The sequence below is a fragment of the Betta splendens genome, chromosome 9 (genome assembly GCF_900634795.4).
Source record: "Betta splendens chromosome 9, fBetSpl5.4, whole genome shotgun sequence".
Classification (NCBI taxonomy): domain Eukaryota; kingdom Metazoa; phylum Chordata; class Actinopteri; order Anabantiformes; family Osphronemidae; genus Betta; species Betta splendens.
The window spans coordinates 24,942,859-24,995,631 of record NC_040889.2 but is presented as its reverse complement, the minus strand read 5'-3'; the positions used below and the strand labels follow the sequence as shown (position 1 = coordinate 24,995,631).

Here is a 52,773-nt window from a genome sequence, read left to right as displayed (position 1 = left end):
AAAACGTGCTCAAACCAGCAGGTTCTCTTGAATTATAGCACAAATGTAAAACAGGACGCAGCTTATTTTCAGGTTTCGGGGACGTGAGTGGACAAAGAGCACAGGGGTCAGTGGCCCTGAAAGGTTCCGTGGACACTACCCCCCCCCCCCCCCCGCCGGTCACGTCACCCCGCGTCCTTGCAGGCTCGGTAAACACTGTTGACACCGAGTTCATCAGTCTTCCCAAAACGCTTTGGGCGCAGCCACCGACGGTCACATCACAAACGCACGTCTGAACAAAAAAAAAAAAAAAAAAAAAAAAAAAACAGCGGGTGTGTGTCTGTTCTCGGTGTTGATTGGATGAGCCACTCGTCCTCCCCTCCCCTCCCCGACTGGAACACTAATCAAAACACCGGGACACGAGCGCTTCAGAAAAGGTTCGAATAAAAGGAGTTTTGTTTTTGTTTTTTTTTCTTCCGTCACAAGTTCAGACAGGACGGAGAGCGTGGAGCAAACTGTGTGCACAGAATCACGGAGGCAACAGGTGGTTATTACATTACAAACATTTTAGGGGCCAAACTTTTATTAATAACTTTAATGTTAAATAAATTATTTAAATAAATTAAATAAAAGAAAAACAACCCCTCGTTATTTTTTTACTTACTCGTCTATGTGCATTTCAGAGAGCCATCGATGTAATTTATAACATAAATTATATTACGTGGTAGGAAGCAGTTAAAAATAAGATGGATGAATGAGGATGAGGCGCAGCGCAGTGAGGAAACAGCCGCAGCTGAGCGCATCACACGAATAATGAGCCCGTTTGTTGGAGCATCCGTTTTACCTGTACTGGTCGAACTTGGCGTATTTCATCCACTCCTGGGGGTTGCTCTCGTATGATTCCATAATGTCTTGGACCTCCTCCACATTGATGCGGTCACTCTCGAAGACCTTGTGCAGGGTTTTGATCAGGTCGTCCAGAGTTTCTGGCTTCACCACCTCAGTTTGGTCCATGGCTCTGAGTCGCGCTGGAGGCAGTTCAGATCAAAATCAATAAAACTCTTGAGTGAAAACAACAGGTTCCTCTAACTAACTTTTGCAGCACACTTGCTTACTTTTTATAGGCAACGGCGCAATTTGGGGGTGAGCTGGTGCTGGACTGTACCATTATGGGAAACGGTGAACGCCCACAGCACAAAGTTCTGCTTAAATTAACGTCGTAATTAGCGCATGGTGGAATTTTGCGCGATTAAAACGCGTGCGCGTGCGTTTTCGCCACCGTTGCGTTGTTGTGGCGTTTGCGTCGTTTCTGGTTTTATTTGTGACTCTTTAAAATACAAGCAATTCCTTCATCTCTCACATTAAAAACGTGGACTAATCCTCTTTGAGGACAATTCCACCACGTTGACACAAACTCAGCCTCCCCCCGTTCTGTCTCTCTGTCTTTCTCACCGAGCACAAAAGCTGTCTGCAGCCTTTCTTTGGCTCCTCTGCCCAGAAACTCGGTCATCAGCGCGTCCGAGGCGCGTGAAGACCACAGTCTCACAAACAAGACGGGACAGAAGAGGAGTTTCTCATTTACCAACATCGCTTTGTTAACTAGGTTTTATTTTTGGCATTTAATCAATTAAAACCTTTTTTCACTGACTTCATAATTATCTGTCTGTACCGAGAACTTTATTTTCTAAGTTATGTATCAAAATAGTTAAATGCAAGGAAAGGGGAAATGCTTTACTGATAGTACAGTTACATAATCATGTGATTGCTGATAACTGATGCCATTAAGACAAGAAAGTGGGTGTGAATGATCATTGATCAGTTGTTAAGTAGCTGAGCTTGACTTAAGAAAATAACACACTAGTCTGTTTATTAAAAGTCCTGCATTATTAATGCAGTCTCAGTGCACAGCTTTTTTTATATATTATATTGCTATATAGGATCCTTTTAATTGGAAGTTGAGAGATGTTTGTCGCCAGCTGTCGCTGCTGGCAGTAAATCATGAATCACTTTCAGACGTTTTCCTTAAACACCGGCCTTCGAGCTAAAAACAGCAGCCTGGCTCATGGGTCGCTGCTAAATATCAGGCACCAACGGCAAAATGCTGCTTTGCTCAAAGGCACTTTGCCAGGAAGACAATACTGACTTCCACAGGTTTTGCTTCACACTGCGGCTGAGCTGGAATATTCCAGCATCAGCATCTGGAGTCCTCCAACATGTGTCTGCCTGTTAATAGCAAATCCCTTCAGCCCGAGGTGGATGTTGAGGATTTCTTGTTTGCTGGCAGCAGTGAAAGTAGAGAATGTTCCCTGCACCCGGCTCGTGCCAAGTTTCCCCTGAGGTGCCACATCATCAGCACTAGACGTACCACTGCGCCACCTAGTGGCTCAAACACAGAGCAAATTAAGAATATTATTACTTCATGCAGAAAGCACAGGTTTATTTACATGACATGTGCTCACACTCAGCAAGTAGCAGCAGTTCTGTCATCTTCTGACGCCTCGCTGCTCTGTCAGCTGGGGAGAAAAATACCTGTGGGAATAAATCTGAGCCGTTTAGATGAGGTGATAGGTCACGATTCCTAAGCCCTGTACTCCAACACGGGTCACTGCATGTGGCCTCCCGGACTCACTCGGGATGTGGGACGTGGTGTAACCATGGAAACATCAGCAACATATCTTTTCCATAATTCTATTGCATGCCACACAATCACAATACTCCAATTTAATATGACCTACACTTGTAGTGGAATCACCGCCTTTCTGAAAGCTTCAACTTCAAACACGAGGAATTATCACCTTGGTGACAGAGCTGCTGTATTGGCTTGAATTATACTGTACAGGTGAACGTGATTCTCCACAGGTGGACAGGATGTTTAATTAGACACACCGCACCTGAACGCTTACTGTCGCGGATTAATTCATTCTGGGAGGAACCGAATGTAACGTTTCCTGGTTTTATATCATCCATGAACATTTCTGGCAACAGTCTGCGTTGATACCGCGCCACCAAAGTGGGCGCCGCATGAATAAAGCATGATCTCCTCTGCGGCCGGCGGCGAGCGGACGCCGGAGGTTTGAGCCACTGCGGCTGCTGTAGCTGCGGGAGGAGGAGGAGAGCGGAGACCGCTCCTGACGTGGACGATTTCCGTGAAGAGACGATGGAGCTGTAGCGGCGCGGAGCTCGATCTGTCGCGCATTGAGCTGGAAACCGAGCCGGGATTTCGCCCCGAACGCAGCCTGATCCGGGTCCAGGGGAGTTGTCAGGCACGCGTCCCCGACAGCCTGATCGCTTTGTGTGTCCTCCCCCCCAGCCACAATCATGATAAAAGCCATTTTAATATTCAACAACCACGGGAAACCACGGCTGTCCAAATTCTACGAGCATTACGTGAGTACCGTTTGTGTCATCGCCGTGGTTTGTCACGCTGTTAACGCACGTCGGTTCGCCGGTGAAACCTCCACTGAATAACTGTTGTGAAAACACTTGATTCGGTGCTAAGACGCGAAACTATCACGGGGAAGTGCGTGCGTGTGCGCGCTCCACCACCGCCCAGTCGTGCGCCGCTGCCGCACGCGGATCCCGGTGCGCGAGCGATGAATAATTGAACGCGCGCGAGCTGCAGCCTCGCCGCCGCGTCCCCGCTGAGCGCCGGACCCGCTGGACCGAGCCCAGCTGGTACGGAACCAGCCCAGCTCTTACGGAACCAGCTGTGGCGGCGAAGGCGCTGGAGCGAGTGTTTGTGTCACGTGACCTCGTCGAGGCCCTCGTGAGTGACTCGTGTTCAGCCCCGAGTCACCGCGTCGGAGCCGCTTGTGTGAAGCTGAAGGAGAGGTCTGCAGGTGGATGACGCTCATAATCTTCTCATAATTAGGTTAATGCCCCCAGTAATATCACTACTGCAACAATGGCAGGGACACAGGTGCTTAATGAATGCTCATAATCACTGCTTATGAGAACTCTCGCTAGCAGCGTCTCAAATATGAAGATGTGCTGATTAGTGATTTGTGATTTCAGCTTCCTCCTTTCGCTTGTTTTCTAATGCATATTCTGGCTGTAATGATCAGATAAGGGTCTTTAATAATTTCCTTTATGTCACATTTTTCATTTTCTCAATGTCAAGTGGAACGGTTTAATTGGTAGAAACAAGCCTGAGAGCAGCATGTGCAGCAGTGGTATATGCTGTACACACATTTCTGCATTATGAGGCGTCTGCATGTACTGTATGCGGACGCCATCTGTTGCAGGCAGGATGTAGTAGTTCACACACACGGAGCTGCTGAGCGTCACAGCCCTCGCTCGCGTTTCCTGGGGTTCGACGCTACACAAACGGCCTCAGACCTGTGGAACCACCGCCGTCCTCTACGCGCTGTCTTCTCATGACATGAATGCGTCGGCTCAGGATTCTTTAGGTGTAATTTATTCCGGAGGAGGAACCCGGACCCCCTGGGTCCAGTAAAGGCCCCAAAGCCCGGGCTGCTGCTGCTCGTTGACGCTGACGCTTCTCTGTGACTGTGGCGGATCACTGTGAGCTCTGCTGCTCTGCTGCTGTGTCACATGCTGGACTCAGATCTGCAGCCCGCTGGGCCCGGACGCCGTCCCCTCCCTGTTCGCTGACCTGCAAAGGACCCTGGGAGGACGTGGCCTCGTCCAGGGCCGCCTCTGTTGGTGGAGAGAGAGGCCAGGTCTTCGTTTTCGGACGCTCCGTCCTCAAACCTGAGGATGCACGGGCTATTTTCATTCATCGTTCATATGTTATTGCCTAAATCACGATCAGATCTGCTCTTTCGGTGAATTCTTGCAAATGCGCCTGCGGCTGTTTGACGTTTCAAACCCGATCGCAGCCATTAGCAAACAATGGGACGCGCCTGCCTCCGCTCAGCCCGTGGAATCATTACGTCTGTCGCCCGTGGACACTTCAGCACAAAGAGAACGATTAGTTTATCTCCAAAGTGCCCCCTTCTCCTGAGCAGCGGCAGCTTTTGTTTTGTTTAACAGCCTCCGTTTCCTCCCTCAATCTGCAGACGGAGGACACGGAGCAGCAGATCATCAGAGAAACCTTCCACTTGGTCTCGAAGCGGGACGAGAACGTCTGTAACTTCCTCGAAGGCGGAATGTAAGTTATGAGGCGTGGGTGCGGTGAGGAGCCTGCTGGTAAACTACTGCACTACTGGCAGATCATTCACCTGCTGACACGTCACAGGAATCACATTACACCCGCATGAATGGTGAATGACAGCTGAGCGTAAGCGGGTTTTAATTTTTCATGAATGAGGCGCTGGGTGTCGTTTTACCTCTGAATGTGTTCTCTGAGACACCACCAGCATTACTGGATATTTTGTACATTTTGAGCAGCATCACCACAGTATGTACAGTATTAGCGAGAGCATGAAAAGCTTTGTTTTCCCACTGCTCCACACCGGTTCTCCATCATCTCCTGTGGCTCCAGCTACCTCATGTTTAACGTCGTCCCCAGTGACAGATCGGTGTCAGGTGGACGTCCTGTCCTCGTCTTTACACGCAGGCCACAAACGTCCCGTGGCTTCTCCTCAGGTGTCTGTTATCTCTGTCTGCGTCATGACATACTTAGGAGCTGATAGTAAAATCAGGTCGAGGTCAAGACTGCTTTGTTCTCTGTGACTATAATTTCCCCACAGACTTGTTTTTGTGCCTATTTGTCAGATTGCGAACCTTTTTTGTGAATAATCCTGCTGTTTTTTCTTCCCGTTCAGGTTGATTGGAGGATCAGACTACAAGCTGATCTACAGACATTACGCCACGCTCTACTTTGTGTTCTGTGTGGATTCCTCGGAGAGCGAACTAGGAATTTTAGACCTAATCCAGGTAAAGCGATGGAAATTAATCCAGATTACGGCGGCTGGCGCTGCCGCAGCCGCTGTGTTTTGTGTTTTCTAAATGTAATTCTTCCTGCGTTAGGTGTTTGTGGAAACGCTGGACAAATGCTTCGAGAACGTCTGTGAGCTTGACTTAATTTTTCATGTAGACAAGGTAGGCCAATGTCCCGAGTGCACAAATGACTTAGCATTTAGAATTTGTGTATACAATATATGCTTCATCACTCTGTGGAAAATGTGTGGAAATAAACACACAGAAAGTGACTCCACCCAAATCTAACACGTGATTAATATTAAAACATGAATCCAATCTCTCAGGTCCACAACATCCTGGCAGAGATGGTGATGGGCGGCATGGTCCTGGAGACCAACATGAATGAGATCATCACGCAGGTGGACGCTCAGAACAAGATGGAGAAGTCTGAGGTAAGGCCGGCGCTGCCCGTCCTCCGTTTGAGACCGGAGCTCCCGTGTAGAATGCAGGCATGTGTGTATGCTGCACCCGCATGCTTCTCTCCGTGACCTTGTGGACGCCCCCTACTCTACCTACTCTTGAGTGTTTGTGCTCCTATTTCCGGCCTCTCCTCCTGCTGCTGCACTGCTCCACTCGCAGACCAACACGTAGCAGACGCTCCCCCTCCTCCCTCCGATTAGGACACACACACGTCACGGGCATCACACGTTCAATGCATTTCCAGAATTTGTGATTAATGAATCTGGTATCATGTTAATCTGACATAGCGATGAAAACAAGCTGATGCTGGGCTGTTGCACATTGTTTTAGAAGTATCCACCTTCTAGTGTGTTTGGTGGCGTCTGTAAGCCAGTGTCCTCGCTTAGATATGGGCTCTATGCAAGGACAAAGCTTCCTCCCATACAGCTTCTGCTGGCTGAAAAGCATCCATTCATATAGTGGGAAGTCTTAATTAGACAGACAGCCAGAGACAATTTCATGAAATCATTTCTGTTTTGCATGACGTGAAGTTAAGCCTTTAATAGTCCCAAATCTTAACCATGCTGATATTTGGCTTTATTTCCAAATCCACTCAGACTGCAGCAGTAATGTCTAATTACTTATGCAAAGTGTTTTTGTTTTGTTTTTTTACTTTTTTATTACTGAAAAAAGATGTAATTCGTTGCTCACATAAAGTGAAGAGATAGAGACATTGTCGAGTGTGATCCATCTTGGTGTTAACGAATGAAGGTGATAACAATAATCAGTCAGGCTGCATTGTGTGCTTTTAACCTGACACAATCCTCCTTTGAAATGACTTACTGTTCTTTATTCATTGAAGCTGCTTTGATTCTTCCATCTTGGACCCACCCTAGACCACAGGACGCGTTTACGCACTGATGCTAATGTTAAACAGCACTGGCACCTCATGCATCAGTGTCTGTGTTGACGTGCTGTTATGTTTCTGATGCTACTTAGTTAAAATAAAATGCTTTTCCTTCTTTTTTACGAGCTTTCAGCCACATTTGAGCTCACAGATGTGGTCTACGATGGGTCCTATCACTTTTGTCTGTGGAGATAAACTGTAATTACTTTAATCTGCTTTAACATTCCTCATTCCTCTTTTCCCTGACCCTGTCTAGTTCTTTCCATTCTTCTCTCTCTTTACAGACGTTTATCTTTCAGTCTACCAGGCAGGACAGGTAGACACAGGTACTGCTAAATTTACAACCAAGTGCTGTAACCTTACCGGAGATTTTAGTCCCCCCAGTCTCTTCACGTGGCCCGTCATTTAACAGTAAACTGACTTCACTAACATTCCAGGAATCTTTCGAGGCAGACCCAGAAATGCCCCTGTCCTTACATAACTACACAACATGTACAGGACAAAGTGGCCAAACAAATAAAACACAGTCCAGCAAATCTGCTTGTCAGAGATAATTTCCTTTTTATATTATAGAGATGATGGTTATAAAGAATAGTCCTGCACTGTTTTCCTGTTTTCTAGCTTCTTCACCGCGTCTATTATTTATGTTTTACGTCAGCTGTGCTCCTGTGAAAAACACAGGCGCATGCAGTAAAACCTCGGTTTGATGAAATGGTATTTTTCCACCTTGCGTTTTTATTAAGAACACACAGTGTGGTGATTGGTGGAGTTTCGGGCGCTGACCTTCCACACATCACAGAAACAAACCGCTGTTGTGCGTTCCACAGCTGGTGTTACTATTTCTGTGTGCATTAGTCACCCGGCGCCTCGTATAGAACCCCACGGTAATGCACTTTCACAGTGGGTCTCCAGGCGACCCGGTGCGAGGAACAAGTCTCCTGAATACTGGACCCACGTGCTGGGTCAGCATTCCTCTGCGTTAGCATGGCGGTCGCCTCTGCACACACGGGGCTCCTTCATTCCAGACAAGCGATAACCCTGAGTAAACAGCCGGAGGGCAGAGTGCTACGTTCCGCGCATAGTTTGTGCGATATTGCTGAATGATTCATGGCCGCATTCATTAGGGAGCTGATGAGCTTCCTTCGCTTTTGAAGCAGCCCGGTCATTTTTGGGTCTGTCTGCTAAAGATTCGTTTGGGATCTCAAGCCGCAGTGATTCTCAAATGTTTACTGACACTTGAAATGAGAAAATCTGAATCTTCACAACCTTCAGATGTGTTTTTAATAAAAATGCCAAGTTGTTCCTCACGTTGAGATTCATTGTGTCAGACTGAAGTGCCTCCTCTCACCCTGAGACTAGACCTCCCACTGTAGCTCAGTATTACTGGGGTTACAACCAGCAGCAGGTGAAAGGTGACTGATGGTTTACACCCACTGATTCCCTATTGGTGCCACTGGTTTTCTACTGCTGGATACCAGTTCCTACCAGCAGATGGCGCTACAGGGTGAAGTCCTATTGCTGTACTGTAGGTGCTGTGCAGCCACTTGACGTGGTTTATACAGGTGAAAATAGATTATCGTGACGTTACGTATGCCATCAGCCACGTTTCATCCCCCTAACATCACTGTAAATGTGTAGACCGCACAAGATTCTTGTTCCTATATTTAGTAAAAATGAGTTTCCTTATAGTTTTTTCCAGAGACATTCTAGTCGTATCTACCCAAACATCCATCTTCACACACAAATCCATTTTTCTGCTTTACACAATTCTCTCTCTGCATTTTTACCCTTCTCGGTCCTCAAGAGTCCGGTGGGTTCACGTTCCAAGCAATGCTGCCTTCTGTCCATTTGATGAGAACTAGTGAATGGTCTAGTACAGAATGTCCTCACAGTTGATTCATAATTGGCTCTGGTTGTGATGTAAACCGTTATAGAACTGAGTAATGCATGTGCATATGAAGCTATGAAGGCATCTGAATGTACATTTGCACATGTCCGTCCTAGTAGCTGTCGGTGCTTTTGCATTGTGTCTGCAGGTGACTGTTTTGTCTAGTGCTGTTTTGCACTGTGTGTCCTGTGTTCAGTGTGTTGTTGTGTACAGCATGTTGTTTTTGAAATGACTGATCTTATCAACCCTCCTTGTGTGTGTGTTTGTGTGTGTGTGTGTGTGTGTGTGTGTGTGTAGGCCGGTATTGCAGGAGCTCCTGCTCGTGCTGTATCAGCTGTAAAGAACATGAATCTCCCGGAAATGCCCAGAAACATCAACATTGGTGACATCAGCATAAAAGTGCCAAATTTACCTTCCTTCAAATAGTGGCAGCGAGATCCTGAGCCTGCAGATGTTAGCCAGTGTTTACCGTGATGCAATCTGTTTACCAAAACCTCAAATTACTATCTTTTATGAAAATGGTACATCCTAAAGGTACTGTGTGATTTGACACTCCTTGTTCTGGTGTTACACTATGTCTTTGAGTTTGCTAATAAAGAGAAAAATATTTTACTGTGTTTTGTTTCTGAAGAAGTAATGAAGTATTTATCAGTGGTACATTCCTTCTGCCTCGCTGGGGGTTGGTCTTTGACGTTCAGCTGCTACAGGACCGATCTGTTTAAGTTTGAAGTAATTCTGCTTATTAAAATGTTTACCTAATGGGCAGCATGGCAGACGTTTTAGGCCAAACATATTAGTTTGGTTATACCAAGATGGAGAAGACTAAATGAAGTCCTTCTAAACACCAAAATGTAATGGTATGCTACAGTATTGAAAGTCGTACATTTTAGCTTGTTTGTAAAATCAATATAAACAATAAAGATTATTTTGCAGATATGCTGTGTAATGGATGAATGCTGAAATGTTTGTTTGTATGCAAAATATTTTTAAATGATTTGTCACTACATGACAAACTGTCATTTAAATCTGTGCACGACTTTTGTTCCACTTCTTTTTCAACATAATAAATTGCTGAAACTCAAGAAGCGCGTCCTGTTTTTGCATGAGCTAAAATGGTTCACTGAAAGCAGCGCTGATTGTGTGTAAGGAACTATAATTATTAAAATTATTTCTACTTATTTATTAAGACCTAATTTAGATTCTTAACTGTAGTTACCAGGACAAATATGCTGATGTTTGCAGAAAAATAAAAGAATAAGCATCTGCTAAAATTCCTGCCATTAGTCTCGATGTTTGTCCAACGTTTGACTCTTCTTTTATATTCTCAGGCAAACGTTAAACGCATTTTCGAACGGAAGTTGCGTTCCGAAGTTCCGTCAGATTTCGGTTCTCATTCTTCTGATTTTCCTGCGCGTGACTGCGCGCGGGAGCGCAGCTTTGACTGTCACGTGACACGTCGTGTGACTACAGGAAGCCGGAAAAACAACCGTGTGCAGGAAAATGTTCATGCTGCTCTGATACTTCACCAATCTTCATTTTTTTTATTTCAGACAACTATGACTTCTATCATTAAAGAAACACAGAGGTGAGCGAAGCCTCGTGTCAGTATCTAACAGCAACCTTTAGCTTCTGTAATTTACCGCTAGCTTAGTGTGTCATCCTGAAAGTTAGCAATATTGTGGTTTGGAGTATGTATTCAGTTCGGCAGTTAGTCTTAGAATGAGTGACGTGGCCGGTTTATTGAACGTTTTTTTTAACAGTTTTTCCATCAGGTTTTCTATATGTTTTACTGAAGCCATTTTGCTCATTTCTTCAAGTAGCCGTTATACAGTAGCTACAATTAGTCCTGCACTAGTGTAAACCAGTGTTTTTGTAAGTATAGTGAGCAGTATGGTGGAAATGATTATTCATCTTCTATACATTTATTACTGTTGTCAAATTGTTTGTGTGTGTGTACTGTACATTTTTTATGTTTAAGGTTGCAGGTATCTCAATATTAGCTATTCTCTAAGTATTTTAAAATGTGTTTTTGTGTGTTTAATTGATTAAAGTAAATGGATTAAGATCAAGTCAACTTATGCAACCTATCGCAATAAAGAGAGCACTGCTATGTGGCGATGCTGTACGTTGTCACAAATTTCTCTTTGAAGTTTACGTGTCTGCTGTCGATCTATAGGGATACTTTTAAATATGACACCATACCTGGCCAATACACAAAAAATCTGAGAACTTTCTATGCTGCCGTCGTGAACACTGACAGCTCTTTTTTTTCTTCTTCCCAAACAGCATTAAAGAAGCTGTGACTTTCATCAATGCTATTGATGTGAACAAGTTCTCCAGGCTGATCTCCCGCATCATACAAAAGCTTCATCTGAAGGTACAGAGAGTGCACAGCGGTGCCTGTGCCAAAGACAAGAGGCTTTTGAGGCTTTTGCAGCAAAGCTCTAGCGCCAGAGAGAGCAGTGCATGCATAATGACTTGACTGGAGCTGAGGCATCAGTCACACTTGGCTCTATTGAACGCACACATAGGCCTGTTAATCATCTGGGGTTTTTCACAGATTTGCTGGCTGTCAAATGTTCCAGCCAGTAACTCCAAAAATTATTTGCCTGTTTTATTTTAGTTTCAATCAAAGAACTAAAGGAATTTGATATGTCATAGCTGAAAATCACAGCTATAATAATTATCAACTCAGTAAATTGTGTTTTTTTCAGGGCGAGAGGATATTCAGTGATGAAGAGGAGCAAAAACTTCAAGGTGCCCTTTCATTGGATAAACAGGCTCTTCATCTAGTTTTGGAAACATCGGCCTTCGTACTTGAGCAGGTGAGGGAACTTCATCTGTCATCCTATTTCTTTACAAGGGTTTGACTGGACTTGTCATTAATTCATAAACATTTATTATGTGGATTCTCCTGCACAGAGCCTATTATTGTTATTCTTATTTTTTAAGAATATTTTTTTCTGAGAGGTCGTTGATGTTTCAATGCATCAGATCAGTTTTAGCCTATCCCACGTTATGAGCTCAATTCTCCAGCTGGGGTCACTGTTGCTTCAGTTGGTTTTTGTGCAGTGGCAAAGGTGATTCGGAAAAGGCTGTTAGGCATAGTTAATAGCAGCATTCATGGTACCGTAATTAACCTCCATCCTCTGTCTTCTGTAGGCAGTGTATCATAATGTAAAGCCAGCATCTCTGCAGCAGCAGCTGGAGGCTGTTCATCTAAACCCAGACAAGGCTGAGGTTTTCTCTCAGATCTGGGCCACCGCTGGGCCTGAGCTGGTGGAGAAGCTAAAGCAAAATATCTTTGCCCCGAGGAAGGTAAGTCACCATTGTTTTTCACCACTCCGATCGTGGTTTAACGTAAGTGTACCACTGAGTTATTAAAGAAAGGTTTTCAAACTGGCTGCTTAGCACATCTAACTTTCCATATTAGGAATGACCTCCTTTTGTACAGCTCCAGTTGTCACATTAATTTTTTAAAAAGCATGTTCCTGTATGATTTGATTAGGAAGTGACACTTCAAACAGGATTCCTTTCAAAGTCAAGGAAATTAAGATCTAACACAGTAAATAAGCAGCATGTACGCATCAGTTCAGGGCACTGACGTCGCACCTGCCTCTGTCTAAGTCGTTTCCTGATGATATGCTTCCAGCAGAAGCCTGTGACACCCATTGATCCTAACAATGCCCTCTGCTACTGCTTTGACTTAGAGCAGTAGTCACATGAGACACTGCTCTCCTCTTCTGCTGAGCAGAAAGCAGTGTTTTGTGACCTTTGGCTGTTTTACAGATTTCTGTGTAAGAGATTTTAAGGAACGGTAAACAAAATGATTTTCAACTTGCTTGTCTTCCTGTAACTTACCGAATAATAAAGTATGAAATTCTCAATTATTGTTTTCCTAGTAACATTATGAATTACAAATTAACAATAAAAAGCAAAGGGGACACCCACTTTGGTAATAATTATTAGACTGTTGACTAGCATGATTGTGTAAAGTTTAAGCTAAAAAGCCAAACATCATGTTAGTTTACTGCTGATTGATTTAACAGCAATTGTTTTTGGGATTCATCCTGCGTGTATGGAAACAGGATGCTCCACTTAGTCTTTGTTGTGCTCTTGCTGTTTTAATGAACCCTGCTGTTTACAGAGATTTGCCTGTGCCTGCAGTGAATAGTGCTGATTTCTTCATTTACTTTAAAAAATATAGATGAGAAGGAAATAAAATGTATTAGATTGTGCTTTAGTTACTATTGTGTTGTGTTTCGCTATTCATTTTTTTATGTTATTAAAAACATATGCTTGTGTTTCAGTTTGCATACTAAGATAAATTAGTATCACTTCACTTCACTGTGGTGTTTATTCGGGCTAATGTGGTTGTTGTCTGTGTTGTGAGTAATGTGGCCCACGCTCTTCCCCTCACACCTGTACACGGAGGCTGTTGGAGCATCCAGACCCAATAATTCACATGTGGTTTATTATTATGGCCTCTCACCGCACCATAAAACACTAAACTGCCCTGCCCTGACTATGCTACTAATCTGTCATGTTGCTACTATTGACTGATGAGGTGTCTTCAGTAAATCAGCCAGGATGGTGGGATTGGTGTCAGCAGACAGTGCAAGGCTTTTGTCAGACAGGCACCTGAACACATTAATGGAAGTCAAATTCTATGACTTGTACTAACTCTAGTGGCTTGAAGCAGCATCCTATTAAGAACCTAACTATAAAGGAGGGTGATAGTGAGACAACCCTACAATGTACAAGCTGTGTAGCAGAGTTGCATTGAATTAATCCAGTGCTATGACCAGTTACTCCTCTCCTCTATAAGCAGAGCTTGGGGAAGAAAACGGCTGAATGTGTAGGACATTCATCCAGGTCACTGTAGTCCCAAAGGAGCAATTTGGTGACAACTGGACTTGCTTGAGGTGGTTTGAGACATTTTGTGTCTCATCTAAGAGCCTTCCTCAACGTAGAGTTCCTGGCATTTGACCTCTATCCAGTTGTTAACAGCTAGATGTGTGTTATTAAATACAAGTATGTCATAGAGTACAAACCAAACGACATATTTGGAGTCAATAAACTGCTTTTCTGAGGGCAATCTACTGGTGTGCAGATGCTCTTGGGTTTTTGGATGAATCAGTAATGAATAAATAATTAGCTGCAGCCCTACAACGCATCCAAATAATGTCTCTAAGCTCCAAAGGAAGGTTCAAAAAGTTTAATTGCCAGTATTTTCAGATTTATAACTATATACACACAAAATCCGAACAGTGAAAATGCCTGCAAACTGCAAGAACAGAATGATGGGGAAGAGTTAACCTTGATATACATAAACAAAAGAATACATTTAATAATAAATGTATAGAAATAAAATACAAAAGTCTATGTGTGGTGTTCAGTAATAAAATGTTAGAAAATGTGACTAGGCCAATTAAGAGCTGGGTTTTGTGTTTCAGCTGGAGTATGTCGGCTGGCAGTTGAACCTGCAGATGGCCCAGTCCAGCCAAGCCAGACTGAAATCTCCCAGCGCTGTCCTCCAACTGGGGCTTCGCAGTGAGGACTCTGAGGTATCCACGCACACACACACACACACACACACACACACACACACACACTGACACACACACACACACACACACACTGACACACTGGGCACATACTCATTTTATCCTCTGCTTGCACGAGTTTAGTCTTTTATTGTACACACATACTCCTACTTAAAGTCCTCTGTAATCAGACAAGTCCTCTGTGGCAAATGAGAAGCGTCTCCAGCCTGTCCTGGTTTCTCTGCTAATAGATGTAATCCCACCGGTGTCTGTCTTGACCCAGAGGTACATGTACATCTGGCTCCAGAGTAACTGTAGTGTAAAGACCAGAGATCAGGGAGCTTGTTATCTGAAACCTCCAGGGTGTCTTTGTTCTCCTCTGAGACGCTCGCTGTAGCTGGAATTGGACTGTATATGTGCATCTATTACAGGCTTGTATTGTACCAAGCATTGAACTGCATCTATTTATACACCGTATTCAGCCTTGTTTACAATATGCATCAGGTTCATGGTAGATGCCTGCCCTGCTGAGGTCATTAGTGATGATTAGACATGTGTTTCTATGCATTTATATTCATTTTACTTAGCTAATTATACTTACTCTTACATTTTATTATTAGCATTAATTCAAAACAAAGTATTACATTAATCATTGTGGTGCGGAGCCTTAATGAGGCCTATCCCTAAATATTTAATTTAAAACCTCTAATAAACATGATGCTGGTTGTGGCTTTAGGTTTCCACTTCAGTTTTCCTACCGTTTCCATTTATTCATATCCACTAGAGTTTGTTTGGATGCCAATTAGTTAATGCTGTGTACTTTAGTTACCCGAATCGCCAATAGCCTCCTGAGCATCCCTCACTGATCTCTTTCTTTTCCACTGGGGGAAGGTTTGCCTCCTATCTGTAGCACAAGGCCACTTCTCTTTCACATTGCATTATTTTGAAGCTTTCATCTTCTTTGATTTGTTTAATATCTAGACTGTTGTTGCCATTCGTTTAACAAGCTCACATAGGAACGTCCTACAAAGGATTGCTGTTTGTTGACACTCATACTGAAGATTTTAGCGGTGGCCTTCAGGCACTTGACTGGTTCCTTTTTTAAAGCAGTTTTTATCACAAAATGGAGGGATTGATTATGCTCTGAGCCTGATAGTACTGTTCCAGCTGACTAGCCAAGTGTCTTTCTGGCACTCTGCTTTGTATTCAGTCCCTCAAGAATGCCGGCTCAGCCTAAACGTGGAATTAGCCGTGACATATTCAAATTGCTGCCGTCTTAAATGTAGAGCTATAGGCAAAAACCAGAGAAAATATATGTTTATCTTTATCTTTGCGAACGCAAAAGCATTTTTTTTTTTCAAATTTAGCACAAAGTTTTTCCCCAGGCTAGCAATGGAGGCATTAATTTATTTAAATCCACTTACACAATTCCCCTTGTGGGAGGAGATAACTGGAGGGCTGAAACAAGGATGGGTAAAAGTGTGGCGAGATCAACTGAACATAAGTGAGGGACACTTCCTCTGATGAGCTGCAGGGGGCACTGTTGCCTCACAAGTTGGAGCTTGTCGCTGGGGCAGTGTAGCAGCTGAGATGGATAGGGCACCTCCTTTAACTTTGTACTAAGGCAGTTTGACTGTGAAGGCTTTTTAAAATTTCCATCTGTGTTTTCTGAGAGTTTCCTGTCAGTAAGTTTGTTTTTTTTCCCAAAGTCTCTGGGAATTGCTCAGCACAACTTCTGTAATGTCAAAACACTGCACTGACTGAGAAGTAATTTAGTTGCAAATAGAAATGAAATACAGCTGCAAGTGTCATACTAATTACAGCGCAGATTTAGAACACCCTCACAGCTAAGTCTTCAGAAGAGAGAGGAAGAGATGGGGCAAAACTGCAAATTGGAGAAATTAGAGGATTTAAGGTGGCAGGGAACGGGGCAGGGCTGGAGGAGGGGGGGCTGGAGAGAGAGGGAGAGCATAGGTGAAAATAAATATTGCAAGGCATAGGGAGCAAAATAATGAGATGAACGAGGATAAAGGCACAATATGAAAGAGAAAGAGAGGGAGGCCAGTCTGTATATTATTGATTGCTTGGAACCAAAGTGGAGAGTTAGCGACTCCCCCATCTGACCAGCCTCCTGCTTCATTAGCACTCTCCCTGAGGAGGAGAGGGACTGCCAGGGAGCCTCACATCTCCTTCACCAAACAATATGTGACAAGCAGTCCATGTGCAGTACAGTGGCTGACATGTTAGACCACAGATTTGGGGGAAATTATTCGACTATGTTTTATGGTGCTTTTGTTTAGTGTTTTCCGATAAAGAAGAATTTGTGGTCAGGGATTTTTCCCCTCTCGGCCTCTAATATGTGGACTCAGGGTATATATTGAAGTTATAGATCACTGTTTCCTCTTCAATGCAGCAGTCCTCCCACCCAGGGGAACCTCTGTTTCTCCAAAGTGAATTTGTATCAGGTTCAGTGGAAAGCTGCTGTTTCCTACATGGAGTCTGCTGCATGACCTCACATCTTACCCTCAATGTTTCAAGAGTGAAACCCTCTAGTTTATTCTTACAAGGACAAGACGTGAAACGGTCACAGTCAGTATGTATGACAGGAGACCTGTTGCATAGCTGGTTCGCTCTCCCCAAGGAGAAACACCCGAGATGGAGGACGACCTGCGAGTGATCTGTTGGCAGAAGAAAAAATAAGTCAGAGGAGAAACGGGATCTAAGCATGAGATAGAAAGAAGGATCTGTTGATGCAGCAGAAGGTGATAGCAAGGACAGAGAGTAGAAGAAAGACGACAAGGGGGAAAACAGGAGAACGACAAGACGGGAGACACTGGGGGAGGAAGGAGATAAAATAAAGGACAAGAAGGTGACAATCAAGATAACAGGGAGGAGAGTGAAAGTCACTGTGAGCCAAGTTACATGAGGGAATAATAAGAACCATGTACTGTATGGGATATCTCTTTACCTCAGGCAGTTTAACTTATTATGATTTACAGTAGATGGTATCAAGCCTCTCATTCATCAGATCACAACAAGCACCAGTGTTTGCTGCTATCTGTATTTTAACAGGGTTTCTTTTGCTAAGCATGCTTGCAGATCACCAGATATAGTTCTATTCCAGCTGCACAGATATAAATAAAAAGAACACAATCTACCAATATTAATACTGAGGTGCGCTGTCCATAGAGGTTTGGTCTTTGTGGGATGAAGCTGCGCTTGAAGAGAAGGAACTAAAAACAGCACTCGGTGGCTCTGTGCCCAGAACCCGGTGCTTCCGTGCTGCCTTCTTTTTGGCTGCTCATATGTGTACACGTCTTTTTTCAGTCATTTTAAAGTTGCTGAGTTTCACCTGCCACACAAGGATTATGCAAGAGAGAAACCGGTGCAGGTTATACATACAAAAAGATGAATAAGACATACTGTAGATAATAATAGGTATATTATATGAAATTAAACATATAAGTGATGAGATACGTATTCCCATGACCATTATTCATATTTAAAAATACTACCACATCAATGTTGTATTCAGTTGCACCTTTAATCTCAGCAGTACAAAGCTTCAGATATAGTGAAGTACTGTATATGTGTATGACAGGTGGAAAATCATTATTTCTGTGTCTGGAGAAGAAACGGCGTGAAGGCTTTTAATGAGTGGATCGTATCTTCTTAGAAGTACCTACAGCAGCGAGCGCAGCCTGTGGTTGCGTCACAGCGCTGCCCACAGATATGGCCATGGGCACCGCCATCGACCTGACCCTAAAAGAGCTCCCTTGTTGCACAAATGTGGAACAGTCAGGCTTCCTGTGCCACGTGGAGCGAAGCACCAGCGCTGGACAAGGAGTCGTCTGGTTCAGTGCTTCCCGAACCTTCTGGTCTGTAAACAAGACGTGAGCGTCAACTCGTGACTGTTCATAAGGCTGCAGTTCGGCTGCGGTATCGGCGAGCACCACGGGTGATTTAGAACCAGCAACAGATGAAAACCTGGGAAAAAAGATGGGCAGGAATGTGTTATTGTCGTTTTCCACCGACCACCATTTGAGCTGGAACTAATTAAAAATACGCTGCTATCGTCGGGTCCGGGCCAAGGCGCTGGCTCTGCTCGGCTCGCTCTCCACGCGACCCGTCCCCCTTTTTTATTCACAAACGTGTAAGGAAAGGCTCGCTGATGCAGCCGTAATGAGTCTGAACGTTGAAATCCCTCGCCGGTCGTGGTGTCTCTCCGTGTCTCCGTGTCTCTGTCCTGTGGCATTAGAATGAGCCAGCGCTCTGTCGACCAAGGGTACGGTGACATTTATAACACAGAGGATCCCCTCGCAGGGCACCGACCGCAGATTTCAATATTTATTGTAAACACGCTTGGCTGCCAAGAGGCGCGGCAGGAGCTAGCGAGCTAATGTCACTCCTACATGCAGTTCCAGGCCACAACAGGGAGGGATTCCCTAAATAAATTCTCCTCTGACACTTCAAGGTTCAATCAAAATTTATGCCCAAGGAGCCATTTTTCCAGCACCGGAGCCCTGTTTAACTTAAGACGAAGCGTGTGAGTGACCTCCCAGACTGTTTGTGCTATTTAAGTGTGTTAATTGCTTCCTCCTCCAAGCAGAAGATCAGAGTTTAGAGATGAGGGTCAGCACCTTTGAGCTTTTGGGCACAAACTCACAAAGGCCTTTTTTTCTAGGGGGCTCGTTCCTCAGTCCTGGTTATTGTCTTGTTTTCCTTTGCGCCACGCAACCTTTTCGGGCCAAATCATATAAAAAACCATCTCTTCTGTGTTCTTTCCTGAATGTCACACAGTAGGACTGAAATCAATATATTGAAATACAAACCTCCCGTTAGCTGGTCACTTGTGGCTTTGGAGCTTATTTCCCAAACACTGCTGCTGCTGGAGGATACGGTGCCCGACTTGTTCAGTAATCTGTCAGTAAATGTGGGGCTCAAAGAATAGCTGCAGCTGTATCTTTCAGGTTTCTCATGAGTGACGAGTGTCTGTATGCTTTACAGAAGCCCTGCTGATAATTGTGCTCATTCATATCCGAGTGCTGCTGAATATTTCTGGTAGATCAGTTTAGCAGCATCTTTGAGTCTTTCACATTTGCATTATTCCTCCGCTTTGAGCACGCTCACATTCTTTCTCTAGCATCCTTCATTTTTATTGATCCCAAAAATAAATGTCACAATCCACTTCTATCTTCCCCTCCTTCTTTTTTGGTGACTTATTCATGGGCGAGTCTTTTATTGTTTGAGATTTTTGTGTCAAGTTGTCCCCAGCTAGCTCCGAATTATGAGCTAACTAATTCTAGTTTGTGGGAACCTGCTTGTTTGTGTTATCAAAGCATCAGACATGAAAGAGGTTCCTTCTTGTGATTCTAATTTATTTTCCGTGTTGTGGCTTACAGCTCCCGTGCCGTAATCACGGAGGAACGGACGCTCTTTGTTTGAAAGCACACAACAGCGCACGCACCGACACACACATGTTGAGCCCTGTGAGCGAAGGCTGCGGCTTTATTTATTAACTCTGCGTGATGAGGAATGCAATTAAGCGTCCCATTTTGACTTCTGCGAGGAGGTGCTGTGATCAGAGGCTCCTCTAACATCACCCCCGCCTCCCCTCCCTCCCCTCTCTCTCCCCCGACTCACGTGTCTCAGTCAAAACGGCGTCGCGAGCAGCCGCCTCAACTCTGAGGCAGCCTCAAAGCTGCCTTGACAAGTTACGTAAAGCTCGGCTCCTACCTCCCGCATGCCGGATGCAACCTTTCCATTTATCATTTGAGGGATTACATGGCCCCGATCAATATATTGGAGAGCTGCGATGGAAACGCTCCCGAGTTGAAATCCCTCACACCAACCACCCACCAGCCACGCTGGACAAAGGCAGCTTTGTCTCAGTCGCTACTTGCCTTGCTCTACATGCCCCGAGATGCTTTGTTGCTTTGTGTGCACATCCTTTTTAAGGGTCTCTCCTTTCTCCTTCCATCTCTCTCTGTCTCCTTCTCCATCTCTCTCCCTCCCTCGCCCTCCCCATTTCCCACTGGTGATTTGTTTTTCTCCTCCAGGATTTGGGATCTCATTCATTGAGGAGCGCATTGTTCGGCTCTTATCCATTTCAGAGGACGGGCCCCGCGAGGCAGAATGGGTGACTGTGGGTGCTCTCGGCTCTCCCTTCGCCCCCTCTCTCTCTCTCTCTCTCTCTCTCTCTGCTCGCCACCCGACTCCTTGCTCCGTGCCATACGATGATGTCATGGCTTTTATTTGCTCTGGGGGTACCCATTGATTCTCTCTGCCTATTACATACTCTCTATATCTTTCTCTTCCACCCACCACTCCTTCCAACCAACCTCCACTCCTGTTCCTCTCAGCCAGTTCCTTTCCCAGATTCTTTTGCCTCTCAAAAGGCGCCTGGGGGATTTGGGGATGTTTGGATGTTGTTTAGCACACCCACGGTACACGCTTGACACCCAGACAGGGGAGCCGTCAACACTGCAAATCCAACTGCAGCTCCAATTTAAGCATTTCAACATCCTTCCTTTATTCTCAAATCTCCCGCTCCTGTGATCAGCGTTCAGCCTGTGTTTTGTTTCACACCCTGTTTGAGAACTAATTATTGATCCTCCCATAGTGTAGTAGCATTCTGACATAGCCAGTAGCAAAGTAACTTGCTTAAGCTGGAGATTTTTTAGATGAATGCGTGTGTTTTTTATTTTTTGCACTTTTTGTGGGAGTTTACTTTAGAGAGGCTGCTCTGCCTCTTGGCTGAACTATGCCGGGGTGAGAAATCTATTTCAGTTTAAACAAGATGTACTGATTGCAGAAGCACCCGGCCAAATCACATCCATTCATTGCAGTAAAAGTTGGCTGATAGGCATGCGTTGCACGGGTGGCAGGGGTTTATTGAGATGCCAAATATTTGTAATAATGAAGACGCATTATCATATCATGAACAGGTTCCCGTGTTGCTGTTCCTGTGGTTTCGGTCCGGATTGTTGCAGCGCTCTGGATTGTGCTCCGTTTCATGTTGACATCTTTGTCTGCCTGCACCATACTGTGACAGGATGCAATGGCAATGAAAGGATATGAGCCATAGGCCTGTTCCCTTCCTTGAAATAATGATTCTAATGAGTGGTTTGGAGCCTGGCACTGTTGTCATCTGACGTGTGATGATAGAGCTCAGAGTGCTTCTTCCGCGTGAAGCAACAAATTGTCACTGGAGTCTGAAGAAACCAACTGGTCTCTTATAGTTTGTATTTTCAAAGAATTGCTTTAAATGTTGTTCTTTAAGTTTCAAACGAGGGGCATGTCTTTGCTAAGCTGTAGGTTTTGCTTTTGCTTCAGCTCAGTCCAGTGACTAATTCTCTTAGCATGAAGCAAACACCACTGCAGAGAAATGGAAGACGTCATTGTTTCCCATCATAGCGACACTATGTTTGTTGATGGCTCCGTATTTATGTCTGGCTTCGCGTTGTTGGTTAGCGATGGGATGTTTTCACTTTATTTGGAGGCGTTGGAGATGTTGTCTCCCGCAAGTCGTACTGTAAACTGTCCCCGACTCCCTCTCTGTCTTTATCGCTCGTTCTCACACACAAACAGATTCAAGTCCTCCCCCCTCTCTCCCTCCTCTTGTGTATAGCAGCGACAGTGTCTACATACCATGGGGGCACAGGCTGGCTGCCTTGGCAATCTACAGTTGTGAATAGCAGCCGTTACTTGTCTCCCACACACACACCCCCACACACATACACACACGTACATACCCGCACACCTCGGTTGCCCGTGACCCCCCACTCCAACCTTCAGCCAGTCTAATACATTAGAATGCATACTGTTTCAAAATGGAGGCCTTGGCTGAAGGGGTTGAGTGCCACTTATCCCAGGACCTGGCATCCGGATGGTTGGTTTAGGGTCACACAACAAGACGCTGGCTACCACCAGCTATTATTCAAGCGACGCCACACACATTTAGGAGATTAAGGTTTGACACAGCTTTTTCAAAATCGTGTTTTAGGAACGAGAGTCAGGGTGAACACAAATAGAGAAACTTGAGGTGGTGCTTTGTTGATCACCAGGATAGACAGAGTGATAAAAAAATAGCAATAACCTCTGATATTAGGGAACTATGGCATCTTACCTTTTCTGCTCATCAATTAAAACTAATTTCCCTGTTGCAAAGTAGAGGTTGTGGGTCTGGCAGCCCTGAATGGCAGAAGACATGGCACCTTCCCTTTTTCTCCATATCAGGCAGCGGTAACTTGCTGCCACCACCATAATCATCTTGTTATGGCTCACACATGGCTCGTGTTCCTTGGCTTGTTTGTCTTGGCACCCTAGCTGCTGAGTGTCTCCACTCTCCAATGCACTGCAGCATTGAGCTTCCTAATTTAGATGCTCTGAAATATGAAGATTTATTTTAGGTTTCATAAAGACCCAGGGATGAATTAGGATATTTTGATATTGTTAGATCAGTAAATAATTTTATTTATGTATTTAGTTCAGCACTCATGGTGATAAATGCTGAACACGAAGACACAAAGTTGTCTCTTTACTAGACTATACATTATAATAAACTGGTTTGACATTATGTACGTATTTATGTAACTAGACCAGTATTAAGTATTAAAATTTTCTGACAGTAACAGGAGTATGACATATACTGTAGGTATAAATGAGTGGGAGGAACGACTATTGGTTGAATGCTCCTAATGTGAATGAGCAGAAATTTGGATTATATGACATAGCTGTGATATAGATGTTAAGAAGTGAAAAATAAAAGCTGACAAAGTGAATCTACAGGAAATATATTTTTATCAACCCCTATAACCATGTTTCCTTATCTCACTATTATATCCTTTTAAATTGTATGTGTGTATTTTTTCTGTCGACAACCAGCTTTTAAAAAATGACTTCAGCGCCTCCAGCAGAACCAGATCTACATGTTTAGGGATCAGATGTGTGCTCCTTGGTGTGGGCATGGCCTAAATTGAATTCTGAGTTGAAAAGCTCCAGGGTTGAGCTGAACGTCTTGTAAACAGTAAGCCTTGGATAAATAGTCCGTCGAGGCAGAGCTCCTCTGCCCACGGATAAACTGCCAGCTCGAGTCGTTCCAATTCAGGGGTCGGCACTTTTTAGGTGCTTAATATGTTTTGTCTCCTTTCAGTGTTTGCACCGTCCATCTAGGAAGTGTGGGAGGTGTGAACAAACAATGTGAAAGTACCACGCTATTCTAGGCATTCCTTTTTCACAACCAGGTGATGCTCACATGGAATTTACCATAGATGTGGTTTGAACACAAATAATCCGTGTTCTGTTTGTTATTGTTGTCTTTAGATCTATGCTGATCATTTATTTCCCATTGGATGCTGATTTTTAAACACTGCCTCTAATTTTAGCATTAGTGTATTGCTTGTGCTTACATTTTCTGATACTCAGGGCTTCCTGTAAAATTAATGGTAGCAGTGGTGGCACATATTGATTCTGGCCTGTGAATAGCTTCTCTAAGTGGAACAACAGCTTAAACAATGTTCTGCTACTATTATTGCAATAAAGCTACAGCAGTAGGAGGACGGAGAACGGTCTGCGGGAACATAATGCAGAGCGAGACAATCCATGGTGGACAACTAATGGTTTACAGCATTTATGCATTCCTGGGGTGAAAGATTTTGGATAGAACATACAGCGCTTTTTCAGCCAAGGTGACATTTTGGTACTAAACTATATAGTATATTAGAATATATTTGCCTCCACTGCGCACTTCTCTACCTTCCTTGCCCTTAGCTTTCTAACTCCTGTTGAATTACCAGCGATTGTTGCTCAGACTTGGAGTCTGAGCAACAAGAATGCATTTGAGGGGAAACATATTGTGTGTGCAGTTGGCAAGAAAGCTATTTTTGGCTGCGCTTAAAGGATGAGTCACAGCTACATATGAATGGATAAAAAATTATCCGTCCGTCATTTTTGAAAAGCCACTTTTCCACCATTACCACAGCCACACAGTTTCTCATTGCCTTTTTCTCCACATTTCAGATTTCTATTTTTGTTCCTTAACCTATCCATTCTGTCTCTCCACTCACTTTTCCTTTACATCTTGATGAACAACACTCCACCATCTGCTTGGCCTGGTGATAATTGGAGCAGGCGTCACAATCATATCTAATCCCATGACGATTCTTGTGTATAGAGCTTCAAATATGTCACCTGCAATTAACAGTATGTCGCATTTTAATTACAGTCGATACACGAACCGGCGATAATGGAGGTGTTGAAACTGAGGCTCACAGGAGCAGATGTAATGCAGGCCCTGTGGAACCACCATGACATCTCAATACACGGGAACAATGGGACGCGCTGGTGTTGCTTTTTTTCCAATCAGGTACAGAGGATGTGAGATCTTGCTAAATGCTCCTGAAACTCTATGACACACATTGAGGAGACAAATAAACACAAGTTTTTCAAGTGCATCCTTGGGTTAGTTCCTGTCAATTTTCTCCCACGCACTCAGTGTGGCATTTATCCAACAGCAAGTTTTACCTCTACAATCAGAAGGCTGTCAATTTTCACACAACTACCTACCTACCTATACAGCCAACGATCAACAATCTCCTTTAGACATGATCGAATGAGATTTCATACCAACTAGTTGTTTGATGCACGAAATATGATGAGTTTAAAATGATCTTGAGATCGATATTCTCAAATGAGTTTCCTTCAGTATTGCTGCCTGAAATGCTGGTGTTCTGTTTAATGCTATGCTTTTAGAAGACTGACTGACTGCTCTACCTTATGTTTGAGGAAAGACAAGTACAAGAGTCTTCGCCACAGATGGGTGGTGCGTATGACTAATATCTCAAACTTCATCCCATGCACTGTAGCAGCCAGACACACTTCAACGCTACCGCATCAGTCCTCTGATCCTCTGAATATGATTTGAACTTAAGTTTCTAAATACTGCGTGGCTGTCCTCCATGTGACCACAGGGTGATTACAGGTGTGTATCACAACAAAGGAAATATGGGACGGTGTTGAAAGCGCCTTTGTTTCGGAGTAGACAGCTCACTGAGTCATATTTAAACCTGCTTATATGTCTGTCTGCCTGCTTCCTGATAATATGGGTCAGAGAAAATCTGTCAAAGCCGAGAGAAGAAGAGACGGGGAGGAAATAGTATCCCTGATTCCACATGTGGCTGTCAGCGTGCCTGCCCGTCAGTCTCTAATATCACACACGCTCTTATTAGCTCCAGGTCCTACCTATCCAGCTGTATTTTGTTTGCAGCTTTTGCAACGGTGATGGTCCCGCTGTAGCAGGTTTGATGGGAGCTGAACACTCTGTTCTTTGTTTAGAGCCTGTGCGATGAATTATAGATATGGGAAGCTCAGCCGATATGTCACTCTCTTAGGCTTGGCAGAACATACAGGAACACACTGGAGAGGCTGACACAATGCAGACACGCTTCAGTAGAGAAAAGTATACGTTGTATGATGTATACAATGTAAATGTACACAACGCATGTATCTGTAGACACATACCCAGCAGATTCACATCAGGTGGCTCTGTGTTCTGAAAGCATTTCAGAGTCGCCCACAGCGCTCAAAACACTTACACCCCAGGAAATCCACCCCAGCTGCGGCTGCCTTTATCTGTTGTCAGATACACGCACACGCACACACACAAACACTAACACACACACACGCGGGTCTCAGTACAAGTACAGGCACACAGTACAATAATAATAATATTCACACGTCAGTCTATAGGGAAAAGCATGTGCTATCATGTTTTCTACTGTCTCTTCTAATCTTAACAATAAGGAAAGCTCACACACATTCTCAGCAGTGGGTCCTCACACGTGTTTTCACAAACTGGGATATGGCCCCTGCTATGTTTTGGCCTCCACTGAGATGCGAACTGAGCTCTGTTCATTCTGTTGTACGTCTGCCATACTACTCCATTGTGCTGCCTTTTGTGTGGGTGTACTGTACAGTGGATATTGATCCTAAAATATAAGATCCACTTTGATAAGATCCAGACTGTGATTTCTGTCAGTAGTCATGAGTTTGTATTTGTCAAAGCCAACAATCAGCTGTAGTCTTTTCAACGATGTAGTACAAATTTGTAATGAAGTGAAAGTACTGTTGTGTGTTGAACGGAAAGTACACTCAATGTGTCCGTGCTTGTTGCAGAACTCTTTCAACATAATTAGCACGAGGTGTGAACGCCTGTAAAGGTCTGAACATATTAAACTCTATAAACCTCTATAAACCACATTTGTGTCAAATGTGGTATTCAAAGCTTAAAACTTGAGAGAGAGGTGATACATGTATTTGGAGAAGAACCCAGGAGCATGTTGGGGCAGAACAGACACCTCTTCTTTGGAACAGCTGAAAACACCTCAGACGACACAGCTGCCAGTCTATAATTGGAAGCTCAATCCTGAAGCATGCTGGGCTTCCAACTCTCTGACAAGTCTGACTCTTAATCTAATTTCTCTCCTTAATTTGGCATCTGGCTGTTGTGCATGATCAAGAATATTTATTGAGGCCTGTTAAAGCAGTGGGATAACAGATAAATCCTTGAAGTTAATGATGTTCTTTTTAATATCTGTACAACTTGACTAATGCTAAGTGTTGCTTACTGTGGCAGCAGTAATATTCTAAGACCATTAGTTGACCATGATCTGCTGCAGCACTGTGACTGTTTTCTAAATGATATAGGAGGAGCCTGGGGAGAACGGAGGAGTAAGCACTTTTGTTATCATCTCCTTGTCAGATCCTTACAACCACAGCCCTCTATTACACTGCTAATAATAGAGGCAGGCTTTATCGCTTGGATCACTATCGCAGTGGAGAGGGAGAATGAAAGAGGGGCCGCTGTGCAATATTGACAAAACTCATATTGTGATACTTTTTTCAGAATGTTGTGAGGAAGAAAGCAAACACGCAGGCTGGTAGGAAGATGCTGGAAGTCCAGAAATGAGTTGTTATGAATGTTTGATTGGGGCCATAAAGAGAAAACCTAGCTTGGAATAAAAGAGCATATTCATGTGCGTTCTCAGTGTGTGTGCTGTCTTTTGTACTGTGTAGCTGAACATGTGTGGGTGGAAATAGGTGGACCCAGATTCTCTGCTGGCTTGAGCTTATGGACCTACATCAGGATAGAAGAAACAAAGTCAGATTGGAGCACATACATAGCGTTGCTGCAGCAAATAACAAGTCTTGATCACCTGAGCTGTCTGGAGTAGCCCTGAAAGTAGTGTAGGGCTGATAAGCCGGGTACTGATGCAGAAATACTTGGTAAAAACAAGGCATGAGAGATGGCTGCAGATGCATCCATGGGAAGTAGGGAGAGGCGTCCTCAGATGCTGGCTGACGTTTTGATGTAAAAGGCGGAACAGTGGCATGTTTGTTTAGCTATTTGATCACTTCTTGAAGTATGGACTATTTGTGGAGCTGGAAAAGTCATTTTGAAGCAACTCGGAGCTCGCCAGCATTTGTGTTTTTCTTCTAGTGTCTCTGTGTCAAACGCTCGCGTGATTTACACTTAACGTTTAAACTCCAAGTCCATTATGTGTTTGACATTTATTTTTGTGTGCAACAAAAGTTTAACAAAAATTTATGAGCCTATTTGTAATAGCTGGGATTATGCAGTGATGTTTCCCTGGGTTATTCTACTACTTTGATCGCCGGCATCAGCCTTTTCTGCATTGTTCCGAGAAACAAACTCCCACAGAACTTGTGTCAGTGTTTGTACTTCTGCACTGTCAGAGCAGCTCTGCAGAGTCTGTGCAGAGGCAAAATATGAAGACTTTGAAAGCGCTCGCACGCACCACACATAAAGTCTGCTCGTCTCTTCCTCACGTACACATGAATGCAAACACACTGTGTCCATCAAACACACACATTCTGAAATGAACACCCATGCAGACACACTGATACAACCCCCTTTGGTCATATATTCTCTTTGCTGTGTCACGGTGTACTTGGCTTGACTCCCTGTGTGTGCGTGTGTGCGCGCGCGTGCATACATGATACATGATCACCTAAGAATATGTTCAGTACATAAAAAAAAGGAATATGTTCAGTACAGAATGTGTCGTGTGTTTTCACATCCTTATATTTTAGAGGCTATTTCAGAAAGTTTTCTCGTCTTTTATAAATAATGAAGAAATGAATCCGAGAGTGAAACTAGTCAAACTGACAGCTGCGACTTTGATGGGTAGGTCTTTTAAGCACTGAAAACCAATTAGGTGGGTCAGGGGCCTGGGGAGCATGACAGAACCGAACCCAGTGCCGTGGTTCTGTCATCAGCAGCTTCAATCAGCACTCAGGGACAGCTAACACACTCTTTACTTCTTAAACACTCATGCTCGCACATGAAAGGCTTTCATGCAGCTATTGCAACAGACTAAAATAGTTTAGTTATCTGGGTGTCTCTCTAGCTGCTGTGCTTCCATTCGGCTGTCAAGTCATTTGTACAAGATGAAGGCAAAGCAGATGAATCAGCCGGACTCAGTCATGTAGGTAAATGTCCCAGTGTATGTAACATACAAAGTCATATAGTTTCATAGTGTTGTGTTTTGTTTTCTTGTGTTTACCATCTCCATCCAACAAATGGATTTACTCAGAATCATATTGAATGATGAACATATAACCGACCTGGTGACATTGTTGCATTCAGATATTGTTTGATCTTTAACTGCAGCTTTTCACTTTTTTTGAAAGCTACATCTGAACTTGTGTCTCTGATTTCTTTATTCCTACATGATTCCTTCACCTTTTAACATTTTCCCCATGAATATTTGTTTTCATAAAAATATATATGTACGAAGCTTGTTGTATGTCTGAATGTATTTGTTGCTTTCTTTTTAGAAGCGAAGCAAAATTTGACCTTGACTGTCAGAAGCACTAATTCTCACATTTGGTAAAACGCTCTTCACAGTTTCTTGCTCTGATACTGACATTCAAAATCACACACATCAGTTTAATGGAAAGTGGCTCTTGTAACTTGCCAGTGTACTGGAGGTTTTGGTGGGTCAACATCTGACACCTAATACATAAATATAAAGCCGTCCTCTACTTCTGCTGAGTGGCTAAGACCTTTTCACATTCTTATTAAGCTATTTTTTATTATTTGCCACTATATTTAAAGAGGCCAGGTTTTATTGAGGTCCACACAAGAGAGTTATCTGCCTGAAACCTTTTCTCAACAAGACATTGAACCTGTAATGTGGCCTCACAGAGGAGGACAGAAGGCAAATCTTTAACTTTAGCATCTGATAAATCACTGCAGAGAGGAAAACTGTTGGAGTTTCGATTCAAAGCTGGCCTGTGTTAACTTCTGCTGTCTTGAGGGCAGATGCCCAGCATGTTGCACCGTAGGGGCCCCTCTTCCAGACAAACCTGTTGAACTGGCTGCGATCTGAGCTGCCCAGATAGCCGTGGCCTTTTTCCTCCTTTCCTCAAGCTGTGTCAGATTGACCATTCATCCAGCCAAATGTGCCAACCTCATCAAGGTGCTCAGCTTTGCCCTTTTCAATAATTCATCCCCAAATTTGCAAGGAGCAGCCGAGGTTTGTCTAACAGCTTGCTGTACAGGGGAGTGTTTCTTCTAATTGGCGTGACACGCAGTCAGTGTCGGTCAGCGCTAAATGTCATTAGGGTAACGGCCAAATACCATGGGCTGTCTGAGGATAAGTCACTGCCATTAGATTGAAAGTGGCAGTATAAACCGTGGCTGACCTGACAGGGATGAATATGATTACAAGTGCAACACTTACGTGCACTCAGCTGCACTTTATAAACAAGAGTCATTCACTCATGCCCATTCATACAAATACGGCAAACGCCTGTGAACATATTTCTCTCTCTCGCTCCTATTTTCACCTCATATATTACTTCCACAGTTTTTTTTTTTTTTAATTTCACACAGATTCCAGAGAACCGGGCCATTTTCAGTCCTGCGTGACTTTCTTCACAGCTCTAGCTAAAGTAGCCATTTAATAGCCACTACTGTTCCCTCGAGGTAATTAGATGAACACAAAATGCACAGACACACAATGCACGCTGGACCTGTAGAGCGGTGGAGAGGTGTAATTACAAAGTCTAATCCCTGCATCGTTTTACATTATTTATGAAGTAGTGTTTCTAGTGTCACTCTGACCTTTCCCTAATGATCTTTCAGCCACACACACACACACACACACACACACACACACACACACACACACACACACACACACACACACACACACACACACACACACACACATACATGTATATGCTCTCATGTCGTACGAGCAAACAGATGTGTAGCCAGACAACTGAAGCCCCATAATTCCCTCTAGTGGTCTGAATTTCTCTCCACACTTTGAACCAACTTCAAAAACCTTCCAAGTTGCCCCCAGCTGTGATTTGGTGCCAGTTCAACAGCTTGAAGGTTGCATTCATTTCCAGTTTGAATAATCTGTTGTTGAAAGCCAAGTGAATCTGTCACCGGAGCACTAAGGACAACTGACTTATCGTTTATTGAAGGACGGTATCACTTGGTGCTGCGTTGGAGCATTAGTTTTGTGCCTTTTCAGATGAATGGGTGAACCATTCAGGACATGTGCCTGTGAAGATGAGGCATTCAGTTCGTTATGGGAGATAGTAACAGCAGTGTAGGCAGACTGAATAGAAATGGCTCTAATTTGGCTGTTTAGATGTTTGCCAGTGGTGGAGATTTTGTGCTGCCGTATATCTGTGTTATTCTCCTACACAAACAGTTTTGTTCGTACCATTTCCCACTGTTCAGTAGCACAGAGGGAACAATGCTGCAGATGACAGCTTGTCAGATAGGCCGGAACATGCCAGTGGTGGTGGGTGTAGAGGAATAATCCTCATTGTTCTGAGTCTGGTGCAAGTCTTGAAACCCACTAGTGGAGGCATCTTCAGTTTTTCAGATGCTTTAGCCTCATTGTACACATATGTACTTTATATTAGTGGTCACTGTTCCTCAGGACATGCAGAAGGACACTCAGAGGGCCGGACAAGGCGCTGCACACCTTTTCACACAAACATCCTCACTGTCTGTTGTAAGAAAATACATCCTGCAGGTGATTTCCATCCCATCCTGTTGTGCACTTCCTGTCTCCTGGACTCGGTGTGAAACAACCGGGTTTCAGTTTGTCCACAGCTGTGAGAGAAAAGCCACAGAAAACAAAGGTTAACAGAGGTAAATGTCACACATTTCAACTTACCAAGGCAATATTTTTCTCATTTTGGGTACACTGGGTATTTGTTTCGTTTGTTTCACAGACTAAATGTCAAAGTTTCAGCTGCATCACACTGCCAGCTTGAACATGATCTGTGAGCTCTAAAATAAGCATATAGAGAGGCATTGAAGAGTCTGTTGATCATAAAGACTAGACATAGAGCTGAGGGAAGATAAATGGAGGAAGGGACGCGTGACAGGCCTTTAAAAGCTTCAGTGTGTATGTTTTCTGCTACTGAGTGATCTCTTTTGTACTTTCCTCACTGTGTCTTGGATGTTACCCTTCAATAAGGATGTGAAGTTGGTGTGTGGCTGCTGGAGGATAACATGTAACATGCAGTATCTAACATTACTTAAGCCTTAAGAGTTTGAGAGATTCTACTGGTTTCACACACGTACAGTAGATAAGTGAAAGTAGGTTAAGATGTTATTGACTAACTTTCTGAACCAGGAAACGGGGATGTCAGTAATATTTGGATGGATCGTCCTGGCTGCTGTCTGGCCTGTCTGGACCGGTTACGCGGTGAACAGAATGTGGTTCTTCATCATACTACAGCACATGGTCCCTCCTCGGTTCTGCCTTCGAAACTCACACTCCCTCTACAGAGGCCCAAATGCAGACGAAACTTGCACCTGCAAGGGTTTCATCCCGACGCTTGTTATTCCTGCGTGTTTGCATGTGATTTCTGGGTCACTCATTAGAACAATGCGACCGGCTCAGACAGATTGCCGATCACACCTGCAGCGCAGGACAGAACAATGGACAAAGAACCCAGTCGCCTGCGTGTTGTCATGGAGGATTTGTTTCTCCCGTTCTCGGTCTGTCTGTCCTGTCTGTCATAGATATTACGTAAACATGATTAGCTGGAATGCTTTTTGTCATATTTTTTCTCGGTTGACAGGAGTCGTTCCACATTCTACGTAGGTTAACCACTCTACAATAATAAACACTGTGGCAGTTTATGAATGAGGTTTTTGTCTCAGACTGACAAACGTAACAGTTGGCTGTGAAATGACAGGAGTGATGTAGCTGATTTATGGCTCTGTAGCGGCTGGTGATAGATAGAAATATAATTGGTGTTTGTCCTAGCAGTGAAAAACAAAGGCACGTTTAGCTGGAAAGTTATTTTTAAGCCAATAACAGAAAGCCAGCCTCAGTGCTATCACCATTTAGCCCTTAAAATCAGTTTGACAACAATGCACTTCATATGCATTGCTTTTCACTGGCTGGAAAAGGAATTAGATGTGTTCAGCATCTTATTTAAATAAGCTGTCAGCTTCTTGTAAGCTTTACCCACTCTCTATTTACTGGTCTACTTCCTCCTGACAGTTTTCATAAAGCATTTTTTTACAATTATGTCCACTAAGCACAATATTTCTTTCTGCCAAATGTGTGTATGAAAATGACTCTACTCTAAAGCAGACTTTTGTTTGGAAACGATAAAGCCGTGTGTGCGTGCGTTTATTCCCATGTGTATGTGTGCGAATGCGCTAGCTTGAGTATTCATGTCAGCCTCATTGTGACTGCCATGGGGCTGATAGCAGAGGATGGGTTTGACAGTAGCGCCTCGTCAACCTCACCCCCAGACCTGGGAAGCCTCGATAAGACGCCCCGGCTCTGAAGCCTCTGAAACAGACATCGGTGTGGAGAGTAGAATGAAGCCATAGGTTAGTGAGGGGGAGGAAACAAGCGAGGAGGGCGAGGTGGGGTGGGGGTGCTGAGAATGGAAATAAATAAACAACTGCCTCTTTGGCAGTTGCTCCCAACGAGGCAGTTTTCTCTCTCTGCCATTATGTCAAAAATCCCCACAATCCTTTTAGTTACAGCAGGGATGGGAGAAACCCTCAAAGCGAGACAAACACACACACACACACACACAAAACACCACTCCCTTTTAAGGGTTAATCTTTTTTACCAGTGATTTAGAACTTAGTTAATTTTGTCTGAAGGCTTATTTCCACGTTGCCGTCGGCCGTGTTACTCACTTAGCTTTGTAACAGAGAAACAGCGTAGACCCTCTCAAATTGCGTGTCTCAAACATTAGACGGAGTTTTTGGTGTGCGCACCTGTAACACGGGCGAGGGTTTATTATTAACACAGGTAGCACTAAGCGTTTTAAGGTTGGCAGGCACCTTCCCGTGCCCCCTCAGGTAAATGGCGAGGTTCAGCTTGGAACCACGTTTTGAGCAAGGCACTTAAGTCGACTGAAGTCATCTATTTTTGAAAGAGACCACATGCAGCCCCGACTTGAAACATCAGAAAACCTTTCACAGACCTTTCCAAAGTTTGCCAGGTGATGAGCTTCCTTTAGCAGGAAGCATATGTGACCCGAGATAGTGAAAGTGTGCCTGAAAAACAACTCAAGCTTTTCAGGAGGCTCGGCTCAGCTGCGCCTCGACTGTCTCCCGCATCGTGGATGCTGTCACGACTTGGCTGCAGAAAACACAAAGGGTTAAAGGTCCTTCTGTGGTTGTGTGCCAGTACGTGTACACGTGTTTGCAGGTGTGTGTAATATCTGTGCACTCTGTGCGGATGGAGAAGTCGTGATTTCAGGTTAGGAAAACATGGGATGCTTGATTGATGGACGGAGGAGCCAGGGAGGAGGAGCACCAGTAAATGTGTTGACAATAACGACAAGAGACACTGAGTATGTTTTGATTTGGTCCTGAAAGACTAAAGGAGCGCTATGGAATCTGGACGACACCTGAAGCTGCTTTTCCATCGCTTTTTTCTTGGCCTTCGTTTACTTTTTCACACTTCAAGGATAAAGTACAATCACAGCTTTCATACTCGGGTTTCTTCCTCTGTGAGATGTTGAAAGAGATGAAAAGATTTCAGACCTCTCCATTGGGAAGTTGTTCAGCCAGGAATTGAGGAATGTATTGTTTTGTAGCAGTTTAATAATGTCTGTGAGTTTGTCTTATTAAATTATGTTTACTTTTACATTGAGGGTTGTTGAAATGGTCAATGTCACCTTGTTTATCAAAACCTTTTATACTGTTAAAAGATGTTATTGATATATTGTCATTCAATTAAATCCAATATGTCATAATACAGTTGTTATTATTTAATTAATCAGTTGCCTCAAATGTTCTTCCCTGGAACTGATGACTTCAGCTGTTGTGTAAGGCCACACCTCAGTACTGACACACTGTTGTTTTCCAGTGCTACCATTCATCTGTTTAGGAGAATAGGTTATTGTTATATGCAATAGCACCAAGCCGACTGCCTTCCTGTTGTCTCTGCAAACATGGCTGGGATAAAATGCTTATTCTAACCTCTAATAAGCACCAGTTTGCTCAATAAATATTTACACTTTGCAAATTGCTCTAAACCTGCTAAATCCAAGTCAGAGGGATTTTTTGCTTTCACCCTTCCAGCTCCGTGCCGACTCTGGTAGGCAGGATATACTGCCGGCTAATAAGTGATGATTTTGTCATGTGTCTGAACCTCACAGCACAGGTTGAGCTCATTATTTTGTAATACACAGTTCTCACTGCCAGCAGTCATTCAGCCTCTGTGGTTCATTTATTATTTAACTCTATCTGTAGCCATGCTGACACGTCGTGCAGGTGTTTCAGGAAGAGCAGAGCAGTGCAGTAGTAGGCAACAGAGTAAAGGCTTAATAGTCAGAGGTATGTTATACAATATGCATTGAAATCGTACAGATTTAAACTAGTGGGTCCTTTGTTCAACTCTCTTCTAGTTTTAGACTTTTCCACTGTGTAATATGAAACCTCTATGCACCGTGGTGAAACATAATACTTTTGAATTTATATTTGAATTTTGAATTATTAAGACAAAAGTAAGTACTGGGTGCAAAGTGTGGATCGAGTGTGTGTTATTTACATGTTCAGTAAGACCATTAGAAGTGCACCAGTGTGAGTTTGTGAGTCACCGCTTATCTCAGTCTAGTAAATCTTTAAAGGTACCTTTTTGCTTTTATCTGATGTTCGACCTTTACTTTTAGTCGAAGATAAAAGTAAAATTTTTGTCAAGGGATACATTTTTGAGAGGAAAGCATGAGAAATGGCGACTCCAAATATTATCCTGTGTAAAATGACTCAACTGCGAGTTAAAAAATGGTCTCAGTAAGCAGTAGTTCGTAGAGATTTGGCACAGAGGCGTTTCTTTATGGAGCACATAAAGACAGCTCATTAGCCTAGAGCACATTGTTCAAATCTGAATGCCTCCTGGCCAAAGTCAGCTCAGACTATGTAGGTAATAATAACCCTGCCAACCTTTAGATAATCAGCCTCCCCTCCAGAGTCCAGCAAAGAGAAGGTGTCAGTAGCATGCAGCTAGAACGAGGGGGAAAGGAATATTTAATCAGTAGGTGGGGAACAGCATTATTTTAAAACAGTAGGACAACAGGAAGAAAAGAGGGAAGGTTAGGGTATATGTTTCCCATAGCTTTCTTTAATTGTGCGATTTGAATGATGAGCGATTTTTACTTTTTAGAGTCAAATAGAGGTCAAAATAACTATTTTTTGTTAAAGTTTAAATTGGATTATTAACAAAAAGTGATGCAAAGCAACTTCTGCCTCCGCGCGTTACTGTGATGACAGTTCTCTCCTAATTGTTATGAATAGTAAAACTATTGAAGGTTTAAATATTTCTGTGAATTTTCTAAATCGTGCAGGTGGGTATTGTCTGCTCTTATGTGTGGGGTAAAAGCCAGCTCTCATACATTCTGTAACAGATATAAACAATGTGTAGGTAGGTCAGAAACATTAGGACAGAAATGTGTAAGAGTCACTAGTTAGCGGTTGTGAGCCTCGTATCCTGTTGCAAATAACTCTCCTAATTAGGCCCGTCTTTATCTTTACTTCTGTTTTTTTCCAGTGGGGCTCAGGATGTTTCTCCCTTCTTATGACAGGTACTTTCCCTAATTAGGCCCAATAAATCTAAAGGTTCAAAACACTTCAGTGGAATTTCTCCACATACAGAGAGGTCAAGGATAGGCTAACATGAATTATTTGTCCACACATGCTTGGAGTCACTTGGAATCCTGTAAAATGCTAATTGCTGTAATATTTGATGCAAAACCTGTAAACTGCATCCTTCACATTATATCGTGGTGTTTAAATGAACAATCAGTTCATTTAAACACCACAACATTCATTTCAATAAAGGTTGCGACTTAGGGGTGGCCTGCACTAACAGCAGGATGGCTGCTTTAGGAGCCAGGTCATTGTTCATCACATTGTCCTGCTGGGTCTCCTTCCTCTTTAGCATCAGCCTAATTAAAAGACCGTGGTCTGGCTTTGTTTATGCCAGTGGTAGAGCGACTTATGGCATATAGAAAATACAGGAAACCCACTCTGATTCAGTTCTATACAATAAAATGAGGCACAGTCAGTTTTCATTTCAAGAATCATGGAGCGACATGAAATGGAGGAAAGTCATAGGGGTGGTAAAACGAGAGAACCGACAGAGAATGAAAGAAATATGGGTACGGACAGACAGGTAATTCAGCCTCGTGCATTTACGACCAGAGACATTCACGATGGCGTAATAGCAAATTTTATATCGTACATTGATTTTCATCTTTCCCCAAATTGAGTCCATCTTTTCCCCACCACTTATCTCTAACTCTGGTCTTCGCCTGCCTTTCAGACTGTGAAATGGAGAGTGGTAATTTCCCCTGCTTCTCTCTGTATGTTAATGAAGCGCTAATCTGTTCCTGAGCGAGTGCCTTAATGAGGCCGATGTGCCCCTCACTCAGCCGGCTAGCTCCCGTTAAGCTAACATTATGGAAATCACTTGGTCCGGCTCATCGTCCTGGGACCAGGCTGAAATGTATGCCTTATTTCCACTTTTAAAGCTTTCTTCTCCCTCCTTAACAAGGCTGGGTGCTCCTTTGAGGCGGCGAGTAGTAGATAAACAAACATGGTAATGACGAGCACGGGGAGAGGCTTCACACACTTTGAGTTCTGGATGTTGCTTGGGCTAAATAGGCCACGTAGGATGGCTCACTGCCGACAGAGCACAGTTTGAAGCACATATCAAACCTGTGCGCTCATATTCACCCAAGGCAGCTTCTTCATTGTCCTCCTCTGTTATTTGTGACGTCCGTCTCAGGTGCTGCTTCACGTGTTGTAGTTGGTGGGGTTAAATACGACCTCCAAGAAATTGAATTAACAAGGATTATTGACATCATATTCCACCAGTTTAAAGCATTACATTGATCTCGTCGCATTCCCATTATGGGTGCTCTCGACAAAGATGCTTGTACGCAGAGGAACAGCCTAACCAGATTAAAAGTAGGAACAGATGCTGCTCTTAGCTGAACACGTTCTGAAAAGACGTGTATCAAAGGATATTATGGCTTTATTCATTTTGCATGTATCTAGGCCAACCCAGCCCCTGTCACTCCCACAGACCACATATTAAGCTTGCGTGAATATGAAATGGATTAACTGCTCTTGCTCACTTCGCTCTTGAAATAAAAATCCTTGTGTTTAGGGTTTTTCATTGTCCCCCTGTTTCGGTGTGGTCTTCGTTTCCTACGCTCTTCCCTGTCCTTTGTCTGTTTTTTTCCTGTATTACCACTCGTCGTACCACTGGTTTGTCATCTATGAGTCCATTCTTTGCAGACAGTCTCTTCTCCAGTAACTATTGTATGCCTTTTAAAGAGACTACTTTACTCTACAGACTGAGCTGCATTCCTCATCTGCAGCAACTTTCTAGGATTGTAATGCACAGCAGTCAGAGTGAAATACACGGCAGTAGCTTAAGAGGACTTTTTTTTTTGGAAGAAACAAGTGTGTGAATGCAAGTGGGAGGTGGGAGAGAGGTGTCTCATTTTTTTCCTTGCACTCTGCTGCTCACACTACACAAATTTACTACAGGGGCTGAAACCTCAGGATTCCTCTTAAGATGATGAAAAGATCTCTGAGCCTTGTCTCAGATGAGTCTTTAAGAGTGTGCTTGGATTTAAAGACTCTCTGGAGGCTTTTGTTAGAAGTTTTCAAGTTCATACATCAATGAAATAGTCATGAACCACCCTAGTTTGTCAGATTAAGACTGTCAAGCTGTGGTGGTTGGGAGCCTGATTTGATGTAGGCAAAGCTTAATGGCTCGCCCTGCTTCCGTCTCCCCCCCATATGGAGAGGTTTAATCAAAAATCCATAAAGACTCCTGCATGTGTTTCCTTGTATTATGATTAGTTATCAGTCATACATCATGCCCTGGGCTTCAAAAGGTGAGTTTTGCAAAAGGAAACTCAATGTGTCAGGCATATATAATTTAAATCTGCTGCAGCAGAAAGTCGTATTGCTCCCGTATGCATGTCTGTAAAGCACAGACTTCATAGTATTCAGATTGATTTATAGTTTTCAATAATGAAAAAAAACGTGAAAATGTATTTAGAAATGTTTGCAACTGAAATAAAAATTCCAAACTCTCATTTACAAAAGACCCTCAGCTGTAGTAGTCCAAACTGTGCTCTGGTGCGTGACTGCAAGCTTTAATTTTCCTTGAAACATGTGCAGAACCTGATTAGAGGCCACTCATGCCAAAGTGAATTGATTTGACGTAGTTTGGAAAGGCACACCTGTGTATATAAGGTCCAGTGCAAGTGTGTAAAACAGCTTAGAGTGCTCTCATGACGACAGGCGCATTAATATATTATTACAGTTATGAAATGCAAGAAGACTGAACTCACCAAGCCCTCTCCTAAAGTCGGCCATCCAGGCAGCCTGTGCATTAGCCAAGAACAGCCCTGTGGTTTCCTGAAGATCCCTGTAAGCCAAAAATAGCTTCCCAACAGGTACATACGTTACTACATAGTTTCACATGTTGATTGTCAGCTTAACATGCATTTTTTTAAAATGAAATCTCTACTTATGTGCAGAAAGCAAAGCTACGTATGACTTTCTGAGTAAAGGGTCCTCTGTTGTCCTCTGTGAAGTTTGTGATGTGAAACATAAACACGTGTCCCCTGAAAGATGTAAAAGAAGTGCCCCAGATTCTCTTATTAAAAATTTACAACCATTTTTGTGCATGGCCCGGTGTGTGTCAGTCTCTCCTTGCTGCCGTTGGCTCAGCTGTGGGCGAAACTGGCCGGATTTGCAACAGAACCTGGCTGATACATGAAGCGTGATCTAAAACCAGCGATTAGGTATTAAAATAAAGAATTCGACTGTACCTACACTGACACAGAGGCTTGGGTGCTTTCTATAACGCTCCAAATCACATGTTTTCCTTTTATATTGTCTTAGGCTGATAGACTGTCGGGCCACGGAGAAACCGACAACCGCTGCACATGGCAGATGACGCATTGTAGACATGCACGCTGATCAGAACCAGGCTCCGCTGCTATTCAGCGCTGACCACAGAGGGGAGAGAGCAGCGTGGTGGGGCTGAGGAGCTGTCATACTTCCCCCGGGAAGGGAGGGAGACATTTCCATGTGGCTGAATAATAATGTGGCTCTACCTCAGTGGAGAGAAGTTCAGAGGAGTCTGGCACAGGCAGGAGGAAAGCAATTGGTCATAGAGCATTTGTCATAGAAGTTCAGAAGTGTCAGGGGCCCACAAAAAGCACCCGGTGCCTTTAACATTATATAATGTGGTGCTGTGCGCGCCTGCGTGCGGGTACATGTGCGTGGTTTTTGTGTGCCGTGCTTGCACAGAAGTGTTCTGGATCAAAGTTGGGTCTGCTAAGCAGGAAGAGAGTGTGGAGGGTGTGGTGGTGCTGACAGTGGTCCTGTACGTTGTCGGTGGCTCCCGGAGGCCACTGGATGTGGCTTCTGAAGCATCACACACACACACACACACACACACACACACACACACACACACACACACACACGCACCATAAAATGTTAGCCAGATGGATCCCGAAATGTAATAAAGCACCGAGTTGATCCATGAGCCCGATGGAGGCTATGAAAATGTTTTCCTGCTGAATTTGGTGGTTTGTTAAATATGACTTTGTATGGAACCCATACCCTAATCACCAGCAGACAGTTGCCCCCCTGACTCGTTACTGCATTTATCTTGCTGTTATATTCACTCTGCACTTCTGCTCCCAGAAGCTGTAGCTTTTACTCATTTAAGGAGAAGCTAAAAGTCTAATCAGGGACTGCTGCAGTATTGCAGAGATGGAGGAACCAACCTAGCATAAGATTGCAGCGTCTGTGAACAGTCGTTAGTTTTCCCCATATTGTGTTGTCACCACCACAGTTGAAGCTTTTTTTTAAATCATCTGTCATTTGGTGGCCAATGTGAACACTCTTTCAGCCTCCGTCCAGACTGATACAGTGTGTGTCAATACAGAGTTCAACACAGCTGCAGTATAAAGTAGTTCCACACTTTACTTTTCCTGTGATTGCTTTAGCATTAGATACAGATAACTAAAATAACTTCGGAGGTAAATAATTGATGTTGTGGCTGACTGTACTTTTTTCTGAGTTGTAAACTTTTTGTAGTCTCACTGTGCTTTGGCCTTGGAAGTATTATTTTTCCACCTTACCTGAAAGTGTGTGCAGTTTGCTCTATAGCAGCGCAGCTACATAGATAATGAAGGCAGGAGAACATGTACTTGACAAAAGCTTTGTGTTACTGGTGTTGACTGACAGAGGGCTTGAATGTGGGAAAAGTTAGACAGAATTTAAATGTATAGAAACTGAACGCTTGGTACAGTGTGGTATAAAATATAGTACAGTATTTGTGGCCATAATACAAATGAAGGACATAACAATGTAAAATTAATTAGAATCACCAGTGACTAATTCATGATGATGGATTTGCCTTTCTAGACTATTTTCTTCATTGTGTATATTCCTTTCAGCACAATTCTATCAGTCTTCAAAGAATAAGAGAGAAAGAGCTTTTGTTACTGCAATGCTTAATAAAATAAGCAGAACAGAATCTTTTATTATGAGAACTGTAAGTGACAGCCCGGCGTTTATTTCTGAGTGGTGGCCTTGGATCGTTTTTATGAATTAGATGCTTAATAATCCTTAAAAATACCTTTCACAGTAGAGAGGCTTAGCTTGCATTGCTTAAAAGTAAAATTTCCACATTAATGGCTCGTTTTGCAATTTCCGTTCGTTGAGCATGTAAAGGTACAAAACAAGTAAGAAAAGCCTGAAAGTTGCCCGGTTTCTTTGTATTTAGCTGCTAGTGCTCAGCCAGTGCGTTAAGGGTTAATCACAGACTGATTTTGTCTGTCCATGTGTTGGTATTCACTGCAGGGTTTGGCTTTACAGGCCTCTGCTTCCTGGATGCAGTGTATGCGTGTCGATGCATGTCTGTAAGCCTGGGTCCGTGCCTCAGTGTGCCTCTGTCATTCTAGTCGGGCGAGTGGCCCGCTGGGTGCGGACAATCCCAGGCTTTGTGTGTATGCGCTGCCGCCATGCTGCGTACTGTACTGAATGGGCCCCGGGGAGCGAGGCGTGTGAAAATCCCACCCTTGTCCATCTAGAGCCTGTCAGCTGTGTGTGTGTGTGTGTGTGTGTGTGTGTGTGTGTGTGTGTGTGTGTGTGTGTGTGTGTGTGTGTGTGTGTGTGTGTGTGTGTGTGTGTGTGTGTGTGAGACGCGCTGAAAGGCTGCTTATGCATGTGGGGCGGGGAATGATGAGTGAAAGAGAACGCATTAACATGTAGAACCTAATGACCTGACAAACGACCTGTGTTCTCTCAGTCATAGCTGATAATGTGCAGGCCTCATTACTAATGAGAGTGATCGGCAGCGGTTTCTCCTGACCGATGCCCTTTAACAACACAGAGCTACACTTACTACACAGAGCCGTGTTCCTGTTCATTCACTGTCGTTTGTGCGCGTTACTTCTTAATGGGTGTTATGACGCACTGGGTGAGAGCGTTGCTCTTATCACTGCCAACAGTCCAGCGGATCAGCTCGCAGGTGTTTTCAATTAGTCTGCTTGACTGGAGCTTTTAGAGAGGTCGACATTAACTAAAACCAGTGATTACTGGGCAAACTGGCCGATCCTGTCAATTATACACATTCACGAGGTGAAATTAAGCAGTGAGTGAGTGGAAGTGGAAACACCTGAGTGACTGGACTGTGGGTGTTTATTTCTTTCTATAGCCAGTAATGCCCAGGTACAGATGACAGTCCCTGAAATGTTTAATATGTTGTATTTAATATAGATACAGTCACTTGTTGAGCTACAGTAAGTCATCTGTGATATTCCTGGCATCACCAGCAACTATAAAGTTAGTGGCTAATGGTTTTTCCCCATTTATTTATACAACTCAACAGGAAAGTTGTGTGCTGTGCTATGAGTGCCTCCATCGCCGATGTTTCCGAAGCACAATCTACCAAAGGACTCTCGAAGGAAAACACAACCCCAGTTACTTTTGTAAAAGTGACAGGAAACTATTTGTGTGCCAATGATATAGAATTCCTCTCCAACAACACCACAGTAATGTGGTGTAAACTTCCTGCGCTGCCTCCTGCGTTCTTCTGTGCCAGATGCTAAATACCGAGCCAGCATTGTATTGATAACGTTTTTTTTTTTTCTTCCGGTTTGAGTATGAAAGGCGAAAAAATAATCACTTTACCAGACACAAGCCAACAACGTTCCATATTCCAGGTCTGAATGGGCGTATTTATTTTTACCTCTTCCTGTGATTAATCTGTGAATGGATACCTCACATGTAGATCCTCATCACCTAGACCTAGTGTGTGTGTGTGTGTGTGTGTGTGTGTGTGTGTGTGTGTGTGTGTGTGTGTGTGTGTGTGTGTGTGTGTGTGTGTGTGTGTGTGTGTGTGTGTGTGTGTGTGTGTGTGTGTGTGTGTGTGTGTGCGTGTTGCCGTGTAGCATGTGAATCAAGGGGCGGATGTGGGAGCAGTGGAGGCCCAGTCATATTCCCATTGTCTCCAACCACAAGACAGGATGTGGTGGATTCTAATTGGGGAGGTGGACGGACAGCACACACGCGCAAACAAATAGCGAAGAAGCCCACATACCCAGTCAGGACATCGGTGACCTCATCCCTGTGAAACGAACCCAATAGGCAAAATAGCCGGTATCCTATTCAGCCCACCACGGAGGAAGTTATTTGTTTAGCCTCAGTGGCTGCCTCCTGCTGCCTGTAAATGTCAGGTCTCATCATTGTTGGACACAGTTGGACTGTGCAGGGTGTCCCTGTGTGTTAAATGTCTTGAATAAAGGTGCTGTGTGTTTGTTTAGTAGGTCTGTTGTGTCACTTTCATTCGCAGCACGCTTCTTCCTCTTGTTTCTGCACTCATTAAGCACAAAGTTTGCTGTTAATATATATAGTATATACAAATATACACAGCATATAAGAAAGCCTCTCCTTCTCTCCTTTCCTCCCTCCTTTCCTCTCACCTCCCTCCATCTGTCTGCCGTCCGTGTTTGGGTGTTTGTGTTTGTGGCCCAGTCTCTCAGTGCATGTAGACATATGCCCTGCTCCTCTTCTAATTGGTTCTCTGTATTCATGTGGGGATGCAGAGAGAGAGACAGGCAGACTGCCGGCGAAGCTGCCTCTTAATAAATGTCAGTCCGCAGCCAGGCTACGGATGGACAGCTCACTGATGGGCTGTTTATAACAAGGCGTCACTTAATGCATGGGGAGACAGACGCTGAGGCAAGTCATGGAGGGGAAGAAAGGGAACGCTTGAAAGGTGATGCATCTGGCCAACGAGGGATGGAGAGGAGGCGAGAGAGAGACGAGAGCCTCACCGGGAAGGCGGGACCGAAGAAGGCCTCCCCTTGTACTGGTGCAGCCTGAGGGCAGCGAGTGTGAGAAAGCACGGTGTGCAGCAAGAGGGAGAGGAGGCAGCAGTGTCTGCAGACTTTGACTTTGATTAGTTAATGCAGTGACTCCCAGCCAGTGGGCGACGTATGGAGGGAAGTTGCCAGTACATGTAACCAGCTGACGAGAGGCTGATGCTGTAGATGATGATCAGCTGTGTACTCTGGTTGGGTGCCTGGGCCTTTTGTATTTATGCATAGATTTATATATATGTCATGGTGAGTGTCAGTGTGTGTGTGTGTCGGTGTGTTTTCAGGAATCCATCCTGTCAGGCCTGGAACCTGCTCCGAGCTCCTGTCTCCACACAAAACAAAGCAAAAGCCCCAGTTTGTTTGTTGTTTTGCCTGCCTTGTTTTTCTTTTGATTGTTGTCAAAGTTCCCACCGTCTCCCCTGGTGTAGCACCAAACACTCCACTCCTCTATGCTATTATTTACTCCCTGCGGTTTCCAGAGTTTAGGTGTGTGTGTGTGTGTGTGTGTGTGTGTGTGTGTGTGTGTGTGTGTGTGTGTGTGTGTGTGTGTGTGTGTGTGTGTGTGTGTGTGTGTGTGTGTGTGTGTGTGTGTGTGTGTGTGTGTGTGTGTGTGTGTGTGTGTGTGTGTGTGTGTGTGTGTGTGTCATCAAAAGGCCTGTTGAAAAAGAAGAAAATGCTACGAGGGATGAAATATTCAGACTGATGGAATGTTCTAGGCCAATTCATTCCCAGGTGTTTTCTCTGTGTCATAAAAATTAAAAGTCTGAATGACATGTTGGCACATTTCTGTTTTTGGGAGGGCTCTTACTGTACATTCAGAAAATTTCATGTCACTGTCTGTATGTGGTGGTGGGGTTAGGCCTCTCCTCTATCCTCTCCTGCCTCCTCTCCTGTCTCCTTTGCTCTGTCCTCCCCTCTCTCCTTTGCTGCATGCGTGTGTGTGCGTGTGCGCATTCCTGCTCGCGCTCATTTCCGTTATAAATACCAGAGCTGATTGACAGTTGCCAGTGTTCGGCTTTGACAGCTCTTATTTGTTGTCGTGGACAGGCTTTTAGTTGAACGGCTGACGTTTTGAGGTTCCGTGTCTGTCACTGCCGTGGCTGCAGGGCGCCGCCGCCGTGGATGAGGCTGCCAGTTCACGGCGCCCCCCCCTCAGCGCCGGCGCATGTGTGACTCCAACGTTCGGGCTCTGTCCTCAATGGCTCCGGGCCCATGGGGTCATGGGAAGATTACACACGCTTGTTTCTTGAGCTATTGATTTGTTGACTGGCATGTTCCAGCTCTGGACGGAGCTATTGTCCGCTGCCTTTTCTGAATTATTAGGAAATAGATGGCACATAAGAGACGTTGAATGACTGGACTGAAGCTTTTGAAGACGGGTCACTGAGCTTCAGGGCTGTTTTATAATCTGCTACTACTCTCCTTCCTAGATCTGCTACGGCTTTTAATCATATCACAAGATGCCTGGATGTGATGGAAATCATTTGTAGGGTAGCAGCTTCAGTAACTCAATCTATATAATTGCCGTGCTCATGCTGGAATTTTTATTATCAGTCACTTTTGAGGAAAAAAATTAACGCTAATATATGAAAAATGCTGGATGCAATAGATAATTGTCTTAAAACTCATAGAGGATCAATAAAATAATTTAATAACAATAATTCTATGAAAGGTTTAGAATTATAAGGCTGTTATCAAACACACCCTGAGCTCAGGCCACTCGTGTCTGCTTGTCTCCTCACCTGAACCGCCTCTGATTTCCCATCTGTGTTTCTCCTTCACAGGGAATCAGGTGGCGGCTGCGAGCTATTCAAACGTCCACAGTGCTGATGAGGTTCAGACAGATGGACAGACATGAAATATAAAAGGGGAGGCAGCCGCACCTGTAGCACCGAGGCGCGCGGCGAAAATCTCTATTAAGACGTTAAAAGAGTCGGCGTTGACAGCACAGCTGCCTCCGTCAGAGCAGCTGTTTCATAGTGAGACAGCCACAAAAACACATCTGCATCCTCAAGCACCAACACGCTTTTATTCACAGGTGTGCTCCTGCTCTATACATAACACATTATCAGCAACCTTTGGTCTCCTGGCCAGAATTAAAGTAGTTTCTCACGACTGTCAGCTGAGGTAACTTTTTTTCTTTAAATAGAAAGATAACATAATTTTTATTTGTCATGAGTTTATTGCACATAATTACCTGCTCGTGAAAAATAATATGATGTGGTGTGTCTGTGTTATTTGTGCTGTCACCTGCCTGCTTGGTGACAAGCAAACCCTCCTCACATCTTCACAAATGAAACACGCAGCTGATCATCCTTCAGCCAGACAGAAGAATGCAGCTCTGACAGCCGGGGAAGCGTTTAAATGTGGGCTGGTGCACAGAAGAAGTGGAGGACGGGCCGACGGCTTGGCAGGCGCTGGTCCTTTTTGTAGACTGCCCCACAAACAGCGGTGACACTTATTCGGCGGCTGCTGTACGCCGGCCAACAGGCGCAGTCGGGCATGCAGACGAGGTGATAGCCTGTCAGTCAGCCATCGGGGTTCACAAACACGTGCACCTGCGGAACTGTGAGAGCGCCGATAATGATGCTTCCTGTAGCCGCAGAGCGAGGCAGGAGGAGAACGCGAGAGAATGAAAGGGATAAAAGTCGCAGAACTCCAGCAGCTGATCCGCCTTAGCGCTCGCTGCCTCCCCCTCCTTCAGCCCACAGCTGATGACCAGGAAGCTGCACACGGCGCCAACCGTCTCCAAATGTCAAGGAGCTCCTAGCGCCGGAAGACGCAGAGGACTTCTAATGTGTCATATTATGCTTCTGCAGAGCGCCGGAGCAGGCAGAACCAGGCCCATTCACAGTAATGCTGTGTAGGTTCATATCCACATGTCCAGAAAGGCAATTCAAACAAGTCTAAAGCTATTTTAAATGACTATTATCTCTTATAATCAGTTACATTACGTGGAGCAGAGATTTGGATGCAGCTGGACGTGAGTCGTTCGTAGGAGCTTCACTGCATTAAGTGGCTTGTGGACACTTGAGCGTGTCTTGCTCTGCTCCACGCTCCCATCTGAGCAGGGGGCGGGGGTTGCATAATTTAAGATGGCTTCCCAGACAGTACAAACTGTGTTGTTCCATATTTATTTTCCTTCTCTTTATGATTTTATAGACGTTTGTTGTTGTGTTAGCTTTGAAGTGGGAGTTACTCTCTTTGTCAGTGGACTCTTTCGTTCGTAGTTTGAAGTTAGAGATGCTTTTGGTTGTTTGTTAAATTGAAAGCTCTCTTGGGTTATCGCATTGTCATTGTGTCTTCACTTCCTCCTCCTCCATTCGTCTCATGTCTCTCCCCCCGCCTTTGTTTTCATCACTCTCCGTTCCCTGTCGTTGTATTACTCCCTCTTCCTTTCCTTATTCCCTCTGTGCCCGTATTTACTTTTATCAGCGAGAAGTAAGAAATTCAGTTTCTGTGAAGTGCACAGGGGGAAAAAATCACTTCTTTGACAAGCGTCTGAAATCCAAGTTGTCCTTGCGCTGTGCTGACAGAAATAATTGATGAAGAGTGCTTCTTTGCGTCCACTCAGCCCCTTTCACGCAGACTCTTCGCGGTATGAGAGCACCACCGCTGGCTGCTGCGCACTGTGGTCTAATACAAACTGACATTACTGACACCAGTTACGGCTTGATGGGATAAAAGCACCTCCTGGTAAATGGGCCTGTTTTCATCAATTGGACTTGGATTTATTCATTCAAGAATGTAAAAAGCTCCTGAATCCGATGATCATCATTCGTCAGGTGTTGCTTGTACAAAGCGACCACTGCTTTTGCATCATCCGTCATATTAGTTTCTGCTCCCAATGTGCTGTTGGTGGTTACTGGTGAGATTGAACCCAGCTAGTCACAGCTAAGCAAGGTGATGGATGAAAGAAGGAGGATCAATGAAGATCATCAAGGCTGTGATTGTCTGGATTAACCTGCTTGGAAATCAATCCAGCACTCGTCCGGGCAGCTCTGAAACCCAGTCTGTTTGGAAGATGTATAGATGTGCCACTTTCCAGCAGTTATTGAAGTTCAAGTTCTTCTGGTAGTTTGTGTTTTCCTCCAGCACTTTTATTCTCCATTGGGTTCGTCCTTGGTGTAAATAAATTCATGATTATCTTAATGGGGTGATGCTGTTTTCTGTATCCAACACAAGATCTTTACGCTGAGAGGGATGTGTGTGTGTGTGTGTGTGTGTGTGTGTGTGTGTGTGTGTGTGTGTGTGTGTGTGTGTGTGTGTGTGTGTGTGTGTGTGTGTGTGTGTGTGTGTGTGTGTGTGTCTTGGTAGTAGAGGGCTGTGATGATGCCATGATGCATTCTATCCCCATTAGTGTTAGCCTAGATCTGTCAGAGTCTTGTTGGGTTACTGCCTGGCAAAAGCAGAACCCTGAGGAACAATGGGATGGGCCAGACTCACACGTATAGACATGCACCCCTGTGCATATGTTCCCAGGACAAAAAGCATGCTGACACACACACACACAGACACACACACACACACACACACACACACACACACACACACACACACTCAGCAACACCTGGAAATTCTCATCAGCACACTGTCAATCTACAGACACGCACGCTTTCATCCTCATCCCTGTGTAACAGACGGGAGTTGTTGCCGTCTGAGTTGTTGTTGTTTCCACTTTACGATAGCATACTTTTGATCGACTTCATATTTCACACCCTGAAACCTCATTTTCAGTTGCCCCTCGTCTCACCTCTGGCAGACAACAACAGCGCCGCCTGCGCTGTCTGATGTCTCTCTTTCTTTCTCTCTCAGCCGGGGTCGCTGCTGTGACCCCGACACTCCAAAGACCATTAACCTAAATATCTGATTAAGCAGCGCCGCTTCCCCTCATTAAAAACACTGTTTGCCTCAGTGGAGATCAATAAAAACCTGCCCGGTGTGAAGTGAGACTCCGGTCCGTGCCGCTGAAAGCACAAGCTGTGTTCATCAGTGGGCTAATTTATTAGCATACATGGGCACTTTTTATGCATAGCCACTTCCCAGCATCAACGCTGTTTACGCTAAGAAATTATTTATCACCTTGCACAACCACTTTGACGCGTATCTTCGATTAATTTTTGGTTACTTGGTAACAACACTCTAATAAGTGGCTTTATTACCTGCCGTGTGGCGGCCGTCCTTGATCCCTCCGCTGCAGCCCAACGCGCGGCTGCCCTACTTTCCTGTCTCGCTGCTGTGGAGTTGGGGCTTTGACAAGAAATAACATTTTCCCTCTGTGTTCTCTTTATGGGCCGTTAATGTTGCTTCTAATTAATATCTCTGTCGTTAATTTGCCGTGACACATGGCCTCCCTCCACCCACCCAGCCAACCAGCCAGCCAGTTAGATTCAGGCCCCCAAGCGCCATTTGGTCTCCAAGCGCCGAACTGCAGGGAGGACGCTTTTAGATCACGGAGCAAAACCAGACAACTCACTTTCAGTTTCAGCGTCTTCAGCACAAACGTGTTTCTTTCTCTTCTGTTTGGTTCTTTTGTTGTGCGTCTGTGTTTGGCTTTTATTCCTTCTTCTGCCCTCCCCAGTGCCAGAGGTTCAGCACCATTACAGTAGCAACAGTCATTGTGACAGCACTGAGTGCACTTTGCTCGGCCAGGAGACGGCCCCTCTGTTCCACCCAGAAAGCATTTCACATATTATAGCTATTTTCCCAATGATGGTTGTTGATAAAGCGTCTCGCTGTTACACCTGCTCATTGTTCAGCCTTCATTTCTGATGGTGTGATAATGTTGATAGCGGTTCAGAAAAGGTTGCCCTTGTTTTTTTTGTTTTTTTTTGTTTTTCCACGCAGCCTTGCTCTCCATCGTAGCTCATCAGCCCTGTTGTCTTATCAGAAGAGGGAGAGGGAAACATCGTTGAATATCACTGTGTTTTTGTGCGGCTGAAAATAAATGTAGCAGAGCATTTACACGTTGACACAGTAACAAGATTAATCTAATAAAAAGAGTAACGATCGAGAATGTTCCCCCGATCAGAGACACACAGAAGCACGTGTAAGACTTTCAGCACGTTTAGTCACACCGTCCTATAAACCCTGAGACGTAACTACTTAAAAACGAAGAAGGAATGATGTGTTCCTAGACAGTGACTTTGCCTTCTGTCTATTTTTAAGCGCTGATGGATAAGACTTGGGGGATAGTTCATACTGGCCAGAGAGCAGTAATAATTAATGAGGCTTTCTTTATAAAGAGCTGCAGCCGTTGACTGAAGGAGTCTTTGTCATGACTTTTATGCGTTTGCTTTTATCTGCCTTTTCATCCGGTGCCTCTGTGAACGTATTTTTCTTATTTTTGTGGTAGACTGCCTTCAAGCCTCCCTGACCTCTCTGCTCTTTCCCTCTTTCTTTCTCAAGGTTCAGGACAATGTCTTTGTTGAGTTTAACCACCAGGAGCTGCTTGACTTCTACAACAAGGTCTGTGTTCCCTGCGATTCCTCGTGTTACACTTGTATCTTGTGTGTTGTCTACAGTGTGTTACTTGTGATCGCACACCGCCTGACTCGTCTATCTTCCTGTCTCCTTCATGCTTTGATACATTTTGTTTTGGCTCCTTTTATCAGTGCCTTTCTCCCTTTTCTTTCTTCTTTTCTTTCTTTATTTGTGTGTTTTTCTTTGTCTCCTTCTTTTCACCCACCAACTCAACCTGTTCTTGTTTTTCTTCCAGCTTGAAATCGTGCAAGGCCAGTTGGATTCCTTGACTTGATGTCTGGTACCCTTTGTACAACTTCACACAGCTACACACACACACACACACACACACACACACTCTCACACACATCATTAGTGTTTCAGCTGACAGCCATGTCAGCTGTTAGAAACCTAGCAATTTTGTTCCTTTCTAACTTCTTCTAATCCACGTTTGAGCTCGTAACTGAGGAAGGTGCAGCGAATGAAGTTTGCAGTTTTGTGCCTCTATAAAGGAGATGTTGGGAAAGTTAAAGTACTTAAACAGGCTTAATAACATTGACTGAATGCTGACGGCAACCGCTAGCTTAAACTTTCTTTAGTTAAGCATTGTGTTGTATTTGTACCCAGACAAATAGAAGTTAAATACTTCCAATGTCAAAGAGTCATTTTAGACTTTTAGCCCATTCATTTTGTAACTTGGAGAATGAGTCTGTGTTCATGCCATTCCAATAAATTCTGAATTGGAGGTGAAATCCATCCAAGCTGTTGTTATTTAGTGAAGGCTCATTATTTCTCATTAAGACCAACCTGGACTGCTGTTTTAACAGATGGGACTTCTGGGAGGCCCTGTGGACCTCCAGCGTGCCCACGTCTACATCCGTGTATGTGCTCGCCTCCCTGTGCACGTGCACAAATCGCTTTTTTCCCCCACTTGAAAAGTTTCTCCACTCCCCGATGTTTTAACCAAGCCCAGCGCTGCCAGATATGCCCAGTGGCTCGGTTCTCAGGCAGCTCGTCCAGTGGTTGAGAGGGGAGTCTTCCTGGAGCCGTCCAGCGGTCACACCCTCTGTTTTCCACTGTGGCTGTTTGCAAGAGCCAAACATTTAGATTCCTAGTATGTTCAGACGGGTCCATAGAGGATTCAATCCTAATGCACCTACAGTACATACTGTTTCGTGGCAATTAATGGAGTAATTTCGGGAATTAAATCTATAGAAATCCAATAAAGATTAAGAAACAAGCTGAAACACTTGACAGAGTCGACTGAATCATTTAGCTGAGCAGTGGACCGCGAACTGCAGGGTCAGACACCCACACCCTGCAGCCATTGTACAGTAAATGTGCATCTGTTCCCCACAGGGATCAGTGACGTATAATTATTTTTATTGCTTCTGACATGTGCTTCACAAACCTGCGTAACTATTTCACTCCTGACATTTTCAGATGACAAACCAGTCATAAACTTTCCGATATTTAAGATAATAACAGTCATTTAGAAATGCTAAGTTCAACCAGCGAGACCCAGCACTGATGTGTAGGTTGAATCTCATGTCAGGCAAGAACAGGATGACGTCCCCTCAGTTCCCAGACCTTCACAGACTCTAGTGAAATGACGATGGGTATACGACTTTATGCTGAACACGGCCCTGAATATCCCAAAATATCCAAAGGACAAATTATCATGTTGAACCATCACATTCCTATGAAACTGTAGAATGAGAAAAAACTTAAAACACCTT

The 52,773-nt window shown here is 44.1% G+C and overlaps 3 protein-coding genes across 8 annotated transcripts in view; 2 read left to right on the top strand and 1 right to left on the bottom strand.

Annotated features, from left to right (window-relative positions):
- The window catches only part of cdo1 (cysteine dioxygenase, type I), a 3,363-nt gene extending 2,277 nt beyond the window's left edge, over positions 1 to 1,086 (bottom strand). Inside the window, exon 1 of the mRNA XM_029163647.3 lies at positions 824 to 1,086. Coding sequence (XP_029019480.1) covers positions 824 to 993 — 170 coding nt within the window. The 5' untranslated portion in view covers positions 994 to 1,086. The remainder of the gene's footprint in view (positions 1 to 823) is intronic.
- Positions 1,087 to 2,896: 1,810 nt separating this feature from the next.
- LOC114862713 (AP-3 complex subunit sigma-1) lies at positions 2,897 to 10,144 on the top strand. Of its 2 annotated transcripts, XM_029163313.3 has the most exons (7): positions 2,897 to 3,366; positions 5,001 to 5,092; positions 5,709 to 5,820; positions 5,914 to 5,985; positions 6,150 to 6,257; positions 7,456 to 7,497; positions 9,357 to 9,475. In XM_029163313.3, the coding sequence occupies exons 1-6, from the start codon at positions 3,298 to 3,300 to the stop codon at positions 7,489 to 7,491; spliced, it is 489 nt and encodes a 162-aa protein (XP_029019146.1). In that variant the 5' UTR covers positions 2,897 to 3,297; the 3' UTR covers positions 7,492 to 7,497; positions 9,357 to 9,475. The 2 variants fall into 2 exon arrangements, with proteins under 2 accessions (XP_029019146.1, XP_029019145.1); XM_029163312.3 differs by lacking the exon at positions 7,456 to 7,497 and having other exon boundaries at positions 2,908 to 3,366; positions 9,357 to 10,144.
- A 326-nt stretch (positions 10,145 to 10,470) lies between these two features.
- Positions 10,471 to 51,790, top strand: commd10 (COMM domain containing 10). Of its 5 annotated transcripts, none has more exons than XM_055511534.1 (7): positions 10,471 to 10,644; positions 11,346 to 11,436; positions 11,774 to 11,884; positions 12,222 to 12,377; positions 14,516 to 14,626; positions 24,831 to 24,971; positions 25,358 to 35,960. In XM_055511534.1, the coding sequence occupies exons 1-7, from the start codon at positions 10,616 to 10,618 to the stop codon at positions 25,367 to 25,369; spliced, it is 651 nt and encodes a 216-aa protein (XP_055367509.1). In that variant the 5' UTR covers positions 10,471 to 10,615; the 3' UTR covers positions 25,370 to 35,960. The 5 variants fall into 5 exon arrangements, with proteins under 5 accessions (XP_055367509.1, XP_029018916.1, XP_029018918.1 ...); XM_029163087.3 differs by lacking the exons at positions 24,831 to 24,971; positions 25,358 to 35,960 and adding exons at positions 50,981 to 51,040; positions 51,291 to 51,790 and having other exon boundaries at positions 10,483 to 10,644; XM_029163083.3 differs by having other exon boundaries at positions 24,831 to 35,960.
- Positions 51,791 to 52,773: the final 983 nt, after the last annotated feature.

Excerpts from the sequence above, each read along its gene's own strand:
- commd10 (XM_029163083.3), top strand. The coding sequence starts at position 10,616 with ATGACTTCTATCATTAAAGAAACACAGAG. Across the intron at positions 11,437-11,773 it reads TACAAAAGCTTCATCTGAAG|GGCGAGAGGATATTCAGTGA; the intron begins GTACAGAGAGTG and ends TGTTTTTTTCAG. Across the intron at positions 14,627-24,830 it reads TTCGCAGTGAGGACTCTGAG|TCGATACACGAACCGGCGAT; the intron begins GTATCCACGCAC and ends TTTTAATTACAG.
- LOC114862713 (XM_029163312.3), top strand. The coding sequence starts at position 3,298 with ATGATAAAAGCCATTTTAATATTCAACAACCACGGGAAACCACGGCTG. Across the intron at positions 3,367-5,000 it reads CCAAATTCTACGAGCATTAC|ACGGAGGACACGGAGCAGCA; the intron begins GTGAGTACCGTT and ends CTCAATCTGCAG. Across the intron at positions 6,258-9,356 it reads ACAAGATGGAGAAGTCTGAG|GCCGGTATTGCAGGAGCTCC; the intron begins GTAAGGCCGGCG and ends GTGTGTGTGTAG.